Source organism: Setaria viridis, chromosome 9, assembly GCF_005286985.2.
Source record: "Setaria viridis chromosome 9, Setaria_viridis_v4.0, whole genome shotgun sequence".
NCBI lineage: Eukaryota > Viridiplantae > Streptophyta > Magnoliopsida > Poales > Poaceae > Setaria > Setaria viridis.
The window spans coordinates 34,395,867-34,449,879 of NC_048271.2; the positions used below are offsets into that span (position 1 = coordinate 34,395,867).

Genomic DNA, 54,013 nt, shown 5'->3' on the forward strand with positions numbered 1-54,013 from the left:
CCTCGGCAATGCCTTCTCCCACAGGAGCCAAGTTGGCTTGTGGGTAGAACGATTTTACCATCACCAGCAGCTGCTTGGAGACGGGCTCCGTAGTCTTCTTCACATAGCTGGTGAACTTCTCGGGTACATCCTTGAGTATCTCCACCATGGGTTGGGGTTCCACGCCTTCCTCCGGGGGCTCCACCATGTTAGCAAACGGGCTGAGCGGCTTCTGATAGCTCTTTCAGATTGAGTTTGGTCGCCTCCGACTCAGCCTGCTGTGCTCGAAGTTTCTCCATCAGTTAACAAGTTGGACCTTCCCGTCTTTGCACAGCTGCTTCTCTTATCAAACTTGTGCTCCAGGGTTTCGTAATTCTTAGTTAACTTGTCGTACTCATCGGTGACTCGGTAGTACGTGTTCTGCCAATCCATGGCACGACCCTGGAGATCATTATTCTCCTTGGTGAGCTCTGAAAGCACAAAGGTAAAGAACAAGTCAGCACAGCAAGGGCCAAACAAGTACTCGATGACAATAGATGTTAACAGCTTACCTTCATTGCGGTTTCTCAACCCTTTGTTAAGCTTCTGCAGACGGTCCTTCTCTTCCGCGGCATCCTACATGGCATTCCGGTGCCTGGCGGCTTGGTTGTCATACTTCATCAACAACCGGGAGGTGTATTGCCTCAGCCCGCTGGATGGTGTCCCCAATCACTTCGAGAACTCTCGATTTCTCACGGGAGCGCTGGATCAGTGTCTACAATATAGAGCAAAGTACTCGTATAAGCATCAAGTACCATTTTCAAGACGAAGATCAAGCATAGAGGTGAAACTTACCTGCGTGTACTCGGCCACTTGATGATACATGTTCATCAGCGTGGCTTGAAACTCCACAGTGGCCAGGGGGTTAGCTATCAGCGCGATTTTCTCTGGGTTCAACTGCAGGAGGGAGCAGAGTGTATCGTGCTCCTCAGCACCCAGCGCACCGAAAGGGACCACTGCCTGGCTAGTTGATGGACCAGCCTTTGATGGCAAGGAGGTAGTCATCGCGTGACTAGTCGACGGCCTCACCTCAGACGGCGGGACAACGGCCAACACTTGTAGCACCCCAGCAGCCTCGACATCGACTTCTAGCTCAGGGGCTACACGTGCAGCCTCGACTTCACAAGCGGCCGCCACCTCCACCTCGGCCTCTAGCTCCACCTCAGCCTCCAACTCCAGCTCAGCATCCGGATTCAGCATCATGGCCAGGAAATCCGTCACCACCGCGGAAGTTTTCTCCACGACGGATTCGGCCTCCGGCAGCTCAGGGGCTGGTAATATAGAGACGTCAAGTGATGGCAACAAATCGTGCATAAGATCTGCGATAAGAGATACTGCACCTAGGCCAACCTCAGGTGCGGGTTGATCCTCCGACGGTGAAACAGCGAGCTCAAGGCTAGCTTGGGGGCTAAGCAGCTACCGCCATCAGCACCAAACTCCGAGGTGATTTCCTAGGCTGAGTGACTACTACCATCAGCACCAGATTTCGCACACGAGCTCTCAGCTTCCACACTAGTGGATTTCCTACAACAAGACAAGCATTGCAACATATTACTCAGCGATACTACTCTACGACATCGAGTTGACATCGATACATGGATACTTACTGGGTGGACCTCCTTATCCTGATGGAGGGCCCGGTTCCCAAACGCAGCGCCTTAACGGTAGGTGACAGCATCTTTGGCGCGGCTTGCTGGATCACAGTTGGATGCTCGCCAACCTTAGTTGTCGTCTCTTCTTGTTGAGTTCTTGGCACTGGGACTTCTTGTGTAGTCGACAGCCTCCGCCGTCGCAGGATCAGAGTAGTCTGTTCTTCCACCTCTGTCTTCTCCTTGACTACCTGCACATCAGCAATGACCAAGTCAGATTTTGATGCTAAAAGCAAAACAACGTACGGGAACTGGATCCTCAGGATCTTGTTACCTGAGGTGGGAGTTCATCGGCCAACACCTTCCTCACCGCCCATTTGACGGTGATGCGTGCCTTCTTCGGGGGTGGCGCCACTCCGACTTGTGGAACGTCCTTCACTGCACGCTTGTACGTCCTAGACGATGACCCCGCCTTGTCAAAAAGACGGGGCTTGACAACAAATTTTTTAGCAGACTCCGCATTAGAGCTGCTGAAGGAGGACCAGTCTGGTGACTCCTCCCTTTCTCCCTCTTTTTCCTCCTCCTCGAGCACCCTCTACATAGCTTCAAGGGACTGCATACGGGGCATGATGTTAGCACCAGGTGGAGGAGGGTTGGAGACGTACAAGTTCAATTCATCCTACAAGACATTGACAACAGTACGAGGAAATCTTCAGATCCAAAGTTGTCCTACCTGCTAACGTCATGTGGAAATCTTCAACAGTCGAGTAGTACGAGGAAGGTGCAGCAGAAGAAACAAGAGGTCTAGACATTGACAGCCTCGAAGAAGCTCGATGCGCAACACTCGTCCAGTCCACAAGATACCTCAAAGGCCTTCACCACTACCATGATCAAAACGTCAAAGAACGATCGTTTAACATAGGAGACATGGTCGTTTGCCGTATCCAAGACACCAAAGAGCTGCACAAGCTCAACTCACCATGGGAGGGGCCTTTTATCATCTTCAAGGTCACCGGACCTGGATCATATTGATTACAACACCCCTCAGGTGAAGACGTCGATAACTCGTGGAACATCGAGCAACTTTGTCGATTTTATCGCTAATTTAGATTTGCATATTCATGTACATCAGCCATTGACCCTAGTTATAGAATTACAACTCAACAAGGCAGTCATATTCTCATTGTAATTTTACTACTTATTTCTGCCTTATCGCGGCTTGCAGAAGCAAGTTCGCAATAATCCTAAATGAGCTATTCAACTCCCTGGGCAAAATTGCCCAAATTGCAGCTTGTAATAACAAGTCTGCACAACTCCAACAAGCTCTTCAACTCCCTGGGTAAAAGTTGCCCAAATACGGCTTGTAATAACAAGTCTGCAAAATTTTTAAGTTATTCAACTCACTTGACAAAATTGTCCAATCGCGGCTTGCAAAGCAAATCTGCAACAAACTTCATGAGTTAGTTAACTCATTGGATAAACCTGTCCCTTGGCGGCTTGCAGAAAAGAAGCCATCAGTACCTTAGGAGTTAATTAACTACCTAAGTGACTATTCATTGGATAAATCTGTATGGTCGCGGCTTGTAATAACAAGTTTGCAGTTCCAGGCTTTCTAGAGCGTAACATCAATACAACTCAGGGAAGTTGTAAAGATAGGCTCTAGTCGTCAAAATCCTGAAGATATTACTCGCCCAGTAGTCTACTATCCAGATAGCTCGAGTACTCGCGCTCCACAACAGGACACGCGTCCTAAGTACTCTACAATGTGCATCTGAAGATGCTCACAAAAGAAGTCTTGTGCGCAAACACTCACATTAATCGTACGAGCAACTATTAGGATTAATTGTGAGAGGCACTAAAAATAACAAGTCGCAAAGCAAGAAAATAATTGCAGAAAAAAACTTCAATATATTACAAGCATTGACAAGCGTTCGTACTAATGTTTGATTACGATGCAGAACTACTCAAGATCTAGTCTTTTGGCCACTTCTTTAGCAATTGGAGCCATCTCCTGCATATATTGTTGAAGGGCTTCATTAGTGCAGTCGCCCACCACGCCCTCAGCAACGGGTGCCAAATGGGCTTTTGGGTAGAATGACTTCACGAAACTCAACACTTGCTGGGAGATCGACTTGGCAATCTTCTGGATGTAGCTGGACAATTTGTTTGGCATATCCTTGAGTATTTCTAATAGAGGACGCGGCTCCGTACCTTCAACTGGAGGCTCTATCATGTTCGCAATGGGCTGGGTGGCTTCACAAATTTGCTTTAGAGCAAAGGAAGCACTCTCCACCTCTGCCTCATGGTTCTTCAAAGTCTCCATGGATTGAACAAGGTTAGCCTCGCCATCCTCGCACATCTTTTTCTGCTTCTCAAGGTGATGTTGCAGCTTTTCCACGCGTAGAACAAGCTTGTCATGCTAGTCGGTCACATGATAATAAGAATTCTTCCAAACCGTGACCTGCACCTCGAGATCCTTCTTAACCTATTTCAAAGCTATACATGGATGTATAATAAGAGTCAAAGACTACCGAGCAGAATCAACAGACACAATATTGCAAGAGCAAAGTATTACCTTTAACTTTCTGGCTCAAGGACCTTTTTCACCCAACAAGGTGATCCTTTTTTTCCGTGAGCTCCTAAATGTGATTGCAGTACTCGGCAACCGTCCCATCAAACATCATAAACAACCGCGAGGAGTACTCTTTCTCTCTGGCAAGCTCCCCCTGCAGTGCCTCCGCACGAAGCACTGTATCTCCGTATCCGGCAAGCATCTGTGACTTGCGGCGAGAGCGCTCAATGATGTCCAATGTTACAAAAATCAGTACTCGTGGTAATTCATGAGCACAAATTCATTGATTATCTCCAATAAAACAAGGGCAAGAAGATATACCTGCATATAATTGCCCAAGCGACGATGCGACTCCATCATCAGTAACACCATTTCAGGGTTCAGTAATGGGTCGTTGATTAATCGGATGTCCTCCAGACGGATATTCTTATCAGCTCCAAATTCTGCATGGAATTCTCCTTGCGGCACCAGGGCATGACTACTTGATGACCCAGCTGCTTCAGCTTCCGTTCCATGGCTTCCAGAGCTGATGTCGTTTCAATTCCTACAACTGGCTACTGGGCTACAAGAGAGGCCACGACGCCAGAAGTAGTCACTGTGACCTTGGGCAATGGCTCGGGGGTTGGCACTTCTACACCCGCCATTGACTTGACTACCTTGTGCATCAATGTAGCCACACTGGCTACAGCACTCGCTGTAGTCGTTGTCTCTTCGATTGTACTTGATTTTTTGCCAAGCCCCGACAATTCCATGTCCAAGGATTTCCTACAAAACCAAGAACTCACAAAGTTGAGTAGCGAAGGGAACACGATACAATAAGTAATCATGACAGAACCAAAATTACTTGGACGATCTTTTTAACTTCAGCTTGGGTTCTCCTGTTAAGCGCAAGGGCTTGATTCTTGGGGAGGGTACGTTAGGTGCGGTCTGCTCCTGCACAATGCGAACTTGACTAGCCTGTGGTACTCTCTCTGGTCTTTGAGTTGTTTTTTCGCTGGCAGGGTCCACCGTTCAACCAAATACATGGTCATCAGCAGCATCACGAGATGACAAATCGTCGCCAATCTCAATGACTTCAATGTTCACCAGCGACCTATCTTGAGCAGCCAAAGCTGCCTTCTCCGCGTCCATCGTCGGCTCGATTATCTGCAAACCACCAATATCATCTAAATTAGACATGGTGGTGACATTGGAGATACCTTTTAGGGAGTATATGATACTCAGAACCTTGTCCTTCCTCATAGGAAATTACCTTGGGAGGCACATTATCCGCAGCGATGGATTTCTTCACGGCCCATTTCGTAGCAATGGTCCATTTTTTCTTCGGTGGTGGAGGGATTGCGGCTTCAAGCTCTTCTATTGCAGAGCATTTTTTCACTACAAAGGAAGACCCAGTCTTAGTAGATGGCTGAACCTTGACTTCATCCACGGCATCAGAACTAGTGCCACAGGAGGACTCGACTACCTCCTCCTCCTGGTCATCACCTATCATGACTTGCCGCATAAACAAGCGAGGAGCAGCTTCACAGACTTCTTCAGATCCGGGAGGAGGAGAAGCAGAGAAGTACAAAGCAACATCATCTTGCAAAATGAGACAAGTCAGTTGACTAGTACATTTTAAAATCAGTACTCGGGGGCTATGGTCATGAGTACTTATAGGCTTTGGTGGGTGTAAGGCGCTGAATTCCCGCACAATAGTGGGGATTCTGCCTATATTCTTGAACATTCGCTTGAGTCTCGCCATGACTTCATCCGTGCTGATTTCATAAGAAGTGAATCTGGATGGATCATTCAGGCCAGTATACTCGTAGCCATATTGGCACCACTGCTGCAGAGGTTGAATGCGGTGCTTCATAAAGCTAAAGGCTACTCCTACTCCAGTAAGGCCTTCTTATTTCAGCTGGGCAATTCTACCCATCAATTCGGGCAATTGCAGGCAATCGTCATGCTTTAGCTCATCAAGCCACCTGTTGTTCCAAGAAGGACGGTGTCCTGTTAGCTTGGGGAGTTTCGAATCATGGTTGCCAATATAGCACCTTTTTTTTCCACCCGGCATTTGAGTCTATCAACTCGTAATCCAAATACTGACTGCCAGTTGTCTCCCACATCTAAATTCCAGCACCCCCAACCAAAAGCATGTGTTCCCTCGAGGGTTGTGGCTTCACATGGAAAATTTTCCGGAACAGTTGAAAATGCGGCCTGATCCCAGGAAGGTTTCATAGAAGTGGATGAAAATAGTAATGTGGAAGATCCCATTGGGGTTCAGATGAACCAACTCCAACTTATAGAAATCCAGCAAGCCCCGAAAGAAATCTGAAGTTGGAAATGCGAGACCCCGCTCACTGAAGTGAGCAAATATTACCGTCTTATTGGGGTAGGTCTCCAACGGGCATGCATTATCATAAGCAGATCTCTAGTTGATGAAGTTCTGATCTTGGAGTAAATTGGTGGTTACGAGCGCCTTGATATCCTCCTCCTTCAGAATTAACTACTTCCAGGCACAGACGGGATTTGACGATGCAGTCTGATCGGTCTTCCCGTACTTAGGTGCCGGCAACTACGGCTCTTTCTTCTTGTCGGACCTTTTCTTCTTCTCGCCCTCGCCTGCTTTTGATGCAGCAGCCTTCCTTCCCATTTTTGATATCATGAGCGTTTTCAGTCGCATACGCTCGGGGGCTACTTGGTGGGGAGACGGTGGTGCAAGTGTTCAAAGATCGAATGATGGCGGGCTAGGGCTAAGTGTGGAAGTTGGAAAGGCAACTGGCAAAGGTAAAACGGAAGGGATAAGTTCCTCTATTATTTATCACAGTGGCGTGGTAACAACGGTGCAAATAAAGGGATTTTTGATTTAAAGATACCAAAATTTCGGATACCTGATTGGCGGTTACCTTTATTTCACGAGGAGATAAGATCTCCTTCCAGAGATGATCACGTTGACCAAAGGTTGACCCTTATATTTACCTAACTAGTCGGCTAAAGGCTCGGGGTTGTGTGCCATGTGTCCATTGATAAAAAGTTTTTTTCTCTAGGTTTTAAGGGGGAAGTGATGCAAATTACACATTGACCCTTAGCCTGATTCTTCGATTCAACCTAAGGCTCGAGGGCTACTCCATATAGAGTGCGACTTTCATCGCACTACCATATAAAATTCAGAATTGAAGGATGTGAGACTGGAGCACATTCTAGCCGTATGGCAGTTTTTTGGTACCTTTGAAGATTCAACCAAATGAAGTACTCGAAGAGCACCAAAACTAGTCGGTGAAGTCTGCAAAAGTACTCGAAACTGCTGCATTTGACTAAAAAGTACTTGGAGGCTTGTCGTACATACATCTATGGTCCCACCAGAAGGTTTGAACAGTTCTAAATATGGGGCTAGACACCAAGACGCATCTGACATGGAGACCATAGCGCAGGATGGCGTAGTCTACATGGAAAGATAAGAACTAGTTGAGAATTAGGAAATTATTCATTGTAATAAGAGTAGAACTCCTCTAGTCGTATCCGACTAGTATTCTTATAACCAACCGACCTGTAACCCTGCCTCCAGCAATATAAGGTAAGGCAGGACCCCCTCCAAAACAATTCAATCCAACCAACACATAGGACATAGGTATTACACAATCTAGCGGCTCGAACCTGTCTAAATTGTGTGTCTACGTTTACCTTCGAGTTCCTGATCTCGACGAGCCCCACTAACCAAACACTACTTCGGGCACCTCTCGGTAGGTTGCCGAGTTTAAATACCGACATACAATAAAATAAAATGGTTTTATTATGAACAAGGTGGGTATTTCAAAACAGGTTGCATATTTTTTTTTAGAGAAAAACCATTTTACAATCTTGAACAATGTGTTTTGTTGTCTTTGACCCAAAACAAAATCACGACTCATCAATTTACTCACAAAACTAGATACTTCCAACCTATGAAAATAATCATTAGTGTTCACGCAATCTAGTTTACCATTAGTGTTCAAGAAATCTTGTGTATATATATATATATATTATATATATATATGTTTAATTAGCACTAGACTAGATGCTCCCAACCTATGAAAATAATCGTTAAAGATGAACTTTGTTAGAAATGCCATATAATATCCTTTATCACCCAACAAAATGGAACAGCTTGAATTGTAGGTAGGGAAAAGACAAATCTCATTAAAGGGGTGCACCGGATCAACTGAAATAGTCCAGGAAAGTAAACAAACTATAATTTTGTTCAAATGGACTTCTAAAATTTTATCCTTTCAGCATATGTGCTTCCAATCATCCAAGGTGTTTGTGATATTTAATGTAACAAAACCATCCAAGGTTCAGCTCCAACCCCTCCATGGGTATTTGTCACACAAAAGGCATTTTCTTCTCACGTTTGTGCAAAATAAAAGGCTCGATGTAAGAAATTTGACCTTTTCTTTTAGGAATTCGAGGGAAAACAAAATTTGGCTAGGCTTTCACCGTTTCACGTGCTCCATTTGAGTACAGACCAACAACCCCCAGCAGGCCAGCACCAACAACCCTGAAGCCCAAACTTTGGCCGAATGAAATAAAACAGGCCCCCAAAGTTTGATGGGCTCCAAAGAAAATGATGGATCAAGTGATCCACATTGCATAGCGAAATGGACGAACCCTAGGCCCGCCAAACTCTCACACAGAGACAGAGAGAACAGAGAGAGTTCTGATCGATGCGGCGGTGGTGGTGCGCCGCCGCCGGCCTCGGCCGCCGCGTCCTCTCGTCCTCCTCCTCCGCCTCCGCCTCCGCCGTCGCCTCCCATGCCCGCCCGCTGCCGCCACCCCTGCTCCCAAAACCCCCCTCTTTCACCGTCGCTTTCTCCTTGTCCTGCCGCCGGCATCACTCCCTCCACGCGCCTCTTCCCCAGGGGTTCTTCCACCCGGCCATCGCTTCCTCCTTCCGCCCTCCGGTGAGCTCCCGTCTCTTCTCCTCTCGTCTCATTCGGTTCGATTGCCTACTGCTTTCGTGCTGATTTGCTCTGTGGATGGTGTCGCGCAGTCGGCGCTTCAGCAGCAGGTGCGGCACTACGCCAAGAAGGAGGGGAGGTCGCGCGCGCCGCTCACGCCCACCAAGTCCAAAGTCAAGAAATACAAGATGAAGGCCCCCTCGTAATTGCTCATTCATTTACCTCGTGTGCTTCTCACCTTCTTAGCGGGCACATCAAGCAGCTGATTTTTTTGCTCTTGTTGCTAGGTCCATGAAGTTTAGATTCAGAACCATGAACGACGGGCAGATCCGCAGGTGGAGGGCGGGCAAGCGCCACAATGCGCACCTCAAGGTACATTCAGACTAAGCTAGTGACCATGCTTTCTTCATCAATTGCAGCAACACTTCTAGAATGCTGTTTTGACTTGTATGGACTGCCATGTACTGTGAACCAAACCAAACTGAACACTGCGATCTGCAATCCTTAGAATTTGCCCCCCATGAAACTAAATCGTCGTTTTACTGAAGCAGAACCTTTTAGCGAGTGCTCTAGATTTTCAATTCCAGCTAGTAGAGTGCCTCGTTAAACAATGTAAGCCCTGCTCTCGGATAGGTATTCTGTACAGGATAATTTGAAAAATAGCCATATGCCCGTATTTGATGGAATCATGGGATATATATTTGCCCTAGTACATACTGCAGTATCATTGGTTTCTAGTGAAATCAAGTTAAGCATTCCAGGAAATGGCTTTGCCTTGGGCCCTGTCCCTGCATGCAAATTAGAAACAACAACCTGCAAAAATGTTGAGAAAGTTAATCTACTTATGCTTGCATTCTTCTTTCTCTTGTAGACTGTTTAAATTAGAATCATGCTCATTTCCAGTCTTTCGAGATTCTTCTTTCCTGTAGTAAAAATCATGAAAAAAAATCCACAATATCTTGACACGTCCATGTAGGACTGGCTATCATATTTTACAGATAGATAGTGTTGCCTATTTTACACGTCCATGTAGGCTTTCACCAGTGATGCATTTGTACATTGTAACATTACTTGTATTTGATATTCTTATGAATTATGGCATTGCAGTCTAAGCAAGCAAAACGAAGACTTCGGAAGCCTGCATTGGTGCATTTAGCTTATGCAAAGGTTATAAAGAAGCTCAACTTCTGCGGGTAGGAAATAAAGGAAGATGTTGCGGAGTTTGGCATGGGTACTGACTGCCAACCGCTACATCCACATGCAAATTGTAAACGCTGGAGTCTCAATGGACTAGTTTGAATTCTTACTTTTGTCATTTGATGCACTGTCTTCAGATGTTGTGCTCTCATCTGTTTCTACTGATGCGAAGCTGTTTGTTTTCTGCTAAATGATATAAAGTTGCGCTGCATTCTGTTATGCGCACAATCTCAGAGAAATTCATCAGAGTCATGTGGAAACTCGCTTCAGTAAAAAAAGAGCTCTGCTGCAAAATCCAGTGGCTATAATTTTTGGCTGGAATTTTGATGTGGAAATTCAGTGTGCAGATATTACTCTTTCCGAAACAGTAGTTTTAGTGTATTACTGCAATCCTTTTGGTATGGAGGGGAATTTTAATGTGGAGATTCAGTGTACAGATGTTACTTTTCTGAAACCGTGGTCAGTAAAGTTTTTTTTTAAAAAAAATATTATGATTGTGTTGCAGACTTCTTGTAGTTTTGGCTGTTTGCACTGTGTTACTATAACTGCACTCCTTTCGGTATGGAGGCTTCTGGTGGGAGGTGAATGTTTCTTTTGTGGAGGAATTGGTGTGGAAGGTTATTAAGAGATGGACTCAAAAGAAAGCCCTTTTTTTGGCATCGTCCAGTCTCATCGGCAACTATGAGCAACAGCGATTGCATATTTGCATTGTGGTAAGAAGATTCTTGTTGTCGTTTGAGCTTTTTATCTCGGCATTCTGTCCTCAGGTTCTCCTTTCATCCTGCACCACTTTTCTTTTTCTTTTTCACTTTATTTTTTGGGACTGAACAGTGCCTTTGGACTTATCTTTGGCATTCAATCATTAACGAGGCAGACTATGGAGCTGGAAGTGACAGATCGAGATTCAGACACGAATATTGTTCGAGATTCAGAAACGAATATTATTCTGTCTCTGTTTTTACCATCGAGACAAGTTTATGAATTTGCAAATGTGATTCCATATGTTTACAAGTTAAATTTGAAGGTGTTTCTTCAGGTCGTATAAGTTTGATTCTGCGCGCATATTTAACAATCATCCACAAGTACTACATCTCACATACAATTTTCCCTTGGTAACTATGTTAATAGCTCATTAGTCCTTTTCGGTTAAAATTGAAAACGACACAATCAAGAGAAGTTGCAGAATTCCAAAGAGGCTAGTAAAACTATAAAAATTACCACTATGATCTGTAGGCGCGCGCTTGATTTGCATTTGAAATTGGGCGGCCTGGCTACCTGTATATGCAAATTACTAGGAATTTGCTTAATCAGTTCTAGATGAGTATTGGCTGACGCTGATCAGGCAGCATCCAGCCATCTAACTGTAACCGCCTTTATTTGCTGCTGCTGCTTCTCCAGCAACTCCAAATGAGGCGCCCACCCAGTCCAAGAAGCTGAAGCTGAAGGGATCCCGATCCAGCAGCAGCCGCTTGTCTTCTTCCTCCGGCAGCCTCTCCAGGTGATCAGCAGTGGCATGCTGTTGCTGCTGCTTTTTCGAGTGGAAGCTGGAGGCGCACAGGACGTTGAGGGCGCCGTCCATATCCGCAATCATGCCGCCCACCACCAAGTCGTGATCAGCAGCAGCGTCCTCCTGGGCGGGCTCGAGGCTATCCATGTCGAGCACCTCCTTCTTGAGCAGCAGCTGGTGGTTATGGATACTGGCGGTGATGGAGCCTGCCGGCGTGGTAGAATTGTCGGCGACGACGACGTCGCTGGCGTGGCGGTGGGGCGGTGTCGGGTCAGTAACGGCAGCAGCGGCCGCGGAGCGACGCTGATGGTGATGGCTCTGCTTGGCCGACGGGGAGGAGGAGGAGGACGTGGCGGCGGCGGCCGGCCTGATGGAGCCGGCGAGCGCGTTGCGGTGCGTGGGCCAGGGGTGGTTGTGGTCGGAGGTGTAGGTGATGACGAGCATGGAGGGGTCGGTGCGGCTGCGCTCCACCTGCTTCCGGGCGGAGCATCCCTTGGAGCTGCTGCACCGGTAGTATCCCCTCGGGTACGGCGACCCCTTGATGGGCTTCTGCCCGTACTTCCTCCACGCCCAGAGGTCCGACGGCACCACCTCGCCGCTCGTGCTCGGCCGCCCGCCCACACCCGGCGGCGGCGCCACCGGCGCAGGGATGCACACCACCTTCTTCGTCTGGCTCTTCCTGTAGCGAGGTGTCAGCAGAGACATCGACCTAGCTATGTCATATAATCATGGAAATGAACTTGTGATTCGAACCTTCGCTTGATGGACGGGGCATGATCAGGGTGAGGGGCCATCGCCATGTCCTCCAGGCCGAGTTCGTCCAGCACTGCAGGGGTGTTGGCCACGTCGTCTTCCCTCAGCTCGACGACGAAGCTGGAGCTAGACATGAGCTGCTGGGGAATCAGTAGCCCCTCTGCCTCTGGATGGTGGTGCTGTGGATACAAGGCACGGTCACAACCGGCGATGCTGCTGCTAACCATGAGCCCCATGCCGCCATTGCCATGCACCAGCAGCTCCTCCTCTTCCTCCGGCAGATGATGGGAGCCCAACGAGCCATGGCTGCGGACAGCTGGGGCAGGAGTGCCCAGCGGCAGCCTGTGGTGAGACGGCGGTTGCTGCTGCAGGCTCGCCCGGACGACGTCGGAGAGGTCGCCTTGATCGGCCGGCGACAGCCAGAAGAAGTCACACATTTTTACCTACTGCTACAAATATGCAGAGACGATGAACAATTTGTCACTAGGTGGGCTACAAATTCACCAGGGAGAAGCCAAAGAGAGGCCGGGTTGCCTACTTGCCCAGAACAACAAGCTACTAGCTAGTAGACAAACTGGCAAGCCAAGCAGGGGTCGATCGATGGAGCATGCAGCATGGAGATTGGAGATGAAGAATTAAGTAACTGTCATGGTCAGGGGCTTCAGGGCTGACCACCGGCTGAAGCAGGACAACGCAGATATATAATGGATCGGAGCTAGAGCCAGCGTTATCGACCACTGTAGCAGGATAGAGCTGCCTACTAGAGTCCTAGAGCTATATGCAAATGCAATGCGTGCACCATTGCAGGGTCCACATCGACGGTACTGTGCTGCCACTGACACGCTCAGTAACATCATCGCATCCGTCTACCCCATCCACGCCAATGATCCACGTACACATACGTGTATCGTACAGTACGTGATGAGTAGCAGTTACTGCCGGCTACAGTGGCCTACTCCTATCCAAGCTATCTGGTGTCTTTTCGTCCATCCTTTTCTGCTGCGTGCTCTTCTTTTCCCGCCCTAGCTAGCTTATTTGCATTGGGCTCCATCCGGCCGTCGGTCTCAGCTCGATCAGACGCGAGCGGCAGCCTCCTGCTTTTGATTTTCGTAACCGTCCACATCGATTGATTCATCGATGATGGCGAATTTGCCGTTTCATTGCATCATGCTGCTCAATGTAGCGCGCAGCTATGGCTGTGATTGGTAGGGTGCATAGCTCATATCCAGGCTTGTGTAATGCAGCTTAGTTTTGTTTGGATCTGGCTTCGACAATGCAAACGAGCCCGCAAACCTAGCTAACTGGAAACGCGGATGAGATGCGTTTCCGTGTATGCAGGCTGCGCAAGGGTGGCGGTGGGCGATGCTTCAGGTCACCTCCTTCTCTGTGTCCATCGCATCCTTTTGTTAGCGCCCGCTCTACTGGTCGTCTTCCTCTTTAAGACAAGTTCCTGGTAGGTGCCGCGCTCGTGCAACTCGAGGGCCGAAGCTCCACTGCGGCAGTGTGGTTGTAGCCCAGCTCACCTCTGTCTTGACTCAAGCGGTGATGCCGAGTTGCTATGCCAGAGGTTGTGGGTGGTGAGTTGTCGAGGAAGAGGGGATTCGCGGGCGGTGGAGCTCAATTGGCGGTGGTGGAGTTCGATTTGACCATGCTGGAAGTTGATTCGGCCTCCGCGATCGTCGATTTCCCCTCATGAATCGAATCCAATCGAGCTCCAACTTCAATCGAATCGAGACCCTCCAACTCGATTGGAATCGTGCCGGTGGAGACTTAGGTGCTTGTCGTTGGAAGCCAAAGGAGGTGCCTGTAGCCATCCGTGCTCATGCGGAGGTAAGAAAGGCGGGATGGCGCATCAGGCACGCACCAGATGGCAAAAGCAAAGAGGCAAGAGCTGGATTGGATGGTGGTCCGTGTGCTTGGTGATAAGTGCTTGAACGGTGATGGAAAAGTCGAATTGTGTTATGTTATGTTTCCCCCTCGAGAAACTAGTAGCCAGTGCCTATCTTCACAAGCAACAGTGATTGGGGATCAATGTCTTCACCATGGACGGTGAGTGTAGGGCGCATAGAAGAAGAGAGAAAGGAAGAAGTTGACGGGTGGTAACTTCACCTTTAGAAAATACAGGATGATCATATCATATTATGCAGCCAACCAAACATGAGTATAGCCTACTAGGCTATCTATAGCCACCCAACCAAACACAAGCAATTTGCATTGATTTAGCATGATCAAAATAAATCTGGGTTAGAGTTAGCCTGGCCAAGAACTAGTGTAGCCTACCAATTACTACCTATATAATCTGTCCCATCTCTCATGATGTGCTATCTTCGATCCGTCTCTATTTGCATCTGCACTCCAGAAAGCTGTGTCACTTTGCCTTTTACAAACTGTTCTTTCTTTCTTCTTTTTTCTTTTGTGATGATGCAAACTGCGCTTTCTCTCTCTCGCTCTCCTCCTTTTCAAATGAAAAAAAGATATATATGCATCATCGGAACTCAGTTTTCTTTTTGAAAACTGGAACAATTTAAAATTATGCTCCTATAAGCACCTTCTTTTTTGAGTAGTCACGTGGGGTCACCTTCTTTTTCCAAAAGTTTTGTGTGCCCATGTAGTCGTCCATGATCTACATTCTACAGATATACATATCTTTATAATTTTTAAAAAGTGCACAAAGGGCATTTTTGGCATTTTTCAAAACGGGCGGCCTAGCTACAGCCATAATCACTTAGATCTGCATCTTACATAACTATAGATTAAAGATTAGGTGTTAATATATTTCAAGGAACTTTTAGAACTTTGCTAGTGGCGCATCTATGCCTTGGTACCAAAACTCGAACCACAGGTTGAATGATTAATATTTTTTTGATCGAAACGATTAATATTTTAATTTAGTGTAACAGGCAATGAAATGTTCCGATTGTTATTTGTTGGCATCAACTACTCCATAAAATAGCATTATAGGCGATTGATTCCTAATAAATACATACTTTGTGCACGAATACATAGTTCAAATTCGGATTGCTTGAAAAAACACAAAGTTATTTATCCAATTAGTTACTATGTTTATTATATCAAAAGCTCCGATCACAACATCATATGGACAATTGTACTAGACAACTTGTTTCTCATAGAATTACATTGGAAGGCCCCAACATGTTATCCAACACATCCATGCATGGCATAACTACATTGTAGATGGATCCAAAATAAATCATTCGATTTAATTTAAAAAAATCAAAGGAGGAAATGGTTTTTGATTTAATTTGTGCACATCAACTAAAACAAACAACAGAGAGCTAAGCCCACTGTTCCTAACCAACTAGAGAACTGACCTAAAGAAGACTTGGTCTAGCTTCTAAACCCAAACCTCACTTGATAGTACGACCAAAGAGAAACAAGACTTTGCTACTTAAGCGACACTCTCAACATCATGTTACATTGAGGTCTTGCTAGCAAGACTGACAACATTGTAAAGACAAAGAAACAAGAATTTAATTTAGTTAGTAGTTGTCTAGATGGGCTGGCACCAAATGTAATTGCTAATCAATACAAGGGATAGCCTAACCAAGTAAGACTATTACTCTTGTTTATAGGAAACAAGTTAATAATGGCAAATGAATGATCACAAATGGTGGAAGGAACACTAATTAAGGTTGCCCCACCTGAGCGAAAGAGCACGCCTTTAGTAAAATACATAGTTGTATATGTAAAAAAGTAGAAACTTTGCACATACAAACACACATCACACAAAAAGGTAAAATCGAGCGATGAACACTAGAAAGCTGAGCTTTTATCAAGGAACATATTGCAACGCATATATTTTGTTGCATTAGGTATATAGTTTATGTTGCCCTGATAATATTACCATGGCAATACTCAATTACGTTCCAACATTTTGAAATGTTACCATATTCTTTTAATTTTGTTTGCAAGTGTTTGCTAGTATTGCAACCAAGCTTTAAATAAATAATGGATTTTTGGTGATCTTGCCCCTACTTTGAAGTGCAATTATGTTTTTACCCTCATTTTTCTAACTTTGTGATTTTACCCTCAACTATTCACAGGTCATTGTGATTTTGCCCTTGGTCTTTGCGTATTTGCCTCTGTTTTGACCATTGACTAGGGGCAAAATCGTATTGACTTGTGAATAGTCGAGGGCAAAATCACAAAATTGAAAAAATGAGGGCAAAATCACAATTACACTTGAAAACGGGGCAAGAACACAAATACTCCATAAATAATTGACGTGTTTGTATTTTTATTTTACTGCAATATTTTTTTGGCAATATAACATTTTTGTTGTCACAATTTGTTTTGTTGTGGTAATGCTTGAGAAATTGGTTGTAACATCAACCTGTTGCAATAATATAAAAACATTGTTATCGGATTTTAACTATTGACACTTTTTCTTGAATTTCATGCTTTCAAGTAAGAGGGTAAGTCTATCTTCATCTTAAAGTCATATAATAAGTTTAGCATTGTTGTAAGGCATTTTCTGAAAATTAAAATAGTGAGGTTTCATGTTCAAATAATAATGATGCTGACTCTAGATGCTTAACAAATTTAATTTATACAATTTTATTGTCGTGTAAAAGAGATCACTGCAATAACGATTCTATTGCCACGATAAAACATTATGGTGATAAATATGTTGTCCCATGATAATAGTTGTTGCAACTGTATCATATAGCGATGTTTACTTGCACCGCACGCAACTAATTGCCAGGACCGACAACAATTTTGAAATTATTGCAGCATCAGCATATGTTACCATGATTTTGACCACAATGCTACTATTTTGATGTGTGGCAAATAGTCTAGTCTAGTTTTGTGCTTGTAGTCAAGTGTGTTACTCCTTTCGCTCCAATAACACCTGTCATTTTTGTTTTGCTCCAATAACACCTGTCCAATAACACTTAAACTTCTCCAACTTTAAGCAAGTTCATAGAAAAATGCACACTAAGATCTGCAACTGCAATTCGTTTCATTCAATCCACCATAAGATATTTTTTACGATTTATTTATTTGGTATTGTAGATTTTAATTTATTTCTCTATAAACTTGGTCAACAACAGAACGATAGACTTAGAAGTAGGACAAAACTCAGATGACCTATATTTTGAAAAGGAGCAAATAATAGTAGTCAAATGCCACATTAACTAACCTTTCTCCCCTCTCCACACGCATCGCCGTCATGCTAAGCAGCACACCAAGAATATCATGAGCCATGAGTGAATTGAGAAACGAGCGACTAAGTTAGGCGCTGTATACATTATTACAAGACGCAGTAGCGACAAGACGGGTGCGTGGTCTGATAGAAGGATGTGTGGATCGATCCGACTACGACTGGTAGCAGGTAGGAGTTACAATAGGGGCGTTTGGTTCCTTTGCTTATTTTTAAGCAAGTGTCACATCAATGTTTAGATACTAATTAGGAGTATTAAATGTAGGCTATTTACAAAACTCATTACATAAGTGGAGGCTAAACAGCGAGACGAATCTATTAAGCCTAATTAATCCATCATTAGCAAATATTTACTGTAGCAACATATTGTCAAATCATGAACTAATTAGGCTTAATAGATTCGTCTCGCCGTTTAGCCTCCACTTATGTAATAGATTTTGTAAATAGTCTACGTTTAATACTCCTAATTAGTATCTAAATATTTGATGTGACGGGTGCTTAAAAATAAGCAAACGAACCAAACCAGACCAAAGCTTAAGTGCGCACGATCGTCGACGACGAGGACGATGATGATGATGGGTGAGGCGACATGTAATGTGATGGATGTAATGTAATGCGCGAAATGAATGAGTTGAGAAGCCGCAAGCATGACCAACGCTAGGTAGCAGCTAGTAGGATCGACGGAAGAGATCAAAGTGGCGACGGATTCGATTGGACTGATCATGTGAAGAAAGGATTGGGGGTGGCATGCCCCGGCCAGCTATAGTACGTAGGCCTTTAGCCGCATTCCTTTCCTGCTTTATTACAGCACTCCACTGGACATGTAATGTGAGTGCATGGATGCGTACAACTAATTGACCTTTGAGATGCATCGCACCGGCCAGCCGGCTTCGTCTGATCAATCGACCCATCCATCCATCGGAGGCCAATGATCGAGTGCGCGCGCTAATCGATCAGTTTCAGAATCTGATGATGCAGCTGCTGCTAGCCTGCTAGAAAGTGTATATACTAGCTCCTGTAAGCGTAGACGGATTGATAGACAGCCAGCCAGTGAGCCAGTGACTGCTGCATGTGTACATCGCAGTTCATGCTTCCATGAGTAGTATCATCATCTTTCTTTTTTTCTTTTCCTTTCCTTTCCGCCTTGGATGGATGGATGGATGGATCATGGATGGATGATGGTGGACCAGATCGAGAGATTCCGAACGAGTGGACTCCTTGAACCACTATCTATGGCCCACTTCCAGCTTCCGCTGCTCGCGGGCTGCGGCTGCGCTAACGGACTCCATCAGCAATTTCAGCATAGCAGTAGCAGCTAGCAGCAGGAAGAACAGGGCGAGGAAGACGACGACGCAGAACGAGAACGAGACAGACACAGCCCAGCCCATCATCCATTGCAGGCTGCTTTACGTTTCGTTCATTTTCGACGCCAGGCTCGATGGGCTGGCCCACGTGAAGAAGTTGAGCCCACACTTCATTGGGCCCGAGGTGCAATGCACCCATCATCTTTAGGCAGCCCGCGACGACGAGACGAGCCCGACGAGCAGGACGGACACAGAGAATCGCCAAGTGAACAGACCAGATTCCACCACACCCTCTTCCTTCTTCGCTCCGGTCCGGCGGGTGAGTCGTCGCGTCGCCGGCATCCATGGCGGCGGTGGTGCGCGGCGTGCTGAGGGGCATCAAGGAGAAGGGCCTCACCAACTTCCTCCGCGACGTCCGCGAAGAAGGATACCTGTAACAGCTCAATTTCCCTCAGTCTTCTCACGTCCCCCGATTTGCGATTGCGATTTCGATTCGATTCAGATCTCTCCTCTCTTCCCTTGCTTTGTTCGTTCATTCACCGGTAGTATTCTTTGCTCGTTGTGGATCTAACGGGCTACTTATACATAGACCTCCTTTGCTCCCTACGTTTATTAACAGTTTTCGATCCGGTTCCGGGTCTTCCTGCGTTATTCTCCGACGCTGGGGAAATCAAATTTAGGGTTCCTTGCTGAAATCGTAGAATCATCACTACCTACCTTTTAATCGCGGTTTCGTCCACGGTTGTAGTGCCAATAATATATCCCTTAGCTCTGCCTTGCCCTACACAATCTCTCATACTGCGTATGCAGTACTGATCGATTATCTACATACCGTATACGAGAGTGGATTCAGTCCTGGCATAAATTGAAATAAACATATACATTTCCTTCCTGTTAGGTTGACTGATTCCACACCCACCTGCAGCCATCTTTCCTTACAGTACCCAAGTCACATGCTTATCAAACTTTTATGAAGTTTAGTGAAGACTATATGAATAGGCATCTAGCATTGTACAGAAAAATGTTTTGACACTGTTGACTAACCTGCTGCCATGGTTTAGGCTAGTACCCACTTACCCAGCATCTTATATTTTCCTGTGTTCTACAACTTACATACATAGTTACATACGCAATCCGATCAAACTACTTGGGAAGACATCCCATATTAAGTTTCATCAATTAAAAGCAGCCTGATCTGCTGCTCAGCCAGTGGTAACTGTAACCAATCTTGATTGAATATAGTTCAGTTGACAATGATGATTACTTACGCACCACTGCCACCAATTCCGATTTTTAAATGCAAACGCAAGGCGCAGGCGCTTGAATGTCTTATCTTTTCTGCAAAGGATCTGATACTATGTTAATTGTTTGTCACATGTTTATGTTTCCTGGAATCTTTCTATTTGATCAATGATCATGTTGTGCTGCGCTTGATATGATTCTCAGTTTTGTAGATTTAGCTAAATTCTATATTTGTTGCATTTGTATCTTGCCATAATCTAACATGCTGTTATTTATAGGAATTGCCTTCTGGATGGGAACCTTTTGTAAGTGCCACCTGCCTTCTCCCTTCCTCCATTTTAAAGGAATGGATATCGCTATGTGCCTTAGCACAGCTAATCCTCCCCCTTTTTTTCAGGCAAACAAAAATTCACAATATTGGCGCAACACTTGTAGGGGTAGACAAGTTTGGAAACAAGTACTATGAGAAACTGCATGACACTCAGTATGGTGAGTAATACTCTATTGTTCTAGTTGATGTGCTACAGTTGTTTTTATTGTGGAATTCTTCTGTGTGTTTGCATTGGAACTTAGATCACGAAGGTGATACACTTTGTGTCTTAGAAAGAACAAAGCCAAACTCTATAACACTGACAGCAATTGCATTTCAAAACTTCACATTTTGTTTTCTTTCCTCCAAACTATGAGATAATTAACTTCGCTCTTTAAAGATCAAGCTTGGATGATGTGCATGTCTTTGTGGGAGCAAAATTTATCTTGTGCTGGTGGCCATTTCCCCTGACTGTACATTAGAATGGTAAGCATTGGTAAATTTTGCAGGAAGGCACAGGTGGGTAGAATATGCAGAGAAAGGGCGCTACAATGCATCCCAAGTGCCTGCTGAATGGCATGGATGGCTGCATCACATCACAGATAACACTGGTGATCAGGCAAGCTTCCCTCTTCTTGTTGATTGTGTTAATTTCTAATTGCTGTTCAAGCTTTACTCTTCTAACATGCTTACGGTAGTGCCTTCTCCCTTCTTTCTTTACCTTCGATGATGTATAGCTATCAAGTGCCTGTATTGATGATGTGTGATTTGTCTCGCTCTGAAACATTTCGTACTTACTGCTTGCACTGATAAACATTTGTCACCCATGTATATTTTTGGTGGTGGGAATCGGGAGTCCTTCGTTTCCTTTGGAACCAGGAAATTTAAGGCTGTGATCTTTGTATTTGGACATTGAGACCGGTTGGCTGATATTCATGATCTGGGATGTTGTCTGGTGTAGATGACAAAAATTCTGTTTCTGAAACACTAGATGATCTTTCTGAGTACTTGAAGGTCGAAACTGGTTAAGCTGATATGGCACTCCTTCCTTTTCCCTGTGCTGCAGCTGCTGGCCCAGAAGACTGCTAGGTACCTTGTGGAGCACAAGCAGAACTACTCTGGTGAGGGCGAGGAGCTGATCTACCACTCCAAGGGGCACGCCCTGAACCCGGGTCAGAGGGACTGGACGAGGTACCAGCCCTGGGAGCCAAAGAAAGAGCAATCCTAGTAAAATGTCGTGTCCAATCGGGGAGGACCACCCTGTTTGTGTTTTCTTGCTTTTATTGCCTTGGGTTCTTAACGATCCTGAATAATGTTGTACTGGACAACAATACTGTATAATTCGATCATCTCCGTTTGATTTTTGAAAGGTGGTGGTTGTTACTGCTGTAAAAGCAGATTTGCGGAATCTCCTGCGTCTGGCTGCGATGCTAGTACCTCCCTGGATAACTCTGAATTGCACGAGATCAACCTGTTCGTTTTCTTTTGGCGTTGGGGGTCGATCTTGTATCGAAGGAGTGGATCTGTGTGGTTGCGATTTTTTATGATTCATGCTGAGTGAACGGAAGAAAGGTTTCACAGAATCTGCTCGGTGCCTTTGCTCCATCTGAATCAGACGGCGCTGCAGATGGTTGGCGTGGCAACTGCGGAGCCCTGCCTGCTGTGACTCTGTGACTGAGGGAGAGGAGGGTGATGGCAACACAGACGAGGGCGGTTCCCTGAGCACGTGCCCGGGACCGGAGGCGGCAAACGTGCCCTGTTGCCTCACCGGTCTCTCTTCCGCTGCTACCTACCCACCCACGCAACTCACGAAGGTCCTCAAAGCCTCAAACCCAGACGACCAGGAACCTCCCATACGCGACCAAAAACACGACGCTCAGCTCAGCTCCGGCTGCTGCTCCAATGGCTTCCCGTCCTCCTCCCGAGCCTTCTTCCGACTCAAACAAGGTATGGTTGTCCGGCCGGCGCGCCCTCCCGCCATCGACACCAACAATTGACTCGTGTTTCTACCGACTCTCGAACTGATTGAAGATTTCGTGATTCTACAATCTTCGATTGACTTTTGCATCAGCAGGGGTGGGGCGACAACGAGGAGATCCACGTCTCCTCCGGCGGCGTCCAGGCTTACACCGACGACGACGCGGACTGCGAGAGCAGGCGCCCCTTGCTGCTCGGGACTCCCGCCGCCGCCGAGTGCTACTCCGTCCCCGCCGCCGTCCTCCCGTATGCCTCTCCACTCCATTCTTCTCTCGTACCAGCCCTACCTCCCACGATTGGTCAGCCTGCACCCCAAGTCATGCTCTCGAAATTGTGCCTCGTCTCTCCATGGAATGGATTTCGACTTGTCCTCAAGTTGTCGCTCAAAAGTGTCTAGTTTGCCTGTTATTGCACAAATTTTAGAAGACTCTGCTCTTTCTTAACGTATCACTTGCAGAGTCACAGATGCACTGTCTGACAACGAACCTTCAGTCTTACTGCACACATGTACAGTTTACCTTACCAAGGTCTTCCACGTTGGTGAATTTTTGTTGCAGGTTCCTCTTTCCAGCTTTGGGAGGCCTTCTCTATGGCTATGACATTGGGGCAACATCCGGCGCTACCATATCGCTCAAGGTAACATTGTGCCTGCCTGCTTCCCAGAAGTGCCACTTTAGAACTTGCACATCAGTTAGATCAACATTGCTAATTTATCTGTTGCTAAATCCATATTGCAGTCTTCTAAATTCAGTGGCACAACCTGGTACAATTTGTCATCTGTGCAAACTGGCCTTGTGGTAATGCTTTGTTCTCCATCATTGAAAAAGTATTTCAATTTCAGCAAGGTTGGCTTGACTTACTAGCATCCTGTTGCTAAATAATCAAATTGCCCATTTGTAATGCAGGTCAGTGGCTCACTATATGGTGCTTTGATCGGCTCCATCTTGGCATATACTATTGCAGACTTTTTAGGTCTACTATCACCCCTCTTCTTTTCCATGCTACTGCTTATCTACGCGCAATTTAGTGTGGTCTTCTCATTTTTGTTTATTCTAATTACCTTCCGCAGGGCGACGCAAAGAGCTTATCATTTCTTCTATCTCATATTTGATCGGAGCCCTTCTGACAGCAGCAGCACCCAACTTTGCTATCATGGTGGTTGGCCGCTTTTTATATGGCATAGGAATTGGATTGGTAATGGAACCTTTTTGTCATAGTTGACATTGCAAACCATGTGATCACGTACATTGCTTCATGAAGTCTTATGTAAGCTGCTTTCATCAGGCTATGCATGCTGCTCCAATGTATATTGCAGAGACTGCGCCAAGTCGGATAAGAGGCATGCTTATTTCTCTAAAGGAGTTCTTTATTGTTCTTGGGATGCTTGTAAGTGTTTACTAGTTTTTTTTCTCTGTATCATCCCTTCGGTAATGTTTTAATCGTCTTATTTACTTGTATTTTTTGCAGCTTGGTTATATAGCAGGCAATCTCTATGTTGAAGTGGTTTCCGGCTGGCGTTATATGTATGCCACCAGTACACCATTATGTCTCATAATGGGAGTCGGAATGTGCTGGTTGCCCTCGTCGCCTAGGTGGCTCCTTTTATGCGCCATACAAGGGAAGAGAAATCTGCAGGAGACAAAAGAAATTGCGACCCTTTGCTTGTGTCGATTGAGGGGTCAAGCTTCGCCTGATTTGGTCTCAGAGCAGGTTAACTTGATTCTGGAGGAACTGTCATACATTGATGAAGAGAAGCAAGCTGGCTTCAGTGAGATCTTTCAAGGAAAATGTCTTAAAGCAATGATAATTGGATGTGGTTTGGTGTTCTTTCAGCAGGTGATCTCATATATCTTCAGTTTGGTGTATATTTCCTCGTTTCCTACGCTTTACCGACAACAGAGTGTTCTTGTTCTGAAAAAGAAAATTTATGGTATTTCATCTGACCATGCCTTATGTGTATGTCAGGTCACTGGTCAACCTAGCGTGCTATATTATGCAGCTACGATCTTTCAGGTACTGACATACTGCCTATATGTAATTATCAAATTCAAGCATGTTTGGGTATTCTTGAAACCCACTCATGTTAGGACTTGCTACCACAAACTCCATTATAGGGGCTCAAGGCTTTCAAAACATTGTCAATCTTGTATGAGCAACTTGCGCTTTTAGGGCCTTTGGAATCCCAGCATTGTTATCTTTCAATCCTGTATCACTCATATCTATCATTGTTTGCAAGCAGAGTGCTGGATTTTCTGGTGCATCTGATGCCACTCGTGTGTCAATTCTTCTTGGCTTACTGAAGGTACATGTCAATGCTTTTCACCTTATTTAATCTGATCTCTTGCCGCCCCTGAAAAGGCTTTTAGCAGTGCAATTTATGATTACATCATTTCACTAGAAAGGAAGCGTATTATTTCTAATCTTACTCCAAACCATTGTGCATCTTCCTTTGCAAGGTTCTACACATTCTATTCACTACCCGCTAATGATGTTATGGTTTCCATACTGCAGTTGATCATGACCGGAGTGGCAGTCCTTGTGGTCGACAGACTTGGCAGAAGACCATTACTCATTGGAGGTGTCAGTGGAATTGTAAGTCTGCATTCTAGTAAATTATCAATAAGTTGTCAATCTTTTTGATCTTTCTAGTGGAATACAGATATCATCATGGAGGGTGTTCCTATGGTTACTGAATTTACCTGTTGATTCTACTATCTGCAGACCGTTTCCTTGTTTTTGCTGTCCTCCTACTACACATTACTGAAGGATGCCTCCTATGTGGCTGTAATAGCCCTTCTACTGTATGTTGGTTGTTACCAGGTACTTTCTCCTCCTTGTACATTGTTCACATAGCCATCTTACCTTATTATTTGAAAACTCCGGTGAGCGACTTGCGTCAGCTGGAGCAGTTGGCTTTGAGAAGTAGTAGTTGAATGGCGCGCCTAGCACCAAAGTTTTAGTAGTTGTCTTGCGCTTCTATCTGATGGAGAGAATTTGCTGTGCAGCTGTCATTTGGTCCTATAGGCTGGCTTATGATCTCGGAGGTTTTCCCATTGAAGCTGCGAGGACGTGGACTGAGCGTCGCTGTTCTTGTGAATTTCGCGTCCAATGCGCTGGTCACCTTTGCTTTCTCTCCACTGGAGGTATGATCCTGCCCTGCCCTTTTATCATTTGGCCAAAGAGCATTGCTGCGTACTCATTCCATCTGCAAGATGTTACTATATCGAAATCATCTGGCTGTTGTTGCTCATGATACTGTGTCTGTGCATGGTGCTGTAGGATTTGATTGGGACGGGGTTGCTCTTCTGTGGATTCGGGGTGATCGCAGTGGCGTCTCTCGTGTTCATATTCTGGATCATCCCGGAGACGAAGGGACTCACCCTAGAGGAGATTGAAGCGAGTCTGTAATAGATTAATCCAGAAGAATGTTCGTTCGTCCAAGTTCCAATTAACTGAAGGAACTGCTGGCTGCTGGTGTCGTTTTGCAGCCAGTCTTCTGCTGTAGCTAGCTTATTCGGATTTTCTGCAAGCTGTGGTGGTAATACTTATTGATTCCTGGTAAAGATTAATTCATGAGGTGTACTCACCAGAGGAGCATTGCGTTGCTGCTGTAGGCTGTAGATCTAGCACTGTTGGTCACCCTAAATAAGCAGTAAGCAGCTGTGTGCTGTGGGCTCGTAAGATGGCCAGTGTATGGGCCTTGTGCTACATGTTGTGGGTGTGATGAAAGTGATGTTTACACCGAGACGGGCTTCATGCCATTAAAGTCCACAAGCTTTCAGTATGGCCCCAAAATAGCCTGTTAGTCGGGCACCTTTCTCTTTCTCTTTGATGAAGTTTCTTCAATAGCGAAAAAAAATTCCGGCTCCAAAATTCTTTTTAAAAATATCAGTCCACAATTGTTATAAAGAAGGCAGTGCTATCGCATGAAACCAACACAAAATTTTAATATTATTATATATTTTAGTATAGTTCCCATCGCTGAAGTGGCTTGCCTACAAAATATCCATTGAGTTGTTTTTTTTACCTATCGTCTTAATTGATCCTTCCGCACTGATGATAGAAACATTCCGCAATTGTGTTGCTAGCTATAGTGTAATAAATTAATCAACTATTCAGTTTATCAAAAAAAGTATCTCATCTTCCCATGCCTTCAGTGCAGTTTATACACCACTTGCTATCTACTATTCCCTCCGTTCTAAAAACAAATCATTTTATGTTTAAAACTAAAGCAATACATTTTTTTTTCTAAATTAAAGTAGTTCTAAGGCCTAGTCGTCCCATTTCTTGCATGGTTGGTCCATTATTACATGGCTGCAAAAGGGTAATTCAAAAGCAAGAATGAGTATAAAGTCATACTCAGCAAACGAGCACATGAAAAGGGTAGTATAAGACTTAAAAAATATAAAGCACATGCGGAATTTATAAATAGTACTTGAATGTAATATATATGCGAAAAGTAAGACATCATCACAACTGTAATGTAAAACTCACGCGAAAAGTAAAGCCAACACTACAACTGGAAATGTAAAACTAGCGTGAAAAGTAAAGGTAACACCACAATTGGAAATGTAAAACTCACGCGAAAAGTAAAGGCAACCCCATAACTGGAAATGCGCGAAAAGTAAGGGCAACACCACAACATGAAATGTAAAATGCACATGAAAGTAAAGGCAACATCGCAGCTGAAATGTAAAACACACGCGGAAAGTAAGTGCAATACCGCAACTGGAAATGTTTTCACAGAACTAGAATGTGAATAGGCAATAGCATGAGGCTCGCTTGTCTTAATAGCAGCTGTCACTGCTCAGCTAACGGACTTCTACTGCTCTCCTAGCTACAAACTGCTACTACTCTCCTAGTAATATTCTTGCTACTGCTTGTTGCGCTTTGCTGGTATGCGTAGATCAGTTGCATGGTAGGGCTATTTATAGTGGCTGGAGGGCGGTTTGGTCAGTGAACGGCATGTGTCTGGGCTACTGGAGATGGGGCCGGACTAGGTAGAACGCCGTAGAGGGTGAGCATGGCTTTAATGATCCTCAGCTAATTTTTTTTGTTAATTTCTTTTACTGTCGGCTGATATCTACTGCTGCCAACTGGAGTGGCTTTTGTCGTCGCCCTGTTACTTAGCTACTTCCAGGGCAGAATTGGAGGGATTTGAAACAGGCAACCTTTCCGGGGCGCAGACCGGATTTCAAAGCCTGGTCCGACGGTATCTAGTATATGGTTCGTCAGCTGAAGTGCAATATCCGGTCCGGATGAGCATCTAGGTCGCTCTAGTGGATTTTGGTTGATTAATTACAAGATACTTGAGAATTTAATGTGTTATCAAGTGTATGAGCAGTACAAAAAGTTGACACATAGTACAATATGATTGGATGACTCTACAAAACGAAATGAAATGCTAGCACAACGTACATTGAGAATAAATTTACTTCGGTTTGAAATTGAGTATACATACGAACACTGCACTATCAAGAGGAATATGAGATTAGCCTACTTTTTGTTGAATAATAAACTCAGGATGATCTAACAAACCTATGAGAGACACCTTAGCACATGCACAACACTTAGGTTCATTTTAGCTTTTGCTATTACGAGAGTTTCGAAGATTCCGCAAAAAGTTGCGCATAATCTAGAGGTTGTGGATTCTTTGGAGGTTCTGGAGTTTTCGTAGAATTCTCCAGTCTCTTAAACTTATGGTCCCATGGCTAGTTTTTGGTGAAGGGGTAAAAATACCTCCTTACCCCTACTACATTAACTCTTTTGACCTAACTTCAACATGAGCTCTTCCTCAATCATTCAAAGATCCTCTTTACTCTCCTATTCACTTCCAAGTGAGATTTCATGAGTGATTTAAAGAGGGATTCAAGGGAGAGGCAGAGAGAGTGCCAGTGAGCTGATTTCCCATCTCTTGAGCACCTCATTCTTTATCAAGCTGGTAAATTTCGTGTTTGTTACTCTTGGAGCTTCAAGCTCCTCGCCGGCTTGCATGTGGAGCATCTAAGCTTGTGGTGTGCTCCTAGAAGTTTGTATTACCCTGACGATTGAGTAAGTAAACTCTATCTTGACCTTTGTGGTCGCTAGGGTGAGGAAAGTGGCTTAGGTGTGAAAAGCCAGCCCTTTATGGGCTCTTCAATGGAGATGTAGGTTCCACGTGTGGAGCTGAACTTCGGTGAACTAATTGTCATGTCTTTGCACTTGATTTGTTGGGTTCTTCACTTGTTGCTTGTTATAACTCTTTTCAAGGGTTTGTGATCGATGTATTCAGTGTGAAATTTCACTGATTTTTAACTCTTGGTCATGTCTTGCATAGGGCGTAGTTGATTTCTTCACATTCTCTGGATTTTCTAGAGATTTTTGCTGAAACTTTGTAAGTTGCGGAGTTTCCAAACAAATCTCTGAATACTCGGAAGTCGTTGATAAACTTGTTTTAAGTGATGATAAATTTCAGGTTCGACTATTCACCCTCGCTCTAGTCAACATCCTATATCCTTTCATGATTCAGAGTTCAAGTTCGGTCTTTGAGCTTTAGCATCGCTTGTAGCCTAACCCTCCTTGTTGTGGTGGACGCATCCTAATCTTTCTCTTTGCCTAAGTTTCTTCAATAGCCAAAAAAATTCCGACTTCAAATTCATTTTAAGAAATATCAGTCCACAATTGTTACAAAGAAGAAGCCAATGTTAAGAATCATCAACTCGCGGTGAAAAAAGAAACCAACACAAAATTTTAATATTATTATATATTCTAATATCGTTCCCGTTGCTGAAGTTTCTTGCTTGGAAAAGATCCATTAAATTAGTTTCTTACCCATTGTCATAATTGATCCTTGATAATAGAACTATTCTAGAATTGTGCTACTAACAATAGTGTAATAAATTAATTGGCTATTCAGTTTATCAAAAAGAATATCTCTTCTTCCTTACTTCAGTATGTAGACCACTTGCTACCTACTATTCCCTTCATTTCAAAAATAAGCCATTCTTTGTTAAAAGAATAAGTCAGTTTACCTTATTTAGTATATATATGTACATGAGGTTGTCAATTAGCACTAAATATGGTTAATGAATAGGGACGAGTAAGGTCATCTAACTTCTTGTTAGGTTGTCCTAAAATTCGTAACATGACTTTTTTCGTAGAAATTACTTTAGGAAAGATAGAATCTGTGTGAACAAAATCAAAACTAACAACTAATTACTCTACCACACTTTGACAAAGGTACAAGATGCACATACATATCAAAAAGTTAAATTTTCAATTCCTTTGTACAATTAGTTAGGCTCATTATACATGAGTTTAGTGATGCAAAAGTATTATGATTGGATTTGTATTTCAAGGCATATTTATTTATGAGTTCATAACTTGTAGTAGATAATTTATAATTATTAAAATAAGAGACTATGGTTCTTATTAGCAATTAACTAAAAAAGCTTTAAAGTGCGTGGCTCGAACTTATTTGGTTATGTCACTTAGGTTTCTATATTCTTAAATTGCAGAATTGGTACCATCAACTTGTTTTGCTATGTGACTTGGTCTAGTACTCTCAAGATGCAGAACGTACAATCTAAACTTGTTTGATTGCATCACTTGGGTCTAATCAGGTCTTGACCAACCCCGTGCGCTGATGTGGCATGCCAACTTGAAATTGACGCTGAGTGTAAGAGTGTTTGATGCCAGTTGATAGGTTGATCATTGTACATACGACTTCTGAAAACTTGCACGGTGTTTTTGTTTGGTATATTTAACAATCACAGATAAATCCGGCCGCAAGCGCACAGAATATACTGTTGTAGCATTTCACCCGTGAGTATTTATGGTATCGTGATTTATTTTATCCTAGAGGAAGGCAGCAGCCAAAAGAGTTACTATGTTCATGAATATATCTTAATTGAGTAACCAAGGTACAAATAGAGGTATGTGATAAATCATGGATAGTGTGACACATAAGAGAACCAAAACTCAAATAAGTAAGGCTAGGGAGAAAAGACAAGATAAAAGTTTAAGTTCATGTGTACTTCCTATATACTGCGCAGCTCACACACATTCACACATATAACATACATGACTAGGACTTAGTTCTACACACTCAGGAACTACTGAGAGACCGTGCCCTGCTAGTCTGCTAGCGTGGTTATTGTTGACAGTCGTTAAGTACCAAATATTATCGTCAATATGCTCTAGAATAAAGGAGGATTAACATTTCTTACATACATATTTAGTTAAGAATAATGTAGTTTCACATGTACTTGGAGAATATTTGGGTGCAGGTGAATAAGCACAAAAGGAGAGGAGAAAGCACACTCTAAGGAGCAAGAAACACAACTCCAACCAATAGGAGGCTACCACATGTGCAACCCATGGATTGAAGGGCCCACAAACTATCACAATCGCATCAATCCACCGGATAATGCCACAACCACCATTGGGACCCACTAGGCAGTCAACCAGAGGAAGGCGTTTGCGAACCGCCCTTGGCTCCTCTCGTCCCCAGCTGATGCATGGCGACGGTTGACGAGGCCCTTATGTCGGTTATGGAAGATTCCTCAAATATTCCTTGGCAGAACCGCCTCCAAGCTCCTATAAATAGAGTAGCTCTCCCCCCTCTCTCTCTCACACACACCACAAGTTGAATCACTCTCTCCCTAATAGTTGTCAAGTTAGTGGGGTTACGCTAGAGTAGCTCTACTTCAGGGTTCCAGGTCTTCTTGGAGTTCAGGCTATGGCTCTTGTATCTTTTATTCCTAGGTTGACTTTATTCTATTCAAAGTATTTCTTCTTCATATAGTGTTATGCTTGGTTCTTATATGCATGAGTTAGTCTTATACCCTAGCTATGTTGATATGCTAGGCTTATACGCTCGTATGCTAGTCGTATACCCTTGCTACCATAGTATAGGCTTATATGCTCTCATGTATGCCTTTAAACCATGCTATAGTACATACCTTGTATGCGTATATACCATGTATAGGCTAGTTGATCTATGCCATGGTATCGATTAAATGGCCATATCTATGGTGGCTTGAGCCTTTGTCACAATAGCTCGGGATGACTGGAGTGTTGTTAACAATGCAATCATGGTGCTTGGATTGCTTAGCTTCATTGGATATGAGTTTGCCCCACAGGTTGCAAGGGGTAGGTGGCAAGTGGTGACAGCCCTGTCCGTCCTTTGTAATCTCCCACATTCGGGTACGTTGTAGGGGTTTGGAAATTAACAGTAACTACGCTGGCAAACCGGTAGGTTACTGTTTCCCCTAGTGCCTGGGTGCATGGAACTAAGTCCTATACAATGTGTATGTATGTTATGCTCGTATGATCTATGCAGTATATAGGAAGTACATACGAACCTAGAGCTAACTCTTAGTCCTTCCCCCTAGCTTAGTTATCATGAGATGATTCTCTGTGTGTGTCACGCTACCCCTATCTATTATTATCTTACCCCTGCCTTGAGTAGTGTCTGTATCCATCTTATGATATATTCATATGCATAGTAAACTCTTTTGACCTACCCGCTAATGGTGGTCAAGCACCGAGAGAGGGGATCTAGAGGGACCCCCTTTTAGAGATGTAGCCTGGAGGTTAGTTCGTGCGTAGGGATTCGAGAGGCATTTAGGGGAGTTAGTATATGATTTTGCTAGGAGAGTTTTTAGACAGGTTCAGGTCGCTCGGAAGCGTAATTCCTTACATCCTGTGTGTTGTGTTGCTAGAGTTGTTTATCTTGTTTGTACAAGAGCCGGCCTTTTATAGGCCGGGTCTAAGGGGGGACCTATTGGGGCGAGTCTTGCATCCCAATCCATCCCTTTACATTGTGCGTGCCCAATGGCCGTCTACCTTGCTACAGTTCTTTTGATGCACCATCCACTTGCCTTGACACCTTCTTGCCTTGGTATGCACAGTGTTGGAGCACCCCGTCCAAGTGCTCTGTATGGCAATCACCACATTTTACCATCTTACTTTGGTAATTCTTGCTCCTCTCAGTCCAGACCCACTGTCTCGGGACAGGGGGCGATGAACCTGGCTCCCGGGATCCCTCTAGGGAGGCCTTCACCTCTTCTCGAGTCTGCGAGGTGGCCCCACCTCTTGGTAGAGTCCCCAGAAGCTTTCACAGCCTCTCAGGTTCGCATAGTGGGCCCACTCTTCTAGCAGAGGGTAGCCAGGAGCCAGGCGGATGCTCTTCACATGAGGATGGCGCTCGCCGCTTGTTGGACGGGAAGGGTGAGGCTGTCAGTCCCCGAGGCATCCAGGCGCGTCCCATCAACCATAATGATGGTGTTTTTAGGGGATGGGATGCCTGTTGATGGCCTACCTCGACTGCCGCACCTTTCGTTTGCTAGGATGTGCCATTGCTTGCTTAGCTTGGAAGACAACTTTCCCGTGAGGCTTCTCGGGAGGCCTCCTCGGCTTCGTCCTGCTCCCTTTGTGTGGGCCTTTAGTGGGTCCCATAATGTGGAGGAGGTATTTCCGGAGCCCTTCCCGGGCTTCGGATTCGCAGGGCGCATCTGCTTAATTGGGATCTGCGTGGTGGAAACCTCTTTTCGCAGGCGGGCCCCACTTGTAAGTGCCTTTTCGGGGGACCCCCGTTTCCTTGGCGCTGACAGCAGCCCCTGGCCCTGGGCTGGGCCGCCTTAGGTCAAGCATAGGGCGCAGAAGAAGGAAAAGGTGCCACCTCTCGTCACTTCGTATTCTGCTTGTGCGCAAAACGCCTGGGTTCGATTGGGATTCCCCTAGATTTCGCGCCCCCTTCCGCGCTCATTTTTTGGCGGCCGTTTCTCGAAGTCGAAGCGCCACGCCTGTCGCCTTATAAGGCCGCATGAACTTTAGGGCTTCCTTCTCCACTTGTCATCTTCCTCAATCTCTCGCTTTCTCTGCCGCAATCCTTTCGCCTGCTCCTCTGCTTACCGCCATGGCTAGGAGTGACTGCTCCAGCCACCGCGTGCCTCCGCCGTAGCAGCACGACCCTCGGGTCGCCCACCTCAGGCGCTCCACGCTCACGTCCACAGATGCCCTGGGGAAGATCTGGGCGATGCTGCCTCCGGTCGGGTCGGATGGTGGCGCAGCGATCCGTGGGGCGACGGAGCTGATGACTCCTGATGTGCCAAGGGAGGTGGTCATGTTCCTCCCCTTCTTCTGCGGGCTCATTCCCCAATTTCCTGCCTTCTTCCTCCACATGCTAGAGGAGTACCAGGTGCATCTGGTGCACCTCATGCCCAACATCGTCCTCACACTGGCCATTTTCACCCATATGTGCGAGATGTTTGTCGGTGCGTGGCCTTCCGTTGAGCTCTTCCGCCACTTCTTCTACCTCCAATGTCCATGCGCGCTAGCTGACGGCCCTCCTCGTGTGGTGGGGTTGTACTTCTTCAAGCTCCGAGCCGTGCGCGGGGGGGGGGGGGGGGGGGGGGGGGGGGGGTACATCACCATCATCCTCCATGACAAGTGGGAGGACTAGAAATGGCGGTGGTTGCACATGAATGCCATTGCGGCCCACCAGCACCTCTACCTCCCGACCTCTACTCCGATCAATGTCCTTAACACCTGGTCTGCACCGCCAGTCCTTGGAGAAGGATGGCGGTCGGTGCTGGACCAGATTGTCCAGCTGTGATAGGCTGGGCTTACATCAACCATGGTGGTGGTGCACGCTGGTCCGCCCGGCGTGGTTCTACACTGGCGTTGATGACATGACCTGCACATGGCGGGGGGTGGACACCAACCTCACACAGGCGGAGATTTCAAAGTTGTTGGTGCTGATCGCGGAAGTGCAAGATCCGACAACGGGGATCCTGCCGGGAGGCATCATGCCCTTGTGTGAGGACTAGGCGTGCCATGCTTTGCTCGCGATGCTTCCGGAGACCAACGCGCACGTGGCTTGTCGCGTGCCACGCTTGTCCTTCTGGAGGTATCCGCATTGGGGGGGGGAGCGAGTGGGTCGTTAGGGACGGCGGCTCCCAGAGGGGAGGGGAAGCGTTGGTGGTCCCCTTCCCCAGTCTCGACGGGTTCTTCCTCATCATTGTTGCCGCCACTGCTCTATCCTCCGCACGCTCCACATGCCCTGGGGCAAGGGACACCATCTGTGGCAGTGGGTAGACCTACAGGTGCGTCCGCCAGCCCCCCCTAAGCGTCCTAGGGCAGGGACGATTGTGGCATTCTTGGCGTCTCGGGGCCCAGACGCAGGTTTGACCTTCGCGTTATTTCCCTGCTCTTTCTTTTTTTCTTTTCTTTTTGATGGTGATCTTTCTCCAAGAGCGCAAGTGGTTTGCTGGGGCAAGCCCCTCTGGTGAGGCTGGCGGTAGGGCCCCATTGTCTCTGCCTCCCTCCGCCTGGCAGATTTCTCCCACGGAGGGTCTTCTTCTCACTGGACCGCAGTCCTCTGCGGGTGGGGCCCCTACGACCGTGGATGACCACAACGGGCCACACCAGCTCTCGCTTCGCCCATGTGTTGCCAGCTCGTTGGGTTTCGAGGTTCCCGCTAGCAGGGCCCTGGATGCCGTCGGGCAATCATGCGGACTTGCCTCTGCTTCCACCCCGCCCCCCGCCTCAGGCGGATGCGATGACAGAGTGGAGGCGGCGGCGGTGGGAGCCCCCGACGTTCCGATGGTGGTGGCCCTGGTGGTTGCTGACCCGTCTGGCGGAGGTGACGTCGGAGTGGAGGCGGCGGCCACAGGGCCCCCCAACGTTCCGACGGCGGCGGCCTCGGCGGGCGCTAACCCGACTGTCGTGGGGGCAGCGGCGGAGGCCCTGACATTGACAGAGCTTGCCGGCGTGGCTACGGCTTCGACGGGAGCACCACCCACCCCGGGCGCCAGCGGCGAGGAACCTACATAGGGTGCGGCGTTGTCACTCCTGAAATTTTTGGATTTCAGGATGTGATTAAAAAGAATAATTAAACAATAATTTTCTCATAATTTTAATTTTTTTCCAATATTTATTTTCTTGATAGGAAATGTAGTATAGGAAAAATAATTGGTTGTTGTTCTAATTTAAATAGTGTTGTTCTGTGTGTGTTGCATTCATGCCGATGCATCTTGGTGTTTCATGAGTGCAAAGATTTTAAAATGGGTTTAGATGAGTAAATTTTGGTTTTAAATATGTTTGAAGCTGTAGAAAAAAATAGAATGAAGAACGTCTTGTTTATCTCCGTTATCTTCTCTTTTATAGAAAGCCTTGCTCTCTTCGTTCTTCTGTGCTGAGAGCTTGCCTCAAGCTCAGCAATTCGACCGCTAGGTGAAGTCCAGTATCTTTCCCTCGTCGACGACACCCGTATGCTGATCAACCACGCCGCCGTCGGATGCCACTGGAGCAAGCGTTGCTGCCAGGAGATTCTGCCACCCATGAAGCCGTGAACACATCTGGCAGGCGACCATACCGTGTCGATCGCTGTCCATGTTCCTTCATCGATCTCATCTTGCCCTACGTAAAGTGTCTCCCTTAAGTCCTTCTGTTTTCTGCACCAGTTGTTGACGAGATTACAGTACTGCCTTGCTGTTTACCAAGCGCCAACGAATCTCTCGTCGTAAGCTTCGCCCCATCACCCGGCTCTGGTCCATCAACGAGGATGACACACAAGCTAATTTTCCTCCCCACCGAAAGATCAATCGCCGCTTCAATTCCTTGCAACATTATTTTCTTATTGCCAATCTGGAGATGTCATGCTTACACCATTGTTGAGCAATAATTTGGTTTCCCTTCACTTTACCATAATTCGCCAGCATGAAATTTTAAATGCACATAAGCATCAAGCAACGTGCTTAGCTGCATGGCATATGCCCTTTGTTAAGCTGCTTACAGCCATGTAATGCATGCTTCTCACATCTTATTTAAATGCTTACGAGGTCACCGTCCTGTTCACATATTCTTTTATTTACTATATCATCTGAACATATTTGCCAGCTATTTTATCTTTTCAAGATCCTATACAATAATATCTATATAGTACCCCAAGTCTACTTGTATTATCTTTTGTTTTCTCTTTCTCTTTCTTTTATTTTCATCCAGTCGTTGCTTCCTTCTCAGGCCAAAGTCAAGAGCTGCGGTGGTTTTGCCCTGCACATGAACGAAAGACACACAGACCATTTTCTATTTCCTGTTTCATCTTTGCCTCGGTGCCAAGCTGGTCCCTTAGGTCAGCGTCTCGTTTCTCCTAGCTGCAGACGAACACGAGTTGAAGCTTGACCCGAGTTTGTTTCGAACCGCAGCTGGTTCGGTCTACAGCACGCACGTTGACAAATCGACCGAGCCCTGCCCCTGTCCTTTTTGAGCCAAGTCCGTTTGGAGGAGGACGCATGGCATGCAACGCCAATAGCAGCTTCTCTCGCTTGAGAACCAGCAAGCGTCAAGGCTAGCTGAATACGTTTTCCTTCCTCCGTCGCCGTCGCTGGAGACACTATCGCGTGGACCCCATGGGTCAGCGCTTCGTTTTCATCTACAACGAGCACGGTCTTGCAGGCCGTACCTGAACCGGAGCTTCAATCCCCTACGTTGCTTGTGCTGAATTGAAGCCACACGTCGAGCCGAGCCAATCGACTCACAAACCAATAAAGCCGAGGGTGTGGGGTCACACGAGCGCTCTTTCCTGCAGCGAACCATGCCGTCCTACGTGCCCTAGGTCCCTGGCAAACAACCTCCGAGTTCAATCTGCTGCCGCCGCCACCGCCGCCGCCGCCGCAGGCGAAGATCGTGTCTCCAAGTGCTTCATCGGGGAGTCACGATGGTCACTCGTGATCTGCCGCCGTCTCGATCTGCTGTCGGAGCACGTCCACGCGATGGTCGAACCACAGCCCTCCTCGTCCAGTTCGATCTTCGCCCATCGCCTCGTCCATCGTTGGCCGTAGCCCGTAGGTGAACATACCATCATGTTCCTTGTTCAGCTTTCTTTCCGCTTTGCCGCTCACCCGCATCCCTCTCGTGCCTTGCAGCGCTTGTGAGTGCCAATCTGTTCTTCTTCCCCTAGCAACGACTACGAGGCGTGCTACTCTGTACGTGCATGTGCATGGTGTACGTTGTGTGCATGATGCGTTGCCAGCAATGGCCGTAGGCACCTCTCAACGCCGTCGTCGTTGCCGCATGCCATCTTAGCCACAAGCTTGCTGCTGCTTTTGTTTTGCCGAGCTGCGCCAATGCCGTGGCCAGCCTTTCAGAAGGAAACCACCGGCCATATATGAAGTCCAAGCAAGATGACAGCTATAGCAAAAGGACACCTTTGTACAGAAGCGAACAATTAAGTCATCGTTCATGCATCTTGCTCTTGCCAACAACGACATCATGGTGGCGTCATGCTTATGTGGTAATTACTTAGGACTTTCCCTTTAACAAAAATATTAGAATGCTTGTGCTACACTTCTTTCCCGTATAGCGGAACTCCATAAATCATTTGGCCTTGACAATTATTTAACTATGAAATCCTTGCCCATGTAAGAACCAGTTAATCTATTCATTTAATTTCCTTTCTCGATTGTTGCTTCGTGGCCACATCATCCTAACGTCATGTTCAAATAGTTATCCTTTTCTTCTAAAAACTCATATCGTATTCAATTTATTTTCGATTTAAGCGATTCTTGCACTCACATGATCGTAGCAAAGCGTAGAATAATTTAGAGTGCTTTACTTGTACTGCTTATGATGATTGGTGTACTATTCTTATTTATTTCATTTGTTTGCTTGTATGGGTGTGTTCTAGATGTTTGTTTTGGATGATTGTCGTGAGTGGAAGGAATGTTGTTTGAAAGCTTTGAAGAGTAAGAGTTTCAAGAGAGCAAGAACTGAAGATAATCTGAGCAGCTATTTGTTTGAAGAAAGGCAAGTGTGTCATTATGCTTTTATCGGACTAACTATACTCAATCACTTTTGCATTGCTTTGCATTTAATATTCATGGGCTCAAGGTTTGCCTAGTTTTTATGATCATTCCTTATCAATCTAGGTTTATCTTTCTATTGGGTAGCTATGCTTAGCTGCTATACTTGGGTTATGGTGGTTTTAATGAACTCAATGATTAAACTTGTTCTACTTATACTATACCTTTTATTAATACAAGATCACCATGCTTAATTGGAATATGGAGCGACCACCCAGGAAAATAGTACAACCACAAGAACTATATGTCTCTGGTCTTAGCTAATTAATTAGAAACTCTAGTTTATGGTAGCTTTACCTGAAAGGAGCAAGAGAGGGAGACAGTAGTTGGTGTATAGCCCGGCCCTCAAACTGATACGCTCTATTTAGCTTTATAGTTTGAGAGAGGTTTATGCTGTTGGATATATAAGCACTTTTAGTTTTAATTTAATCCAGAAATAAATCATGAATACGATGAACAGACAGTAGATTAAACTAGACATGTCTACGCAAGATCTAAACAAGTCTATCATTGCAAATAGAATCACACATTCTACCATACTATCTAGTGCTATCAGACTGCAACAGATCATAATAGCTAGTATGGAAGACATAATTTGAGTTAAGAGATCGTACGTTTCTTTCTTGATGAAGACCGGCTCCTGGACGACTACTGGGTACAGCAGCCGACGACGATCAATAGCCTGACGTTGTTCGCAACGGCGAGTGAGGCCCGAGCGATGAAGAGGTAGACGAGCCGTGGTGAAGGAGTTGACGAAAAACTTGACGAAGCGGAGGAAGCGATCGAGCAGTCGCGTAGAGCGCTTCCCAAAAATCTTATTCGCCCTCTCCCGGTGCAGGATCGCTGAAGGCGACGGTTCCGGAGACCTGCTCTCCCAATCGCGGGTGCACGCCGACAATCAGGATGCAGCAGCGAGAGGAGGCAAAAACCCTAGCTCAAATAGATCTGTTTTTGGTAGAGGCCGGTAGGTCGCATATATAGGAGAGCCCACGATTCTCACGTCGCGATCGTGATCTAAACCGGTTAGGATTCCATATATCTCGCTGACTTAAAGACCAAGTAACCAAAAAATAAAACGGCAAAAGGAAGCCGCGCCCCCGCAAGATGAGAGGACGGATTTCGGCAGACCATTCACGCAGGTGCCGCGCGCCCGCGCCCTTCGCCCTGCCCGGCCCGGCCCGGCCCGGCGAGGCGAGGCGTGGCGAGCGAGCGCGCGCGTGTGGAGCTCTTCTTCCCTTCCCACACACATAGCTTGGAGGAGTGGAGACAACTTCCATATTTAAGTTGGTCATCCCTCCCCTCCACTAGCAATGTGGGACTAAAGACTTGCACCACTCCACCTCTTGCCCACATGGGCATTTGAGATTTATTTGAAATTCTAAAATTCCTTATGGGCTAGGCCCATTATTTCAACATATGCATTGCTGACCATGAAACCTTAGCGAGCTATCCTTACTAGGGAATCTTTGTAAAGGCCTCGTAGCGTCCCTATGCAGTTACACCTCGGTAGTGTGATGAGTGCTTGATCAGCACAGTATGGTTGGGTCTAAAGTTCTTCTGAACTTTTACGCGACTTGTGGGTAAAGATGTACAACCTGTGCAGAGTGTAAAACTGATATATCAGCCATGCTCATGGCAAGAGCGGCTTGGACCCTCACATGATTAATGAATTTGAAGATGGACTTAAATCATGATTTATGCTTCTGCCATATACTTATAGCCTATGTTTCTATTAATGTGGATTGGTATATACTTATACATTAGTAATCATGTGCTAATAAAATTGACCAACTAAAATTGCTTATCGCAGTAAACCAGTAAGCCTTTTCTTGTTTAAGCGTGTTGACGCCGGATTTTGACATGTGTTAACGTTGGCAACAAAGGAGAGGAAGGTGGCCAATGCGGTAGACAAGAAGCTACAGCTGAGGGAATCGGCCGATAGAGCTACAGTGTTTCAGCCGATTGGCTGAGGGAGTCAATGAAGACTGGCCGATTGGAAGCCAGGACGGCTTGGCCGATGTGGGCCTAAAGTGGGCTAGGATGGTGATTAGTCGAAGATGAAGATTGGCCCGTAGGGAAAATAGTAACCAACTCCGATGCGGGTTGTGTTCGTATGTAAATATTTGTTATCTTTAAATTAGAGATGAGTCCTAGTCGGTTAGGAAATTAGTGGTAACAGGGTATAAATATGTGCCTCGTAAGGATTGTAAACAACACATCAATCAACAATACAAATCTACTTTTTCCTTATACTTTACTTTCAAGTCGGCGACTTCGCCAAACCCTTTTCTTTTCATGAGTTCGTACGAGTTAGCAGGGTCGTATCAAATACGACCTCCAGCCAACTTGTCAGATTGACTGGCACGCTGCGCGAACCGCACCAGGACGATAACCCGAACAGGAGCTAAGCAGATTCTCCCGGGTCGTGTGTCCGGTGCCGAGAGTCATCGGCCAATTTTTAGCATCAACACACTTTTAGCACGCCCGGTGGGACTAGAGTCAAGTTTCAACATGTCGAAGGCTGCTGAGATCTCTGAGGACAACATTATTGAAATCACTGAAGCAGATCTCAAGGACGACCAGAGGGATGAAGTGGCAAAGGCTATGGAAGACTACAAGAAGGCATGCCTGCAATCCTACAGACGTAACAGAAGTGGGAAGACCGTCAGAAAGGCTGCTCTTCCAACTCTTCCAGCAGTCTGTTTATCAGGCTATGATTGATCAGTCCAAGGTGATGACCAACACAGTGTACAACATCATCGTCAGCTCCATGGTCAACGGTGTGGCACAGGGGTATCAGGGACCAACTTACGCCCCTCCCATCGTCACACCGGTCAGAGGCTTCTCGGTGGCGCCAAATATGTCTCTGTCGGCTCCTCAGTCGATGCAGATGCAGAGTGGGGGTACAACACCATAATACCCCTAGGATATAATGGTGCAACACCCTATCAATCACAAGCACCATTTTACCCTGCACCGGCCCCCCTGCGCTACCGTCATTTACGACCTCGACACCGTGGGGAACAGTGGGAATACCTGCTGATCTGGATCCGTCCACTAGTTACAAAAAATCTCTGGTCCAGGCGTTGTTTCCGTCGGTCTCTCAGCCGATAGCCCCACAATACCAGTAGACTACCCTAGAAATCAGTAGGGGGCAGGCGCTCCAGATCCTCCCAGAACTGTGGCGCCAGTAGTACTATACGATGAGGCAGCGGATGCACTACGTCACGTTGACCCGATACGACAGCAGCCGTCAGCTCCTCAGCCGATAGTCCAGCCTCAAGATCTGCAGCACGTACCAACCTATCACCCAGTCGTAGCGCTACAAGTTCAGCAACAACATATGCAGATGGTTCAGCCGATTGCACAGCAGCAGCAAATAGATTGGACCGCGAGAATAGCTGATATAATACAAGATCAGTTCGGGCTGAAGTCAAAGGTACAGACCTACACGTACAAGACGCCGTACCCGCCTGCTTATGACCTGTTGCCGTTCCCACATCAGTACAAGGTGCCCAATTTCACAAAGTTCTCTGGCCTAGATGATACGTCTATGGTGGAGCATGTCAATAGTTTCATCATCCAGTGCGAGGAAGCTGCTGCGCATGATGCTCTGAGGATCTGGTTGTTCTCATCATCCCTGTCCAGATCGGTCGTTCAATGGTTTACGACGCTGCCGCCTAACTCCATTGTTACTTGGGTCGATTTGGAAAAGTAATTCCACAAGTACTTCTTTGCGGGGGTCCACGAGATGAAGCTCTCAAATCTAACCAGCCTCAAGTAGAGAAGCGATGAGTCGATGGCCAGCTACATACAGAGGTTCAGAGTAGTCAGGAACAAGTGCTACAGCCTAGTTTTGACTGACTCCCAGTTGGCCAATAACGCTTTTCAAGGATTCCTGCCGCACATCAGAGAGAAATATGCTTCCCAGGAGTTCGAGAGGTTGAGCCAGATAGTTCACCGGTTGTCTGGCCAAGAGGTGCGCCCCTTTGACCAACGAAGAAACTTCCAGAAAAAGGTGGCATACGGTGAAAGATCCGAGTCAGAAAAAGAGGCAGAAATCGGCCTAGCAGAATGGGTAAAAGGGAAAAAGCAAATATCATGCCCGTTTGGTAAAAAGGAACCCGAAACGTTTGGTTTTGACACATCTAAGGCTGATAAGATCTTCGACTTGCTGCTATAGGAGGGACAAATTGGGCTCTCCCCTACCACACAATTCCATCGGCCGAGCAGCTCAAGAAGATGAAGTATTGCAAGTGGTATAATGCCACATCTCACGACACCAATGAGTGCAAAGTCTTCCGTCAACGGATACAGTCGGCTATTGAGCAAGGAAGACTTAAATTCGAGGTCCCCATGAAGCCAGCAAAGCTGATGAAGATTGACCAGCATCCCTTCTCTGCTAACATGGTCGACGTCGGAAGGAACGCACTCCAGACCAAAGTGCTGATGTCAGAATCGACCAGGAGGAGCGGCGTGGTGGATCCCAGAAATCAGGCCTCAGTCAATGATGTTAAGGGAAAAGGTCGGATGGAGATGGAAGGTGAAAGCTCACAGAGGCCCCATCGGCCTGTCACATCCCAGGATCTGCTCAACAAGTACCAGAGGCAACGGGAAGACACAAGGCACCACGGAGAAATGATGTGCCGGCACGAAGATCACTGGAGGTGTCCGTTGTTCATACACTGTTGGGAAAATAACATCAGATTGCCGTCGACTGATAACTACCCTAAATGCAACGGTCAGTATCACAGCAGCCGCCCATTCAAGAGGTCACGCTCCGGAGATCGAGGATGAGAGCTGATCAGCAGAAATAGACTCGAGCAAGAAGATTGGCGCGTTTCAGTGCGTGATCAGCTGGGGGGCAGAGTAGACCAGCGTAATCGGCTGGGGGGCAGAGTAGAGCGAATGCACATGATCGGTTAGGAGAGATGGCCAACACAAGAGTCTCTGACGAGAACCGCTAGGGTGCGAGCTAGATTGGGAGCGCGCTAAGCTGCCAAGCAAACCAGTGAACCTTAGGATTACAAGGTATGGGTCCTATTAGGATTACAGGGGAATCCTAGTAGGAGTCCATCTTTTTCCTTCCTTGCGGGTACTGGGGATCTATCCCCAATAGTTTGTGGACCCCTCAATCCACGTGGTTGCCTCTGATTGGTTGGAGTTGTGCTTCTTCACCTTCTAGAGTGTGTTTTCTTCTTCTTTTTATGTTAACTCTCCTACATACAAATAATCTCCAAGTACAAGTGGAACTATATTACTCCAAAAAATATGTGTGTAAGAAATGTTAGTTTTCCTTTATTTTCTAACACAGTTGATGGTCATATTTAGTACATAAGGACCGTCAACAGTTTTCATCATCTTTTCATGTAAATAAATGGTGGCCAACTTGGTACACAATGAAAGAATAAAAGTAGCCATGAAAAAAAAGGATTTCAGTCATCACGATACACGCATTATTGATTTGCTCAGCTACACAAGACCACACAAAACAAATAATAGAAAAACAAAATCTGCGCTACCCAAATCATGCGCCAAGACCAAAAAGATGCTTTAGGGCAATCCCAGTGAGGGTGTCATAAGGATTTCAACCTCATTAAATGAGGTGCCATATAGAAAAAATGACAATATGGAAAACAATTTATGAAGAGAGACAAGGAACATGTTTCATATGAAACTTGGTGTCGGTGCGAAATCTGGCCGACAAGTAAATATTTGTAGTTTTGTCATGCGTTAGATTGGATATGGCCTAGCACACAATGACACAGGATTTATACTGGTTTGGGCAACACGTCCTAAGTCCAGTCGGGGTCAGTCGGTCGTCTTTATTCCTGAGCCTAGGTGCTCAAAGTTAGCAGTGGGGGTACAAAATGAGAGGAGGATGAGAGGGGGTGCCTGAGTCCTGGCCTTGTTCTCATCTTAGTGGAGGAGAGTGGCAAGAGCTCAGACGTGCGCTAAGTGTACGAGAGTGTGAAAGCGTAAGAGTGTAAGAACATAAGAGTGCATCTGTCGTAGAGGTGGAGGGTCCGTCCCCATTTATAGTACAAGGGAACGGCCTTACAGGTCAGAAAGGATAGGAGAGTGAGTGTATGGGTGCTGCCTAGTCTTGTCGAGGCCCATGTCGTTGGGTACGATATGGCCTCCAACCTCGGTCCCTGTTCTCCTCATCAAGCCAGTCCGTTGTAGCGAGTAGGTTTACGGCGGTACTGTGCAAGGCATGCGCAGGGCATGGCATGGTACGGTTCTGTGTACGGCCGGCTGACTCGAACGCTTCCTCGTTATCCGTCCCACCTACTCCCTAGGCCCACACCAAGCGGGCGTCCCCAGTCGGTTGTCCCAGTCGGCCCCGACTGAGTCGGTCAGGGGGAGCGGTATGGCGGTACGGTGCATCCCCAGTCGGGAGGACTCGGTTGAGAGAACTCAGTCAGGGTCGGACTATGGCCCCACCCTCGACTGGCTCCTTCCGGTCGGGGTGCTGACTAGGCTTCCTGGTCGAAGGAGTCGGCCGGTGGCCGGATCGGGGCCCCAGCCTAGCTACGCGTAGCCGGGCTGGCCCAGGTGTACGTTATTGTTGTGCCCTTCGTTGGGCCAAGTGTCGTGGGAAGGCAGTCCCGTTGGGGATCCCGGGTCTATGGACCTTTTAGGAGCCCCCGAGCCCCTTTGGGGCTTTGTTGAAGCCGTGAAGGGGCTTTCGGTTAGAATGTTCCATCAGGGGGAACACACGGGGGTGTTGTTTTGTTTTTGTCTTGTTTGCAAAGTGGGCAGGCCGAGTAGGTTCAGGCGTTCTAGCCCCTAACTAGGTACGAGCACCCAGCTCTCGAGGGGACGATTGGCAGAGGCCGTAGGGGTGCGTCAGATAGACACTAATGCCCACCTCCCAAGTAGATGACTCGCGTGGGCCGCAGGGGTGCGCCGAGTTGTAGAGGGTGCCCGACTCCCGCGGAGGGGACTATTTTGTAGTCCGTCTTCTGCCAGGTTCGCGCGAGCGGGCCCGGTGGGACTAGCCCCTGAGCCTGCGGTCGACTAAGGAGTCGGTCGGAGGCTGAGCACTTTGGTACCCCCTTGACCAGAAGTGAGTTGAGTGGACACCGGCACCCTTCTTTCGAGGAGGGGATCTGTTGCCAGTCTGGCGTCCGCCGGGTGCGCATGAGCACACCCGGTGGGTGTAGCCCCTGAGCCTGTGGCCGACTAAGGAGTCGGTCGGAGCTGAGTACTTTGCCACTCTTTTCTAAGGCCATGGATTTTGGTGTCCATGTCAGTCGGGATGAGTTGGTCCTTAGTGCGAGTTGGGGCACCTGCTCGTGCGCGTTCCAACCGTGACCTGTGTTGTCGGTCATGTTCCCGAGTTGGGAACAGACGGCCCAAGCCCCTGAGTCCCGTTGGGCTCAGTTGGCATTGGTCGAGTTTCATGCGTCACCCCATCCGTGGTCTCCGCGATCGGAGGGGCTGAGCTAACATCGCTTGCCTCGATGGCTCGAGTGATGCGCTCGGTGAGCTCGCTAACGGGCATGTCCAAGTGGAATCCGGGTCTGTTGTCCGTAACAGGGTAGGCATAGCCCTCATGTGGCATTCCACTACTCCTTAACCTGTCTTCCGGTAGATGCCCGAGCCATTCCGAGGACCGACTCGGGTGGCCCGCTGGCCTCCCCTCAATGGAGATTCTATGGGCATGGCTCGAGGTCAGGATTGAATGAGAAGGTTGAGATGATCCAGTCCGCTTCTGAGCAGGTCGGGCGAAGGCCGCTTGGGCTTCATATGTGTTTTCCCCCTGTCTCTGTTTGACGTGAGGCGGCCTCGAACCCTTCGCAAGCCGTCCTTTGAAACCCGGTCGATCGCAGCTCATATCAAATGAATCGCTATTGCTTCATGATGCGACGCAGAGCAATTGAAATGCAATGATTGTATGTATGGGATGAATCTATGAATGCATGAATGAATGCATGCATGCATGAGATGGATGAATGAGTGAGTACTTGTTTGCAAAGCAAGTAAACGAGGGGTCGGTAATGTTACCTCGATTGAACTTCGGGCATCACCCATTCGTGATTTTTGCACCCGAAGGGACTAAGCTAGCATTGCTTCTCTCAATGGTTCGAGTGATAGGCTCGAGGCACCCTTAGTAGGCATGCCTGAGTGGAATTCGTATCCCTCGTTTGTGACAGGGTCGGCATGTTCTGCATGTTAGTTTTCCACTATTTTTACCTGTCTCCCGTTGGATGCCCGAACCGTCCGACCGACCTGAGTGGCCTGCTGGCCTCAGTTTGATGGAGGCTCTAACGGTGGGTCCCTCCGCTCCTCTGCCTCGAAATGTGAAGGAGCGCTTGCATGCCGTTGTGCTCTGTTTTATGTAGTTTCGCTGCAGAAGTAGGTGGGCCCCTCCCGAGCCATGCCCCATCGCATAGGGTCACGTCCTGCTGGTTCCATCCTATCCATCAAGGCTCCGCACCCCCTTCCCCATTAAATAGGGGGAGGGGGCAAGGTTTTATGGCCTATCCTTTCATCTTCCCTCAATCGTTGTTGCTTCCTCTTCTGCCCTTCCAACAAAAAGATCCATTCGTCGCCTCCCCTTGCGCGATGTCAAACTGGAGGCCGTCCACCGTGAAGGAGGATTTGTTGGAGGACTTCGCAAGGAGGGGGTGGCTGCCATCGGTGGTGACCCACTACCTCGACCTGGACTTCAAGGTGACCTGCGGAGGGTACGCCGGTGGAAGGAGCTTCGAGGTGATCCGAGTGTTGGGTCAAAGCTTGGCCCCGGGCGCGCGAGCGATCGCCGCGCACGTCACCGCAACGTGGGTCATGGAGGCTCGCTACTCGTGGATGGCTGCATGCGCGAGTTGGGTGGGCATCGCCAATCCTGATACTGTGGTGCAAGCCAGGACGGAGCTGGGCGCTGTCCCGACCGTGACCGACCCGAGCGTCGACCCAACTGCGACAAGGGATCCCTTGTCCTTGTCAGCTGCGCCGCCAACCGACCCGGCCGAGGGGGAATAAGGGTAGTTAGTTTCTTTGTGTGTGAAAGAATTTTGCGGGGGACTACGAGCCCCCGAGTAAACAATTTTAAGTTCATTTGTGATTGTGATGGGGAGTTTCTCCCACCCATCCTCGTTTTCTCCCTTAAGCAATTTCTGCTTTTCACCCTTTTCCTTTCAGACCTGCCCGTTTACCGTAGGCCGCAACCTCAAGAACCCAAGCGTGGCCCGCGAGGCTCAGCTGCTCGTAACCGTAGTCGTGGTGAGGTTCGATCGGTCTGTAAGCTAGAGCATAAGTTGCTTTTAGGATGAATTGGAGGACGGGATGCCCTTTTGTTTGGGCGCACCCTTTCGTTCGGGCGAGGTGCATGGTTACGCAAAAATTAAAGAGGGGGTGGTGCCGCACCCCCGTGGAGCCCTCGAGCAACCCGGGCTAAGAGTGCTCAGGACGGGGTGCTGTTGGGGCAAGTGTTGAATAGAAAAGGATGGGTAATGGACCGAGTTAAGGAAAGAAATGACGTACCCACTCAATGTTCCAAGTGTTGGTGAGGATGTTGCCGTCGTCGTCCTTCAGTCGGTAGGCGCCTGGTCGAATCACCTCGGCCACCATGTAGATCCTTCTTGTCCTTCTTGCCCCTCTGTGTGGAGGGGCCCTCATCCTGGACTTCAGCTTGGCCTTGCCCTTGTCCCGACCGCCGCTGAAGACCCCCCCCCCTAACTGCCTCCTTGCCAGAGGCATGGTTTGTGGCGATGTCATGCAGGTCGCGGGTGGTCTGGGGCTTGACACAGCCCAGCTTGTGGACCAAGAATTTGCAGATCATCAGGCCTGTTTTCTTCATCGAAGCCGGCGCCACCTTCGTTTTCGGATCCTGGCTTTGCGTCGCCGAAGGCTCGAGTTCTTTCCGGTGCCAGATCGTCGATGTTCAGGAGAAGAAACCAGAATATCTGATCGGAAAAAACCAAGATTTCAAAGTCGACGAATTCGAGTTCGACTACACGTCGGATTCGACTTCGCCTCGGACTACTCCAACCCTCTGCTCCGGGGTCGGGCGCACCCGACCCCAGGACTCAGGATCAGGCGAGGCAGAGTTTCTCTCCCTAGGATCGGGCGAGGCGGAGTTCCCCTCTCCCCCCAAAGGGTCGGGCTCAGCCGACCTCAGGACTCAAGGTCGGACTCACCTCGAACTAGTCGGTCCCAGCCAGTGTCCAAGACAGTTTCGATTTCAAAGCAGTTCCTGCATGGACTCTGCAACGCAACCAAAGTCCACCAAGGTTTTCTTACTCGAACCCGATTCAACCTCGGGCGTGACGAAGACGTCGACTCTGACCCGTCCTATTCGCCAGAGATACCATTATGTGGTCCAGCCCAAGGATTGGTAATAACTTCAAGATCACAAGGCAGATTCGTCCACTGGCCAGGATTACGACTGTCTCTTCTCGACCGCGACTACGACTCGCGCCTTGTCACCCATATGGACAACCTCCCATATCAAAAAGGCGTTCCACTCACTTCCAACCGCGAGGAAAGTTCCACAGAGATTGCAACATCAAGCTCCGGAAGCTACTACCCGGACAGGGAGATACTTATTATTACTCAGAATAACATCCCGGGTACTAGCCAGAACAGAACCCCAGACGACTAGCACAACTTGACAACATCTCCAAAGATGAATCTACAGCTGACGCCCCTCACGATGAAACCTCCGAGCAACGTAACCAAAGAAGGATGCGCAACGCTACTCGAGCCGAGCGATGACAGTCGATAGCTACAAATATTCCCATTACAAATCTTGAAAGGGCTTTCAACGCAGTTCAAGCTCAGGAGCACAATACTCCACTCGCGGCTATCGCCTCAATCAACCTTTTAACAACATTGATGCCTAAGGATAGGGATAACGAAGCCACAGCTCAACTCGTGCAGCGCGGTAACGGACTGGTCGCACAACTCGCAGAGCAAGCTTACAAGTTACTCGACAAAGAATCACCAATTCCATCTGTTCCTCGCATCACAGCTCACCAAGAAGGCAGCAGGGGAGCTGCAGATAACAACAATGTCCCAAAAAACAGCAATGAACCAACCTCAGTAGCACAACTAAGGTCCAAGCAAGCACAAATCCCCAGCTCGCCATAAGGATGTTGGTGAGGCCAGCTGCACCAACTCGGTTAGAAGCATCCGCCCTACTCGGAAGAACCACGAAGTGTCCAACTTCAGTGATCTGCGAGAAATTCTCAATAGTCGGCGCGAGCGAGAAGTCGACAGCTACAACCACTTTCCTGCTTTCGCAAACCGGGTAATGAAAACAAAATTACCCAAGAAGTTCAAGCCAACCGGAATCACCATGTATGATGGCAAACAAGACCCAATTCAATGGCTACGATGCTACTCACTAGCCGTCCAAGCAGTCGGGGGCAATAACGATACCAAAGTTATTCACTTTCCCATATGCACGGAACCCGCACCATTAACCTGGCTTGAGTCTCTCAAACCCAAGTCCATTGACTCCTGGGCAGACTTGACAAAGGCTTTCACCAACAACTTCGCCGGCTCCATGGCTAGACCAGGCAACAAGATTGACCTAAGTCAAGTTAAGCAAAAAGAAGGCGAGACCCTACGCGACTATCTGCGATGTTTTTTCGAAAAGAAGGCTACCATAGTTGACATCTCTGAAACAGACGTCATCGAGTGCTTCTAGAATGGACTCTATGATCAATGAACCCAAGACTTCGGTCGCCGACGACCAACTGATGTCAAAGAACTCAAAGTCATGGTGCAGCAGTGGGCGGATGAAGAAGACAAAGAGCGAGAACGGTTCGGCTCCCACCGTAACCGTGGACGTGACAACAACCACAACGACCAAGATAGAACTCGGCATAATGACGCTCGAAACAATTATTCGCGTAATCACAATCGCAAAAGGAAGCCCGACAACACTGTTGCTACCATGACCAACTCCGGGAAAAAGGGACCCCATAAAAACGATGAAGGGCCAACCTTCACTGAACTACTCAAAAAGCAGTGCCCATGGCAACCGACTAGCAAGCACTCGGCCATAGACTGCTACAGCATGCGCCGAGTCATGCAAGACTTACCCGCACCACCACCTCCTGAAGAGTACACCAAGAAAAAAGATAAGGGCAAGAACAAAGGCCGCAACGACGAAGATGAAGAAGGCGACTTCCAAACCGCCTCAAAAACCGTCAACGTCATTTTCGGCGGTATCCTAAGCACCGCATCCAAGCGAGCCAACAAACTCGTACTCAGGGAGATCATGGCCATCGAACCAACGGATCCAACACCGTTAAAATGGTTAGAAGTTCCCATTTCTTTCAGTAGAAAAGATCAATGGACCAAGTTCTTAGAACCAGGCCATTTTCCACTAGTCCTGGATTCGGTTGTGGCAGGCTCAAAGTTAACCAAAGTACTCATCGACGGCGGAAGCGGACTCAACGTTATTCTCGCCAAGACATTGAGGAAGATGTGCCTCGACGTTACTGAAATGCTTACTCCAATAGATTCACCCTTCTATGGCATCGTGCCTGGAAATGCGGCTATACCACTAGGACAAGTTGTCCTTCCTTCCAGTTACCTTCGGAACTAAGGAAAATTACCGTACCGAGTACATCAGATTCATGTTGCCGACTTCGAGACATCTTACCATGCTATACTTGGAAGGCCAGCGCTCGCCAAATTCATGGCCATACCACATTATGTTTACCTGGTACTCAAAATGCCAGGCCCCAAGGGAGAACTCACGCTGCGAGCAGATCTACAGAGATCCTACGAATGCGACACCGAAGCCATGGAAATTGCTGCGACTACTCAATCACCTAGTCCCATGCAACAAGTCTTCACAGCTTCAAAGAAGCTCCATCCAATCGAACTAGAGATACCAAAAAACAAGTCAGGGTCCACAAAGGTGAAACCCGCCAGTAAGCAAGACTTCAAATCAGTTGACCTACAGACGGGTGACCCTTCCAAGATAGTCCTGATCGGAATAGGGCTAGATCCTAAATAGGAATTCGCGTTCGTCAGCTTCCTTCGGGCTAACCACGATATCTTCGCTTGGAAACCGGCTGACATGCCATGTCTGCCCAAGGAGCTGATTCAGCATTCTCTCAATGTCCATCCCAAAGCTACTCCAAAATGACAACGACTACGCTGGTTCACTCAAGACAGATGAGAAGCAATCAAAAAAGAGTTGGCTAAGCTCCTCGCGGCAGGGTTCATCAAAGAAGTCTTTCATCCTGACTGGCTCGCCAATCCTGTGCTCGTTTGTAAGAAAAATAATGAGTGGAGAATGTGTGTTGACTACACCGACCTCAACAAACACTACCCAAAAGATCCTTTCGGGTTACCCAGGATCGATCAGGTGGTTGACTCCACCGCTGGGTGCGCTTTACTGTGCTTTCTCGACTGCTACTCCGGCTATCACCAGATAAGCCTCAAAGAAGAAGATCAAGCCAAAACAACATTCATCACGCCTTTTGGAGCTTTCTGCTACAAGACAATGTCCTTCGGACTAAAAAATGCAGGAGCAACTTATCAAAGGGCCATACAGATGTGCTTCGAAAAGCAACTTCACCGCAATGTCGAAGCTTATGTCGACGACGTCGTCGTCAAAACAAGAAACCGGGAGGAACTCATTGCTGACTTGGAGGAAACTTTCTCTAGTCTACGCGCTTTCCAATGGAAACTCAATCCTACTAAGTGCGTCTTTGGAGTACCTTCCGGTAAGCTACTTGGGTTCATCATTAGCCATCGCGGCATTGAGGCCAACCCGGAAAAAATATCTGCCATCACAAACATGCAGGCACCAGCAAGCATTAAGGATGTGCAGAAACTCACAGGCTGCATGGCCGCTCTCAACCGGTTCATCTCGAGACTCGGAGAATGGGGACTACCCTTCTTCAAGCTTCTCAAACGTCAGGACAAGTTCAAATGGACGGAAGAGGCAGACGTGGCACTAAAACAACTCAAAGACTTCCTGTCAAAGCCTCATGTACTCACCGCTCCTTCTCCGAACGAAGACTTGCTCCTATACATTTCAGCTACTACTCATGTCGTCAACACGGCAATAGTAGTCGAACGGTTTGAACCGGGCCACGCTTACAAGGTCCAGCGACCTGTGTACTTCGTCAGCGAAGTACTCTCGGACTCCAAAACTCGGTATTCACCGATACAAAAGCTCTTATACGCAATTTTGCTCACCTCCCGAAAACTGCGTCATTACTTCCAAGAGCACAACATCACTGTCATCTCCGATTTCCCGCTCGGCGAAATTCTCCACAACAGAGATGCCACGGGTAGAATCTCCAAATGGCCAGTTGAACTCGGAGCTCTCTCCTTGGACTTCAAGCCAAGGACAGCTATAAAATCCCAAGCTTTGGTCGACTTCATAGCTGAATGGACTGAAAATCAAGTGCCAACACCAGTCGAATGGCCAGAACATTGGGTAATGTACTTTGACGGATCCCTCTAACTTGAAGAGGCGGCGCAGGCATATTACTCATCTCCCCTAGGGGAGACCAGCTCAAGTACGTGCTGCAAATATTCTGGGAAGCATCTAATAACGAAGCCAAGTACGAAGCACTGCTACACGGCCTTCGCCTTGCAATCTCCCTCGGCAACAGATGACTACTGGTGTACGGCGACTCTCTAGTCGTTATAAACCAGGTCAATGACGAGTGGGACCGGAACAAGGACAACATGGACGCTTACTGCAAAGAAGTCCACAAACTGGAAAACAAGTTCTCAAGCTTGGAATTTCATCACATCGTCCGCGACAACAACATTGCCGCCGACGTCTTATCTAAAATGGGCTCCACTCGTGCAGAGGTTCCAGCAGGAATTTTCGTACACGAACTGCACAAGTCGTCCATATCCGACCAAGTCACACCGCCAGCAATCCCGACTGCTGACGTCTCTCGTGAAGTCATGATGATAGAAGTCAACTGGAGGACACCCTTCATCGACTACATCAAAGAGCACCAACTACCATCCGACAAAAATAAAGCTGAGCAAATCTCCCAGCGAGTAAAAATTACGTTCTAGTCGGAGACAAGCTCTACAGGAAAGGTGCATCGTATGGAGTACTCATGAAGTGCGTCACTAGAGAAGATGGCCAAGATATCCTAGAGGAAATTCACAGAGGAATCTGTGGCAACCACGCCTCCTCAAGGACACTAGTTGGCAAGGCTTTCAGAGCAGGTTTCTACTAGCCAATGGCTCTAGCCGACACTAAACAACTAGTTCAGAAATGCAAGGGTTCTCAATTATTCACAAAACAGCAACATGTACCGGCCTACAAGCTAGTCACAATACCTCCAACATGGTCGTTTGCCTGCTGGGGGCTCGACATGATAGGGCCGTTACCAACTGCGCCAGGAGGATTCAACCGAGTACTCATGGCAATCGACAAATTCACCAAGTGGATCGAGGTCAAACCAGTCACTTGCCCCAAGGCAGACCAGGTCCTCGACTTCATGAAATAAATCGTACACCGCTACGGTTTTCCCAAAAGGATTATCACAGATCTAGGGTCAAACATCAATAATCATGACTTTTGGGAATACTGCGAGAATAGCGGCATCGACGTCCGCTATGTATCGGTCGCTCACCCGCGAGCCAA

The 54,013-nt window shown here is 47.1% G+C and overlaps 4 protein-coding genes across 6 annotated transcripts; 3 read left to right on the forward strand and 1 right to left on the reverse strand.

Moving 5' to 3' along the window:
* The first annotated feature begins 8,807 nt into the window (after positions 1 to 8,807).
* On the forward strand, positions 8,808 to 10,511 carry LOC117841109 (uncharacterized). The gene is made up of 4 exons (XM_034721681.2): positions 8,808 to 9,098; positions 9,188 to 9,297; positions 9,383 to 9,467; positions 10,203 to 10,511. Exons 1-4 carry the CDS (start codon positions 8,862 to 8,864, stop codon positions 10,290 to 10,292), a joined length of 522 nt encoding a protein of 173 aa, XP_034577572.1. The 5' UTR covers positions 8,808 to 8,861; the 3' UTR covers positions 10,293 to 10,511.
* An 823-nt stretch (positions 10,512 to 11,334) lies between these two features.
* On the reverse strand, positions 11,335 to 13,302 carry LOC117841107 (probable WRKY transcription factor 14). Of its 2 annotated transcripts, XM_034721680.2 has the most exons (3): positions 13,091 to 13,302; positions 12,553 to 12,998; positions 11,335 to 12,478 (listed from the first exon to the last, which is right to left on the reverse strand). In XM_034721680.2, the coding sequence occupies exons 2-3, from the start codon at positions 12,987 to 12,989 to the stop codon at positions 11,650 to 11,652; spliced, it is 1,266 nt and encodes a 421-aa protein (XP_034577571.1). In that variant the 5' UTR covers positions 12,990 to 12,998; positions 13,091 to 13,302; the 3' UTR covers positions 11,335 to 11,649. The 2 variants fall into 2 exon arrangements, with proteins under 2 accessions (XP_034577571.1, XP_034577570.1); XM_034721679.2 differs by having other exon boundaries at positions 12,553 to 13,301.
* Positions 13,303 to 19,268: 5,966 nt separating this feature from the next.
* Positions 19,269 to 22,001, forward strand: LOC117838556 (probable NADH dehydrogenase [ubiquinone] 1 alpha subcomplex subunit 12). Its single transcript, XM_034718626.2, has 5 exons — positions 19,269 to 19,474; positions 20,562 to 20,588; positions 20,681 to 20,772; positions 21,103 to 21,212; positions 21,660 to 22,001. The coding sequence occupies exons 1-5, from the start codon at positions 19,386 to 19,388 to the stop codon at positions 21,819 to 21,821; spliced, it is 480 nt and encodes a 159-aa protein (XP_034574517.1). The 5' UTR covers positions 19,269 to 19,385; the 3' UTR covers positions 21,822 to 22,001.
* Positions 22,002 to 22,332: 331 nt separating this feature from the next.
* Positions 22,333 to 26,365, forward strand: LOC117838555 (D-xylose-proton symporter-like 2). Of its 2 annotated transcripts, none has more exons than XM_034718625.2 (14): positions 22,333 to 22,540; positions 22,668 to 22,816; positions 23,128 to 23,206; positions 23,308 to 23,367; positions 23,476 to 23,542; positions 23,640 to 23,764; positions 23,855 to 23,956; positions 24,038 to 24,406; positions 24,536 to 24,583; positions 24,810 to 24,872; positions 25,082 to 25,162; positions 25,292 to 25,390; positions 25,576 to 25,713; positions 25,850 to 26,365. In XM_034718625.2, the coding sequence occupies exons 1-14, from the start codon at positions 22,496 to 22,498 to the stop codon at positions 25,976 to 25,978; spliced, it is 1,554 nt and encodes a 517-aa protein (XP_034574516.1). In that variant the 5' UTR covers positions 22,333 to 22,495; the 3' UTR covers positions 25,979 to 26,365. The 2 variants fall into 2 exon arrangements, with proteins under 2 accessions (XP_034574516.1, XP_034574515.1); XM_034718624.2 differs by having other exon boundaries at positions 22,361 to 22,540; positions 22,665 to 22,816.
* Positions 26,366 to 54,013: the final 27,648 nt, after the last annotated feature.

Excerpts from the sequence above, each read along its gene's own strand:
- LOC117838555 (XM_034718624.2), top strand. The coding sequence starts at position 22,496 with ATGGCTTCCCGTCCTCCTCCCGAGCCTTCTTCCGACTCAAACAAG. Across the intron at positions 24,584-24,809 it reads ATGCAGCTACGATCTTTCAG|AGTGCTGGATTTTCTGGTGC; the intron begins GTACTGACATAC and ends GTTTGCAAGCAG. Across the intron at positions 25,163-25,291 it reads TTGGAGGTGTCAGTGGAATT|ACCGTTTCCTTGTTTTTGCT; the intron begins GTAAGTCTGCAT and ends TACTATCTGCAG.
- LOC117841107 (XM_034721680.2), bottom strand. The coding sequence starts at position 12,989 with ATGTGTGACTTCTTCTGGCTGTCGCCGGCCGATCAAGGCGACCTCTCC. Across the intron at positions 12,479-12,552 it reads GCCCCGTCCATCAAGCGAAG|GAAGAGCCAGACGAAGAAGG; the intron begins GTTCGAATCACA and ends ACCTCGCTACAG.
- LOC117838556 (XM_034718626.2), top strand. The coding sequence starts at position 19,386 with ATGGCGGCGGTGGTGCGCGGCGTGCTGAGGGGCATCAAGGAGAAGGGC. Across the intron at positions 19,475-20,561 it reads GTCCGCGAAGAAGGATACCT|GAATTGCCTTCTGGATGGGA; the intron begins GTAACAGCTCAA and ends TGTTATTTATAG. Across the intron at positions 20,773-21,102 it reads ACTGCATGACACTCAGTATG|GAAGGCACAGGTGGGTAGAA; the intron begins GTGAGTAATACT and ends TAAATTTTGCAG.
- LOC117841109 (XM_034721681.2), top strand. The coding sequence starts at position 8,862 with ATGCGGCGGTGGTGGTGCGCCGCCGCCGGCCTCGGCCGCCGCGTCCTC. Across the intron at positions 9,298-9,382 it reads TACAAGATGAAGGCCCCCTC|GTCCATGAAGTTTAGATTCA; the intron begins GTAATTGCTCAT and ends TCTTGTTGCTAG. Across the intron at positions 9,468-10,202 it reads GCCACAATGCGCACCTCAAG|TCTAAGCAAGCAAAACGAAG; the intron begins GTACATTCAGAC and ends ATGGCATTGCAG.